Source organism: Pinus tabuliformis, chromosome 9 (genome assembly GCF_031772625.1).
Source record: "Pinus tabuliformis cultivar Carrire ecotype Pingquan chromosome 9, CPIR1, whole genome shotgun sequence".
In the NCBI taxonomy this organism is placed as follows: Eukaryota; Viridiplantae; Streptophyta; class Pinopsida; order Pinales; family Pinaceae; genus Pinus; species Pinus tabuliformis.
In genome coordinates this window covers 361,633,850-361,705,938 of record NC_142307.1, presented here as the reverse complement: position 1 = coordinate 361,705,938, position 72,089 = coordinate 361,633,850, and the positions used below count along the sequence as shown (strand labels likewise).

The following is a 72,089-nucleotide window of genomic DNA, read 5'->3' as shown; positions in this document are numbered from 1 at the left end:
AGCATCATTATAATTCACAAGCTTTCCTCTTTGAATCTTAGTTTTTGAATGCTTTAATTGCTCATGGCTCATTTTCAAACTTTTATTTTCAAGCATGATTTTGCCTCATTTGAGACTACTAAGGGAATTTCCGAAAGTTAAGATTCGATGGTGAGGATTATGTTTTTGCTCCTGTAAATCTTCGTCATTTTTGGTTAAATGTAAATATTTTAGATATTTTACTAATTATCAGTTATGCATGTCGTTTATTCTTACATTCCAAGGGATAATTATAAATTTTTTCAAAGTGTTTCCAACCAATTCGATTTATTCATTGAACCAATTCTCTTAACTATTTCTTAATGCTCATGGACATTATGATTAGGATTCATTGCGTTCTAAAATTAATTGTCTATCTATGCATGAAAATGATTCATTGGAAGAGTTCTCTTCCATATTTCATGTACGTTTATATATATTTCATGTAAAATATTTCCCCTATGCACAATCTAACCTTACAGTTTTTTAATCTTGTTCTTTCAGGTAATAAACAAAATATTAAGGAGAACATAGGTTCTCAGCCAATGGTTGATCATAATGTTGTCTCAAAATATTTAGTGCCAAATGGTGATCCCAAATCCCTTTACAATAGCTTAAAATAGGAATTTATCTCCCATATTCTAAACAATCTGAAATTAATTTAGATTGTAAGTCTCAATTGGAAACTATTCCTGAAGCCCCTTTGGATGTAGGCTGTCAAGTAGGAATCTCATCAAAGAAAAATCTTGTGGAAAATTTGGATTTAACCACTAATATTGTTCTTGATGTTTCTTCCTTAGAGGTTAACCTAAAACCAATTCCTATTATTCTCACTCAAGATTTATCTATTAATCAAATTTTAATTCATAATCTCATGGAATATGGTATTTTCATAAAATTCACAATTACTCTGTTACTCACTATTTTATGTATGCTTATTTGTTTTCAAATCCTGATGCAAGTAATTGTGTTTCATTATATTTCATGCCCAAAATTCTATTTTAATTTGTTCATATTCAACTGAAGAGGTAAATCATGTAAATCGACACGATGAGCTTGATGAGGTTTCATTAGAACCTTTTCATGAAATTGAGATTGAAAACAATAAACATATTTGATATGATAATCACCCTGTGAGTGACCTTAGTTGAAGATTTAATAAACAAAGGTATTACAGACCCATGTGCTGGTGTGTGTTCTGTGTTATTTAAGCAATGGATCGATCAGATTGCCAACATAGAGACATTTAAATGGAAAGACAATAGAGAAATATAGTAAGCAACATGAAGACATAAGAATTTTAATAAGGAGTTCGCCTATTCTCCAGTGCTACATCTCTGGTCCAGCTTTCAATGGTGGCCTTGTTTTATTGTGTCTTTAAACAGAGAATTACAATGCAGGGACTTAATGTGAGTTCTCATGAAGCAAGTTTGCTTGGCAGGGTGGTTCTCGGATTCCCCAAGCCACTAGAGTACACAGACTCTTCTTCTTCCTACCAGCTCTGTGACCTTCTGGTCTACAGTGGAAAGAGCCAAATATGGTGCTCAGTCCCTGATAGATTCCTCTATTGGATGGCTTGAATCCTCAAGCTTTCTGGTGCTTTATGCTACCTCTAGTCAGCTTGGCCCTCTGTCTCTTTCTGCTTTCACTTTATTATTATCTGTGTTTCGTCCTCCTCTCGGGATTCTGGTCTCTCTGTCTTCTCTCTTTTTCCTTCTCTCGGACTGTTCTCCGACTTGACTATGTATTTTTTTTCTGTTCATGGCTTTGAAGCCATTCGTTCCCATGCCTGTTCAGTTCCCCTTCAGCCTCTTTTGATTCACCTTCTACAGCTGTGCTTGGAGTTCCTTGTTCGGCGTCATCATGAATGCTCAGGTAGTGGCCACATGTCCTCTTCTAAACAACGCTAGTTAGCTTCATCGGTTCATTTCTTCAGTTACATCATGGATGCATTCTTCCTCCACCATGGTGGTCAAACAGATTCCAAATCCTTCTAAAATGCGAAATATTTCGTCATCGATTCCGCTTCCTCCATTAGGTGCGATCTCAGCCGTCCGATTTGGGTCCCCCAGATCCAACATCATATGCACATCCCACGTGGTTTACTTTCTTGACCGATAACGCATGATCAATGGTGGTTTTCTCTCACCTTCGCCTGCCACGCATCGACCGGTGTATCGAATCACTCTGCTCTCATCCAAAACCTCTTACCATTCAAGGGCACCCCGATCAAAACCGTCGGTTTCCACAGCGCGGGTCTCGCTGTTGTATTTTAGCACTTTTTCCTTTTCACCCACAGTTCTCCAGTTTCCCACATGACTACGTGCTCGGGCTTTTCCTTCGTGGCCCTACTCACCCAACAACGTGCTAATTGTGCATCAAAATCCACCTCTGTTTCCTGATCCGAGCTCCCAGGTGCTAATTTAACCTCTTGTGCAGTCTCCATGGGCCTCGGTCAGTGCGCTTCGACTGGGGTCCTAATTGTTCCATGTTGGTTGCCATTGCCACTGGTTCAGGTTTTTTTTTATCGCTGTTTTGGATTCTTTAGAGATTTGTTTCGACATGATATAGTCATGGTTCTTTGACAGTCTTCTATGGATCCAATTCGGATCACGATCTTCCCACTGAAAAGGTTATGGACCACCAAAAGTTGGTTTTTCTTTCAAGCATCAACTAAGTGAGGATATTTCTTTCTCACTTGTCCAATCTCAATCCACTTCGCACTCCTCCGCTTTGAACCTCTGAGTCCAATCCTGAGGTATTCCACATCTCCTCTGTGCGTTGTCCTCACCTTCTTGTCCAAGACTGTGTCTTCCTGCAATTCATCCAGATATTCAGGTAGCAGGTCATCAATAGAAGGCAATTGACTTTGCTCTTCAGGGTCCTTAATCATTGAAGGTTCAAACAATCTCAAGCAATCTGCATTTACGACTGAGTAGATGTGCATGTAAGCTGGTAAATCAAGGCAAAAATCATTTTCACCAATCTTCTCAAGTATCCTGAAGGGTCCATAGCTAATAGGTTTTAGCTTTTTACCTTCACCTTGCATCCTATCCTTGCTAATATATAGCCAGACTTGGTCCCCAACTTGAAAACTATGCTCCATCTGATGCTTATCATGCCTAGCCTTGTACTTGGCTTGGATCTTTTCCAGCTATTCCTGTACTGCCTGGCGGATCTCCTGGATCTATTCAATGAACCAAGTTGCCTTGACCACATCACTGTGTTCATCAAGTATGGTATCTTTACCCAAGACAAAATACAAAGAAGACCTTGGTATGAAAACAAAATAGGTCTCAAAATGAGATCTCTATGTAGAAGAGTGTTTGGCTCTTTTGTAAGCATGTTGCACATAACACAAGTGTTCATCCCAAAGCTTAGGATGTTTGCTGCAATATCCTTTGAGTAAATGCATCACTGTCCTATTAACTACTTCTGTCTAGCCATCAGTTTGTGGATGAAAAGCTGTGATTTTCTTTAATTTGGTGTCCATCAGTTCCCACAGACTCGACCAAAACTTCCCCACAGATTGGGTGTCTTGATTAGATACAATGGAAGTGGGTAATCCAAAATGAACCCATACATGTTCAAAGAATAATTTTGCAGTTTGTTCAGCTGTAATCTGTTTACTACAAGGTATCAAAATACACATTTTTTTGAACCTATCCACAACCAAATATAGATAATCATGACCTTTCCTAGATTTAGGCATTCCTCCAACAAAATCCATGGAAATACTTTCCCTAGAGTGAGAAGGAACTGGCAATGGAGTGTACAAGCCTAGTTTTCTATTCCTGGGCTTGCTTTTGGCACACATGGCACACCCTCTTACATATCTAGAAACTATCTCATTCATTTTCGGCCAATAACAAAATCTTTGCAGCTGTGCAACTATTTTACTTACCCCAAAGTGACCTGATATCAGAAAAGTGTGTGCTTCCCTAATTATCTTTGCCCTCTTAGTTTGTGGAATGCAGAGTTTGCCACAATGGTATAGGAGTCGGTACTTCACATGATAGTCCAATTCTTCTACTCTTTTGCCTTGACTCGAAGTTCCATATAAATCTTTAAAGTCCATATCCTGAGCATATTGTTCTATGTAGCTTTCATGTAGCACAAGGTTATGCTTAAGTATGGTAGATGCATTTATAATGGGTCTAGATAACATGTCTGCAACCTTGTTATGTATGCCCTTTTTATACCTAATGACTAAATGAAACTGTTGTAGAAAACCCATCCATCTAGAATGTCTTGATTGCTGAAACTTAGATTGGGAGTGTAGGTATTGAAGTGGTTGATGATCAGTATGTATTACTATATCTTTTCCCATTAAGTAATGTTTCCACATTTTCACACTCTAAACTAATGCATACAATTCTTTATCATATGTAGGATAGTTAACTACTGTAGGATTAAAAGTCTCAGAATGACAACATATGGGTTTACCGTGCTGCGTCAACACTACTCCCATGGCATAGTCACTAGCATCAGTTTAGATCTCAAATGGTCTTTGTAGATCTGGCAGGGCTAATACAGGTGTTGTACTAATCTTTTCTTTCAAGGTGTCGAAGGCTTTTTGTTGTTTTCCTCCCCATTGAAACACCTTGTTCAATCCTGTCAAAGCATGTAAGGGAGCTGCAATTGAGGAAAAGTTAGAAATGAACTTCCTCCAATATTGTGCTTCTCCTAAGAAGCTTCTCACTTCTGTAGCAGACTTGGTTTTAGGCCAGTTTACAATAACTGCCACTTTAGAGGAATCTATTTTCAATTCACCACACCCTACTATATGACCCAAATAATTTAGAGATGTTTTGCCAAATTCACATTTTGAGAGTTTAACATAAAGCTTTTCTCTTTTCAAAGCATCTAATGTTTGCTTAACATGCTTTAAATGTTCTTCCCACGTTTTACTAAAAATCAGAATGTCAGGCAGATACATAATAACAAAATAATCAAGAAAAGATTTGAGTACATCATTCGTTAATCTCATGAAAGTAGCAGGGGCATTAGTCAGGCCAAAAGGCATCACCAGCCACTCATACAATCCTTGCTTCATTTTGAAAGTAGTCTTCCATGCATCTTCCTCTGCAACTATGACTTGATGGTATCCACCGTGCAAATCCAGCTTGGTGAAATAAACATCTTCTTTTAATTGATCTAAAAGATCATCTATAGAAGGAAGGGGATAACGATTTTTTATTTTTATCTTATTCAGTGCTCGGTAATCAATACACATTCTCCATGAGCCATCTTTCTTCCTCACCAAAATGATTGGTGACCCACATGGTGATGTGCTAGGCCTGATGAACCCTTTCTCGAGCAACTCCTGCACCTGCTTCTTGATTTTAGCATTCCCTAAAGCAGACAACCTGTACATCCCAATGTTAGGCAATGGAACATCTTGTTGCAAAATAATATCATTTAATATTCCCTTTTTGGGTGGCAGACCTTTAGGTTCTTGAAATAGAACATCATACTCTGAAACAATCTTTTCTATATCAACATGTTGTTTAGCATTACAACCCTCAAATACATTGGTTTTATCAAGTTTTTTTTCCTTTACAACCATTATTAAGAATTGCTTGCATGAATTTATCATTCTTGAGCTTATGAGCTCTTACAAAGTATTTGATTCCATCTTTAACAAGTAGATACTTTTTCTCAGCTCTATAGAAAATAGCCTTTCTATCATACAAGTGTTAGGATATTCCGACCCATAGGATATAGTTAAGTTCAACTTGGTCTAGTATAGAGTTAGGTAAAGTGTGTTTCTTTACCGTTGTACATTCTGTAACTTACAATCCGACGGTCACGATATGTAGTGATCCGACGGTTCACTCTCACCTCGGTATTACCGACACTTGATCCGTGGCTTGACACCCGATTGGTCCATGAGTTCTATTTAAAGCGCATGGAGGGTCATTGTTCGGGTAATCCGTGCATGAGAGAAGCTTATGTAAATTTTCATTCTTTGATTAATAAATTGCCTGTAGTACCCACGTTGGGACAGGTCGTGGACTGTTTCCCTCCTTGCACTCTGAGGGTTTTAACCACGTCAAAAATACTGGTGTATTGATTTGAGATCTGGTTGTGAGCGGTGTCCTTTTGGTGTTTTACAGGTATCAGAGCTATTTGAGGGCCGCGTCCGTTGGTGATCCAAATTTGAAGCCGGTAGAACTGCATGCGGCTGTCGTTTCCTAGATCTGTTGTTTCTGACTGCTTTCGGGCCGAGAGGACTGCTCTGTTGCGTTCGGAGCATCTGTTCCAGTGAGGAACCCCTTTCGTTTCACGCGAAAAGGTTTCCGGTAGCCCTAGTTGCGTCATTTTTCAGATCGGGAGGTATACAGTGTTTTTTTTTGCAGTTTACTGTTATTTTCTCTCTGCTTATTTCGGTCTCAGTTTATTTAGCCTTTTTTTTAACCGGATCTATACCTTTCATTTCTGCGTATGCTCTTTGCCCTGCGACTGCGATCTAGGCAAATCAGAAACAGAAAGGAAGGATTTTTCTCATGCGTATGCTCTTTTCCCTGCACCTTAGTGTGATCTCGGAAAATCAGAAACATTGAGAAAAATATTTAGTTTTTCGGCTAAAGCTAACTTTGAGATTTTTTTTTTAAATTTCTAGTTTTTTGGCTAAAGCTAACTTCGAGCCGCAAGGTTCGTTTTTCTTTGCATGTTCGTGTTGGGTTTTGTGTTTTGTGTTTTGTAGGGAAAAAGAGCTTTCTCAAGGCAGGCACGCAAACCAAGGCCCCCCCCCCCTCTCTCTCTCTCTCTCTCTCTCTCTCTCTCAAATTTTTTGTATAGATCAATTGGTTCAAAGCTATTTTAAGAGAGTAGAGGTCTTGGGTTCAAGTCTCCATTTTGTGGGGGCAGATTTTTTCATTCCCGCACATTCGCGCACTTTGCTGGCAACGTCAACAATTTTTTTTTCAAAAAGCCATAATTTCTTCATCCGGAAGCCTTTTTCAAAGCCGTTTTTTTTAAAACCGCCTATTTTTTCGAGATCTATCCGTTGGAACACTTACTTTCAGCATCTTCAGCTTCATTTTTTTTTTTTAAATAGAAAGTCCATGCCAAGTCATTCTTGACAGCACTAACTACTTCCAATGGGTAGACTACATGGAAGATTTACTTAGAAGTAAAGGTCTCTTCAGAATAGCCACAGACCAAGAGAAGAAACCAAAAGATGAAGACAAGTCGGCAAAATGGGAAAATAGACAAGATCAAGCACGAGGTTTGATAGGGATGTCTATTTCTCCTGATCTTAGATTCCACATTGCAGGACTTGAGACTCCTCATGAAGCATTAGAAAAACTTGCTAAAGTTTTTGGGATTAAAAATGTAATTAGAGCCCATCAACTTGAAAATGAGCTGCTTACTTTGGATCCTAATAATTTTTCTTGCATTGAAGATTTCTTGTCCAAATTCAAGACCCTTAGATATCTCTTGGAAGGTGTTAAAGTTAAGAAAGAAGATGGTAACCTTATTTATTCCATCCTTACTAAGTTGGGACCAGCCTACTCTGTATTTGTTTCCACTTTCCATTCTACAAGGGAAGCTTTCATTTGTCAAGGACAAGACTACAAGGCCCCTTCCTTTGACTCCTTTTGTGATTCCTTAATAAGAGAACAAGAAAAACTCTTACACCTTGGTCTTCTTAATCTTGGAAACTCTTCCATGAAAGCGTTAGCCGCCCAACAGCAACCAAATTCAAAGAATCCTAAGAAGTCATATCCTCAAAAGAATGGTCCTAAACCATCTCAGCCTCAAAATGAAAGATCATTTCAGCAAAATGATAAGACCAATAAAAACAAATGGAAGAAGACTGATAGACATTGTAACTTTTGTAATCGAGATGGCCACTTAGAATCTAAATGCTTTAAGAAGATGGAAGCCTTGGAAGCCGCAATGAAGAAACATAACATCCATGTGGAGCCTACTTCAACTTCAACTTCCGGAATGGCACTTTCTGCATGTCGTTGTCAATCATCTCAGTCTGGTTATGCATTAAATGTATCTTCTTCTTCTTCTCATTCTCATGAGTGGCTCATTGATTCTGGAGCCTCTTATCACATGGCCAAAAACCAAGCCATGTTTTCTTCTTTAAATGATTGTAACACCAAAAATATATATGTTGGTGATGATAGATCTCTTAATGTTGTAGGGACTGGAACTGTTCATCTAGACAATGGTCAGTTTAATGATGTATTATGTGTTCCAACCTTATCCTGCAACCTTCTATCTGTCTATCAGATAACTCATTCAGGTGAAGGTAAAATTGTTGAATTTTCACCTCATGATGTTGTAATCAAGGATCTAAAAGATCCTAAACAGATTCTAGCTACTGGTCTTGCTGATGATTCCACAAGGTTGTATAAGTTTCACAACTTTGGGTCATCACATCTTCCCTCAGTATTTGTTGCTCATAATGATGAAGTGAGCAAGCTTTGGCATGAGCGATTTGGTCACTTAAACTATCGCTCCCTTCAGCATCTATGTAAAGAAAATATGGTGACAAGTCTTCCTATGGTATCTTGCAGAGATGGTGTTTGTTCCGGATGTGTACTCAGAAAACATCATCGGGACAGTTTTGACAAACGTGCCTCTTGGCACGCCTCAGCCCCTTTACAGCTTGTGCACAGTGATTTATGTGGTCCTCTTCCTGTTGCTTCATTCTCTGGCTGCAAGTACTTCTTAACTTTCATTGATGATTTCTCCAGACGCAATTGGGTATACTTCTTAAAACTCAAGAGCGAAGTATTTAACACATTTTTGGCCTTCAAAGCCTTTGTTGAAAAACAATCTGGACATCACATTCTTAAGCTAAGAACTGATAATGGTGGAGAATATGTTAAAAACACATTCATCAACTTTTGCACCGAAAATGGAATTCAAATGCAACATACTGTTCCATACACTCCACAAGAAAATGGTGTAGCTGAAAGGAAAAATCGCACCTTAAAGGAAATGGCTAATTGTATGCTGCAATCTAAAGGACTCAGTCTTAGTTTTTGGGCCGAAGCAATTAATTGTGCAAATGATATAATCAATCACACTCCTACTAAGGTTCTAGAGAATATCACTCCAGAAGAAGCTTGGAGTTCCATTAAACCAGATGTAAGTCACTTTCGTGTGTTTGGAAGTGAAGCATGGGCCCATATTCCAGATGAAAAGCATAAAGCTTTAGAACCTAAGAGTGAGAAATGTACTTTTGTTGGATATTCTGAAGATGTAAAAGGTTATAGACTTATTCCATTTAAGTCCAAAAATGTTATCATTAGAAGAGATGTAAAATTTGATGAAAATAAATCGGCCTACGAGCCTAGTCCGGCGGATGTGCCACCTCTTCCTATCTCTTCTACTTTTGAAAACATTTCTTCTTCAGATGATGAAAGCGAGGATGATAATCCTCCCCCACCTTCTCAGGATCCTCAACTTCCAAGATGGGTCCGTGCTACTCGGGATGCAGCAGGTGATCTTGCCGGTAATCCTACAGATCAGCGACGTACACGTTCTCAGTTTGAAAGAGCCTCTTCTTTACTGGCTCAAGCTCCAGTAAATCATGATCCTGACACTTTTGCAGAAGCTTCAGGCCATCCACATTGGGAAGCAGCTATGAATGAAGAATATCATTCATTGATGACAAATGATACATGGGATCTTGTTCCTCTACCAAAGGGACGAAAACTTGTAAGATGTAAATGGGTTTACAGAACTAAGTATGGACCAGATGGCAAAGTTGATAAACATAAAGCTCGTCTTGTTGCTAAGGGCTTTTCACAGGTTGAAGGCATTGACTACACTGAAACCTTCGCCCCTGTTGCCAAAATGAACTCTATCCGCCTTGTTCTTTCCCTTGCTGCCTCTTTAAAATGGGAAGTCCATCAAATGGATGTTAAATCTGCCTTCTTGCATGGGGACTTGCAGGAAGAAATCTATATGGAACAACCCGTCGGCTTCATACAAACAGACTCCAGCCTTGTGTGTCAACTTAAGAAATCCCTTTATGGTCTCAAGCAAGCTCCTCGGGCTTGGTATGCCAAAATGGATAGCTTTCTTCTAGAATCTGGCTTTTCTAGGTGTCATTCTGACAATACTGTCTACACCAAGAAAGTGGGCAACTCTCTTATCATCCTTGTTCTTTATGTTGATGATCTTATCCTTACTGGTAGTGATCCCAATCTTATAAACCATGTGAAGTCTATCCTTAAAAGGAAATTTGAAATGACAGACTTAGGACACTTACACTACTTTCTCGGTCTTCAAGTCTTGCAATCCAAGGAGGGTATTTCCCTTTCCCAGTCCAAGTATGCTTGTGATATTCTTCGTCATTTTCACATGGAAGACTGTAAGCCAGCCCCTTCTCCCTTTCAGTCTGGAGTCAAACTTTCAGTCTCTTGTACTTCTCCTGAAGTTGATGCTACCTTATACCGTCAACTTGTCGGAAAACTCTTGTATTTAACCCATACTCGTCCTGATCTTTCCTTTGCTGTTGGCCTTGTTGCTCGTTTTATGAAAAACCCCCGTGAAATTCATTGGAAAGCAGCTAAAAGAATACTTCGTTATGTTCGAGGTACAGTACAGTTTGGGATTCATTACAGTGCCAAAGCAGCTCCTCTGTTAGTTGGTTTCACTAATTCTGATTGGGCTGGTGACCCTGATGATCGGAAGTCTACTGCCGGTTATGTCTTCACTCTTGGTTCAGGACCTATTACATGGGCTTGTAAGAAACAGGCCGCCATCTCTCTTTCGTCAGTAGAAGCAAAGTATCGTGGTGCCATGGAAGCTAGTAAGGAAGCCTTGTGGCTTCGTCAGATCCTATCAGAGTTTGGCTTTGAGCAGCAGCATCCAACCACACTTTGGTGTGATAATCAAAGTGCCATTCAGCTATGCAAAGATCCAGTCCAGCATCAGCGCAGCAACCACATTGAACTACACATGCACTTCATCAGAAAGCTCATTCATGACCATGTTCTTGAAGTGCAATATTGTCCAACAGATGATCAGGTTGCAGACATCTTCACAAAGGCTCTCACAGAGGCGAAGTTCACTAAACTTCGATATATGCTTGGAGTTCAGGAAGTTGTCACTAAGGGGGGATAGACTCTAGTGCCTCCTTCCTTCTCCTATTGTGTCATATTTGTAAATCCTTCAATCCTATCCCAAGTTGTTCTTAAGGGGGGATGTTAGGATATTCCGACACATAGGATATAGTTAAGTTCAACTTGGTCTAGTATAGAGTTAGGTTAGAGTTAGGTAAAGTGTGTTTCTTTACCGTTGTACATTCTGTAACTTACAATCCGACGGTCACGATATGTAGTGATCTGACGGTTCACTCTCACCTCGGTATTACCGACACTTGATCCGTGGCTTGACACCCGATTGGTCCATGAGTTCTATTTAAAGCGCATGGAGGGTCATTGTTCGGGTAATCCATGCATGAGAGAAGCTTATGTGAATTTTCATTCTTTGATTAATAAATTGCCTGTAGTACCCACGTTGGGACAGGTCGTGGACTATTTACCTCCTTGCACTCTGAGGGTTTTAACCACGTCAAAAATACTGGTGTATTGATTTGAGATCTGGTTGTGAGCGGTGTCCTTTTGGTATTCTTTCTGTGGAACTTACCCTGTAAATTCCTACAACAAGTAAGGGCTTCCTAAAACAATTCCACATATATCCAAAGGAATTATGTCTAACTCAACCTCATCTACAAATTTTGACCCAAAAGAAAACTTGAGTTTTCACTGTCTAGTCACTGGTAGTTGTTCTTTATCATTCAACCATCGTAATGGGTGTGGTTTCTTGTGAGGTGTAGTTGTTAATCCCATTTCTTTACAATTTCTTCAGAAATTAGATTTACTTGTGAGCCACTATCAAACAAAGTATCAATATTTTGATTTTTGGAAATAACTCGAATATGGAAAAGCTCATGTCTTTTTCTCTCATGTTCTTCATCAATAACATATTGAGTAGAATTACTAGTAGATGCTTTAGAATTCTTACCTATTATGCCTATGGATACAATGATTGTTTCATCTCCCGAGTCTGACCCCAAATCTTTTGAATAGCTGCAATAGTCTTCTTCTTCTTGCCCTCAGACTTCTTAGGTCTCAGCTCTAGATGCAAAATCCAACAGTGCTCATCATCATGCCCATCCTTTTTACAGTGAGTTCATGAATCTTTGCCTTTTTGTGCAGTGTTAGCCTTCCTTGCTTTCCACTTCTACTTTCTTTTATCCTTACTCTTGCTTACAGTGGGTTGGAATGGTCCCCCAACTTCTGGATTTCCATTCTTTCCTCTAGCTTCTAGATGAGTAGCTTGTACGGATACCTCATCTATACTAGTGTGATTAAACATGAGGATGGTATGCATCATGTAGCTGTGTAGACCACCAATGTACTTCAAAAGAGTCTCTCGTGAGTCTAATGAGATACCCAACATCAATGCTCTCTTTCTAAACTCTTGAGTATACGCTTGCACTCTTTGCCATTTTAGCTATCAAACAATTTACCAACTCATCATGGTTTGTTGCATGTAGGCCAATGGATAGAACTTCTTTTTGATTGTAGCAACAAATTCACTCCAGACAGAGATGGTCTTACCATGTTTCTTCATATCATCTTGAGTTCTGGCTTCCCAGCAAACCAAGGCAGTGCCTCCTAGGCGTACGCTTTCCAGTTGAATCTTACTCTTGTCGGAGTCTATGTTCTATACCCTGCAATACACATCAATTTGTCTAATCCAATTGTCCAACTTTTCCGCATTTAACTCTCCATGATATATAGGAAAATAAAATTTAACATCTAGTTTAATCAAATATGTTTTCTTATTATGCACAGGGCTATTAGGAGGTGTGAGAAAGCTTTCCTCTTTCCCTTTTCCTTTTGAGTGGTCATGGGAATGAGACTCATCTTCTTCTTTATCTTGTTTAGAACCAATGAATCTTCATCCTTGTGCTTTCTAAAGTCCCTATACATTTCTTCTACCATAGACTTTATAGCTAGGAAACTCTCTATGAATTAAGGGTCTGGCCCCACAAAACCTTCCTCTGACATTGTCTTCCAAGAATAGACTCTCCCAGTTTGAGGATTAGTTTCCACCAACTATCCTTCCCCTAATTTGAGCTTTAATTTAGTGGGCATTCACAGCGAAACCAACACAAACTTTTCTAACCTTAAAGCCTAAAGCTTTGCTACCACTTCATCTGATAATCACCCTATGAGTGACATCAGTTGAAGATTTAATAAACAAAGGTATTACAGACTCATGTGCTGGTGTGTGCTCTATGTTATTTAAGAAACGTATCGATTAGATTGCCAGCACACAGACATTTAAATGGAAAGATAACAGAGAAATATAGTAAGCAACATGAAGACACAAGAATTTTAATAAGGAGTTCACCCAATTCTCTAGGGCTACATCTCCGATCCAGCTTTCAGTGGTGGCCTTGTTTTATTGTGTCTTTAAATAGAGAATTACAATGGAGGGACTCAATGTGAGTTCTCCTGAAGTAGGTTTGCTTGACAGGGTGGTTGTTGGATTCCCCAAGCCACTCAGTACACAGACTCTTCTTCTTCCTACCAGCTCTGTGACCTTCTGGTCTATAGTGAAAAGAGCCAAATATCGTGCTCAGTCCTGGACAGATTCCTCTATGGGATGGCTTGAATCTTCAAGATTTTTGGTGCTCGATGCTGCCTCTAGTTAGCTCGGCCCTCTGTCTCTTTCTGCTTTCACTTTACTGTTCCCTGTGTTCCGTCCTCCTCTCAGGATTCTAGTCTCTCTGTCTTCTCTCTTCTTTTTTGCTCTCAAATTGTTCTCTGACTTGACTATGTATTTTTTTGTTGTTCATGGCTTTCAAGACATTCGTTCCCATGCCTGTTCGGTTCCCCTTCCACCTCCATCGATTCACCTTTTGTAGCTGCACTTGAAGTTCCCTGTTTGGCATCATCATGAATGCTCAAGGAGTGGCCACATGTCCTCTTCTAAACAGCGCCAGCCATCTTCATCAGTTCGTTTCTTCAGTTACATCATGGATGCATTCTTCCTCCACAGTGGCAGTCAAATGGATTCCAAATCCTTCTAAAATGCCATGTATTCCCTCGTCAATTCCACTTCCTCCATCAGGCATGATCTCAGTTGTCCAATCTGGGTCGCCCAGATCCAATGTCATATGCATGTCTCGCGCAGTTGACTTGCTCGACCGATAACATGCGATCAATGGCAGTTTTCTCTCACCTCCGCCTACCACGCATCAATCAATGTATGGAATCGCTCTGCCCTCATCCAAAACCTCTTACCATTTAAGGGTGCCCTGATCAAAACCGTTGGTTTCTAGAGAACGGGTCCCGCCATTGTGTTTTAGCACTTTTTCCTTTCTGCCCGTGGTTCTCTGGTTTCCCACACAACTGAGTGCTCAGGCTTTTCCTTCACGGCCCTATCACATCAAAATCCACCTCTGTTTCCTGATTCGGGGCTCCCATGGGCTAATTTGACCTCCTGTGCAGTCTTCATGGGCCTCGGTCAGCGCTCTTTCACCGAGGTCCTCGTCATTCCACGCTGGCTACAATTTTCAAGGTGTTTTTGATCGCTGTTTTGGATTCTTTAGAGACTTGTTTCAACCTGATACAGTCATGGTTCTTTGTTAGTCTTCTATGTATCCAATTCAGATCAATATTAATGAGCCTCTTCCATATCCATTTTTCAATGTCAATGAACCTAATTTTTGTTATGATTTGTAAGGGAGGTAAGTTCATTATGACGATTGTGATGATGACATAGAAATTCCTAAACATGAGTACACAATCTCAATTTTATTTTCCCATGGTTATAATATTTCTTCCCATTCTTTATTAGTAGGGAGATCAAGTAATGATTCAAATATATTTCTAAGTGTCTCTTCTATTGATTTAGATCAACCCACGATTAAAAAAGAATATTGTATTATCATAATAAATTACATGAGATTGAAGATGATAATAAATTAAATATGATTATTGGTTCTCATCATGATATTAATCACAAGAACTTTCCTTCAAGTGACAAGGGTTCATAATTATTCAAATTTGTGTCTTCATCTCAAATTATGAATTCTGAAGTACATAGTTTTGATAAGGATTATTAGGACAATATGATGCTTGAAATAATGGTTGTGACAATTTCTTAAGCTTCTGATATGATATTTGAAATGCTTCTTAATAATGATACCAAGTTTGTTTTGCATTACAATCTAGGAACTTTTTCATCTCCAAATTGTTTTGAAAGATTCAATGTTAATCATGGTACTTATTAGGATGTGATTAAATATTTTCTTGAGTAGTCTTATAGAGAAAATTTCCCAGAAAATGGTGATCACACTTGCCTTATTTCTGAATGAATACTTTCCATGTAAGATATGATACTCTCAATGGGTGGAAAATTTGGTACTAGTTTGGAAAAATAATGGAGATATTAGACTCTACGTGGATTTCATAAATTTGAATCAATGTTCACTAAAGGATAATTATCCCCTCCCTAAAATGGATCACTTACTATAAATGTGATATGAGCATCCATAATATCAATTATGGATGTTTCTCAAGTTCTAATAAGAGAGTAGTGCACCCAAATGACAAAGACAATACTACATTCACAATGTCACGGGGTTCCTTTATGTACAAAAAAATTCCTTTTAGGTTGATGAATGTAGGGGCTACCTTTCAAAGGGACATGAATATCTCACTGGTTTGAGAGAGAGATGAGCTCATAGTTATCTATCTAGATGACATAATTTTTTTTTCAAAATTGGATGATGATCATCTAGAGAATTTGAGGAAAACCTTCCTTAAGTGAAGAAAATTTGGTTTCTCATTGAATCCCAATACTAGTAGAAAATGATGAAATTAGTTACTAGGTGACTTAAAAATTTAGTCACTGTAATTATTACAAGTGAATCAATACCAAATTTGATCAATTTTAAGTGGCCAAACTAAAAATAGCTAATTGAAATGACTAATTTAGTTTAGGGATAAAATATAAGAATAGATAATAAGTGACCAAACTAAAAGGGACTAATTAAAATGACTAATTTAGTCCAGAACTAAAATATATGACTCTATCATAAGTGAAAAAATTAATAATGATTAGCGTAAATGACTACTATCATCCAAGAATAAAAATATAACCAAATAATAAGTACAAGAAGTATATGAATTAGTCATTTATGTTAGTAATTTTTAGTTGTCTCACTCCAGAAATGGAAAATTATAGTTTTGATATTCAACTATTTAATTTCACAATAGGGGTTTCTCGATCCATCTGCAGTGTTAAAATTTAGAGACAAGGGGTATTTTAATTCATTTATAGTGTTAAAACTATGAATACCCTTTTGTCTCTAAATTTTAACACTGCATATGGATTCATATTTTCAACATCAGTTTTACCTTCCTTCGCCATCGGGGCAAGGCTCTCCTTCACCCGTTCATCCAAGGAGGGCAAGGGCAATGGAACTTGAGATGAATTAGGACAAGAAAAAAACAAATAAGAGAAATTTGTAACTTGTGAAACTTCTAAAAACCTTAAGAAAGTCATAACACTTTGCATGCCTTTCTCTGGTCACTAGGATGAAAGGGAAACCAAACTCAAAGCTATAGAACCCAAAGAAGAGTTTTGCATCCCCTCACAAAGTATAACCTAGAACCTTGGGCTAGCCAAAACTTGAGGACCTAAATAATGCACAATTGGAGTACATGTTAGGCCCTTTGAATCGCTACATGACTTCCCTATGAAATTATTAACTTTTCTTTCTAAAGACCCGATAGGAATGAAAACCTAGGAATGGTGACCTTTTGATCTAACTTCTAAATGTGAATGGATAAAATCCTCATGCTAGCCCAAATTTGTTGAAAAACCCCTCATCAAATGCATAATCCACCAACTCCTCCTCCTTCAATATGGGTATGATAGTAAGAAACAAACATCTCATCTAAAAGAACATATTTGATGAGTAGTTGTCTGTCTTCGAAGTGTTTATCATGAAAATGATATATGTACTTAAAAAATATACATCATGTGAATAAAAATCTTTGAATGACTATCATTTAATCTTATTTTTCATTTTGACAAGGATATCAAACCCTAACATTATCGAGAGCCCATTTAGTCTTCGTCAAAACTACCCCTCACTCTACTCAGAAAATTCACACCCCTTTCTCCGCCTATAATTTTGCTGCAACTTTTAAATGAGTGTCCACACCTCTTCATTATTATTCCATTCATGCCTTGCTTCAATTACCCAATCAAGTTGGATAATGGAAATGACACATAAAAGTGCTTCCACATCCTCATCCTTTCTTGAGAGTGCATCTGCAACAACATTTTTCTTCCATTTTTCATAGATGATATAAAAGTCATAACCCAACATCTTTGTCACCCATTTTTTTTTCCCTACTAATGATAATATTAGTTCCAAAATGTATTTAAGAATATAGTGATCTATTTTTACCTTGAAGTGTCTTCCCATTATGTAAGGTCACTATTTTACGGTGTTCATTTTCCAAACCGATTTGGATTGAAGTTTTAAATTTTTTGAATATGTAAGTGGACTAAAATTTCTCTCTATTGGAAGATGGACTAGATTATATATAACATGGAGTTTGGTCCTCTCCCATTATATATAATGTGGAGTATTTATAGGAGTCACAATTCTTTAATATTTGAGAACATTAATCCTAATATTAGGAGTCATTGCATTAGGATTGTAACATTTTAACTAGAATTGAGGTTTGGAGGAAAATTATCATTGATGAGACATATCACTCCGTTGTATTTCTCACATCAGATTTCGTGTGGGTTTTCTGATGGAGTCGCAGAGGAGGTGATGTGCGGATGTGGTGCATATATATAGTTTGTACTAGGTACAATGTATCATTTTAGTTGGAATGGCGGGAAGGGGTCTAATACCTATACAAAAAGTTCTTTCTCTATGGGGATTATTATATTGTGCTTGAAGGTTTGATATTTAGATGCAACGGGTATTTGGTGTCTCCTAGACTTGGGTTGATTTGGAAACTAAAAAGACATATTTCAGTCTGTGCCTTTTATACAACTGGATGAGCAGGATCAAAGTGATTATTAAATAGTTCAAGGAGGTGAATTTTTCTCATACACACTCAGAATTCAACATAGTTGCTGACAAGCTATCAAAAGATGGTCTCAAGCTGCCATTTGGTGAGATATACTATACATACTTTGTAAACAAAAATATACAACAAAGAAGTTAATTATCCTATATATGATGCATTCGATGCTTCACATTAGATGATTTCACTCTGGATGTGTTTTTCATTGAAACATTTAATGATTTCATTTTCTACACTTCTTTACGCCTCGCAAGATGGTCTTTCAGGGACATTCACACATGGATGTTGATGATCTTTATTGGATCAGTTTTATGCTTTGGGGCTTCTAGTTTTGATGGATATATTTATCTTCAGGGTAATGTACATGTTTTTATGTTAGGTTTGCAACTCCTAATATCTTAGCATATCTAATTTGTTGGTCTTAGATACTATATTTATAACTCTTTGATCTTAGATCTAATTTTTTGATGTTTCTTGTAGATTTTTTATATGAAATTATTCTCTAAGACATATATTCATACATATATGGTGACATATTGACTTATGGACTATGTAAACAATGAGTTATTGCACTGAGAGACGGTCTCTGGTATGATAGAGATGTTGTAATGTAACGTTTAACATTTTGACTAAGTCAAATGATATAAAAATAAAAATTAAATTAAATTCAAAAAATAAAATTCGATAAAAACATTAATATAATGTAATTTAAATAAAAAATAACCCTATAAAAATAAAATAATAATAAAAATAAAATTGGCCCATGATATTACTCCATGGTATTGACACTTGGTATGGTATTCATGTGGAATATAGCTTATTTAAAAGGGGGAAATTAAACAAACTTAGATCCATCTTAACTCCAAACTTATCAAGAGGCGAGAGGGATCATATTTATTAATTTGGAAACCTCTTTTAGAGTGAAAAGGGATTTGATCCCCTTAAGGTTTTGTAGATTAAAAGTTAAAATGGATCTAAAAAATACTGATTATTTATAGTTGAGTTTTTTAATTTTTTATTGTAAATAAAACACTAACAATGTCTTGTTGAGATAATTTTGACATCTAGTCACCTTATCCCATCATACTCTACCCCTAGATCTGAACCCTCCTGGTCAATACACCAAAATAAGGTCCGCTTGTTATACTTAGTTTAACACTTGACGATAGGGCTAGCCTCAGAATTCAATTTATCCTTTGTTGTGGTTTAAATTATAGTTGTTGTCATTTCCAATTGTCATAGGTATATTATGGTTTATCTTCACGTAGAGTATCTATACGGATTGGAAAAACTTTCACGAAAATAAAAAATGGAATGGGAAGGGATGATTGAAATTAATATTTATCCAGTGGAGGTTTAAATTATAAAACCAAAGTACTAAATCACTGCATCAGAACTAGACTTCAAAGCAAAGAAAACGGATTGCAGTCAACATTGAATTGAAAACTCGACAATAAAGCCTCTAAATTCTACCGAGGGAATATTTTGAGAGCAATAAGTTTAACACAGCCTCAGATTCCAGGGAACCTATCTGATCTGAGCATGGGCGTACGAGTTTCGAAACCTAGAATGCAATATTTGGTCTGAAGAAGGTACGGAAACTATTGTAACCCCAATATTCATTTTTCATTGAAGTTTATATATTATCAGCGAAAACCACCATGGGAAAGAAGATATAAAGTAGCTTCATTGCACAGTAACCCTATTCCTTCATTTAAATGGAAGTTTCATTAGACAATAACGCTAATATCTCTTCTAAAATGGAAGTTTCATTTCAAAATAATCATAATCATTCATCTGAAATGGAAGCTCAATTGCAGAGTAACCTCAATATTGAGCAACAACTATAGGGAACTGGGTATATAACAAAATATGCAGGATGAACCATGACAAAACTTAGAGATTAACCTCCTCAAATGCATCTGATATCTTTTGATCGAGATTCTTTCAGAAGTTCGACCACTCGAGTACCAAAACCGATCACTGGTCGATCTAGCTGAGAAATATTCTGATCGATTTCTTCTGAGTATTAGCGATTTAGAATCTGAGCCCTGTGTGTTCTTATTGTAGGTCAAGTCTGACGTGTGGGTCATTTTGATGGATCATGGCAAATTTTGTTGAAGGCAACAAGATCATCTGTTTCTTTGTTCGTGCAAACAACTTCACCGGAAGGATCATTGCTTTTATCAACGACACATTTTTCTATTATTATTTTCTCTGTGATCTACTCTTTTTAGAAGCTTTATATTGTTTAGTAAATCCATCGTATGATCTTCATCCCTTTTGGCTATATAAATCTATGACAGATAGATGTGTTTCACGTTCAGTATAGCGTGAGTCTAGGTTGACTTCGATTCTGCCTCTATATCTAATCTCAGAAACACGATGACTCGACATGGCTCTATTGGGTATGGCTCTATTTGGAATGGTTGGGCCTTTGGTTGTTTCTATGTGATTTAAATCTAAGTCAGATGGATGCCTTTGCAGTTCGGTATATGGGCCTGCGAATAGCGATTTCGAATCTTAGGCTCTATCTGGTATAATTCTAAGTGGAGACTAAGATCTGGTTTAAGCTTAAGTCAATGGACCGAGGTGGATTGAATTGGGTGCACATTATATTATTGGTATTTTATGTTGAGACTTTCTTAAATGCTTTAGATCGTTTTGTAAATGAAATGAGTAATCTTAATCTCTTTTGGTTGATCTCTCCTTGACCATCCTTTCACATGCACCAATATTATCATTTGCGTCCTTTTTGTTTGCAGAGGTTTTTCCCCATTGGTTTTGAAATATTTATTGGTTTCTAATATGGAAGTAGATTTGCAGTAAGAGAAGTGGAGTTTTCAACACTTTAATTTTGAGGGTATTCCGTTTAAATTATCTTTCGTGAAGTGAGATGAAATAAAGAATTCCATAATGTCTACTAATATGCATGATCCATTAGACTAGTATTACATGCATGGCCTTCTTTGTATATGCATGAATCGAGAGAAGCAACACCATTTATTTTCTTCCCAACTATTGGGGCGGTGGATAGTAAAGATAATGAAAGGTTATAATAGGTTAATAAAAGGTTCACAGAAAAGGAGAACAAGATCCAGTGTTCCCATTTCAAATTTAAGGAAGAAGGAAGCTGGGGTTCTAGATTGAAGCAAAGCCCTCCTGAAGCCCCTCTTTCATCTTTACTTCTTTCATTACAGCCCTCCCCAGAAATGCATGTCTAGGTTTTGACTTTTCGAGGTGTCTTCTTTATCGGATGCGTATCTATGGCGTGTTCTTTATCAGTATCTACACGGAGTTTTCACCTTTATCATATAGTCATTTAGGCCTCTATTTAACATAGAAACCAATTTAAGCTTTCTTTTCGTGTTTTTCATGTGGAAATGCTGGAGAGCTTTCGGTAGCTGAGCTGGAAAACCTGATGATGACAGAGAGTAATCCAAAAGAGTTCAAGATTTCAGACAGGTGTCTAAGGATGGACGTACCACTCAACTCATATCCAATGCCCTCGGCATGAGAATCTGGGATGATTTGGAGAATATTAAGAAGATTAGGTACTTCGAGTGCTCCTCGCCATCTGTATTTTCCATTGCAATTTTCTTAGAAAATTTATCGTACGGGAGATTTAGGAACTTGGATGTACAAATTCATAAAGGATATTTTAAAAAGATCATCATTGTTTAATAAACAATACTGATTAGATTTTTAAAAAGGACATCATTGTTTAATAAACAGTATTGATTAGATTTATTTTAAAATTATTATTCTAAAAAATTTTATAGACATGAAAAATTAAGCGTAATTTACTGCCTAGAGTAGTCGATCAGAACATCGTAATCTGCCGCTTGCTATAGTTGGCAGTATCCTCTACATGATGCTCTATCATCTCCCACTGCGGATGAAGGTAAGACAAGATCTCCATTTGACAAGATTTAGCGTATCCCGTATTTCTAGTTCCATCTTCCACTTCATGTGGTTGAGAAAACGAATGACCATGGCAACTCTTCTTCTCAGAGTTTTCTAGGTCCTTTCTGAGAGTCCCGTGGCATGGAGAGAATCTGATAATGTGTCCCGAAATCTAATTGTAGTTGAATCGATGAAGATATAGTTAATATATAGCTTCCAACGAAGAGATTGGGCAAGGATCTATTAAGACCATGGAGAAGCATCTTGATTTGGGTAAGACTAATTCTACGCTTAGTCACTGACCATGTTGATGAGGATATGAAATGTTGTTGATATCGTCTTATTCTCATTGGTCTGGCAGTGTACCTGAGGTGCTTGTTAGGGCACATCCTGTTCAGTATGAATCACAGCCATCCAATCCATGTCCTCGGAAATATCTAAACTATGTAGTTCTAACACCTTACTTGACTCAGATTCAATAGCTTCATTGGCAGCTTAGTTATGCACCTGGTTAGCTCTGCTCTTTACGTGGGTAAATCTGATGCTCATAATTTTTTTCCAAGGATAGGGCTGCTGGAATGAACGATAAAAGATCCCCCTGCTTGGGCTTGGATTTTCCTTTGAAACATTCAGTTAACACCTTGGAGTGAGCTGAGATGAGTGGAACACACTTAATCATGGTGTTCCAAATAGTTTATCCTTTAGGTAGCAAGAGGTGATCCAATATTCATTCTTCTTCTGATCCAACTAGAGAGACTGGTACCTGAGAATGTTTCTCTAAAGATATTTAGGCTACATTACTAGTCTCCACACCATCTCGGCAGCTAGAGCAAAAATCACGAGTCCCATATGTTTTAGGCCTAAGCCTCTTGTCCATCTAGGAATAGCCACATCTTACCATGTCATTAAGTGTCATTTCCTACTATTCCCATGAGCTACTAATGAATGAACATAAATAGACAAGAGACACATGATGTAGGCTACGAGACAGGGTCAGAACCTCTCACTCTTTGAGAGGAAGACTTGCACAAATTCTTGTTATAGAGATTCCAATTGACGTATACCAAGAGCACGACCCTTGACCTATTAGCCAGTCCAAGACCAAGACACTAGTTCTCTTGATTGTCTTCTCTTCTTCTCCACTCCTCTTTCGATTCTTCCTTCTTTGCATCAAGAAATAGTTTTCATTGACAACTCATCATTGTCTGCACATTGATATCTCCTTCTCCTTGCCATATTCTCGAGAACTTGCTTTGGAGATAGTCATCCAAGAAAAACCCAAAACAACATTGAAGATTGCATCTCAAAACTACGTGCTGAGAATTATATCTTAAAGATTACATTTTATAACATGTAAAAGAAGCTTTTCAAGATCTTCTGAAAAAATTGTCAATTTTAGCAAGGCATTAAGTGGCCAAAATGTGGAATAAATTTTCCTGGTAACGCACAAGTTTGCAGAATCTTCTTAAAAGACTATATGAAAGCAAGCCACAGTTTAAGAACAATGAAAATGATGTGGTGCAATCTACAAGTTTACCTTAGAATAAGGTAAAGTCTAAGGGAGTAAGGGATTCAGCTAATATTATAGAAAAAAAACCCTCTTTCGAGCCACAAATCTGATAAGAATCCAACATCCAACATAAATTTCAGACATGAGCAAAGTTCTACCATGATCCAAGATGAATTCTCTTAGGGATTTTTCCCAGTTTTAAATTAACTCACATAATCAAAACTCAATCAGAAACTCAGTCAAAGTTTTATATTGTTGGGAACTCTGAATTTTTGTATTGTCTGATTTTAGGTACTAGAGGGAAGTTTGCTACGGCTCGAAAGTGGAAGCCATGCACTCTACAAGCTTCGAGTAAGGAAAAGTCATACTAATAAGGGCTTAGCCATAGTAACATGGTTGATAAGTAATACTTGAAACTTGAGTGTAACTTGCCAGCCAAACAAGTTTTTCCTACTCACCGGTCAGTCAAACTGGGCTCAGTGAGTCGAACCTGTTGGCTCGGTCAACAATGAGTGCAAGAGTTGTTGATTGCGTCAAAGACATATAACACATGTGCAAGTTTGACTTGCCTGGCCCATGATACAAATGAGCTAATTTCTTTCCTTTTCCTTTGCAGATTTCATCGACATCTCACCTATAGCACTTGCAATATGTGGATTTGCTGTGATTTTTGCATATTTGATACCTGCAAAGTATAATTCCACTTTATAGCCATACAAGCTTTATTTCCACTCCTTACTCTATCTGTCCTACATTTTAAAGGGTTTTTAGGCATATTTTTAGGTCTAATTTGACCATAATCTAGCAGGGATTTCTCAAAGTCACATTTGAGTTTGATTTGTAAACTCTCAACAATCTGAGTGCCCTAGGGTTTTTCATGGTGCTAAATCCATATATATGCAATCAAAAATCACTTTTAAATGACAACCCCTCCTGTATGCAAGTTTGACTTGCCTAGTCCATCTATAAATGGTTAGAAATGGTACAAATGAGCTCATTTTTGTCCTCATCCTTTGCACATTTCATTGACAACTCATCTTTAGCACTTGTAGATTTGATGAATTTTTTGCATACTCAAAATTTGCAGAGTATAATCCACTTGCTAGCCATACAAGTTTTTCTATTGGCTGAGTCTACGACCGAGAAATTTGTTCATGTTGTCTTTGTCAATGGTGAGTATTAAATCAAGAATCGAACACTCGATCTAGTTTCCTAGGCTTATGCTCTGGTAGCATCAGCCAATATTGTTGGATGGTTGGACACATCAGATACAATCACTTGTTCTGTAAACTGCGCCAAAGATGTATGGACATCCAAATTAGGCACTATGTGTAACTTCAAAACTTTGTGTTGCTATTCGTCGAAAGATATGTTGTGCATCTTTGTTTTTGGATTATATTCAAGGATCTCTTTGTCTCCTTCAGCGCTCGGGACTTTCTTTGCTTCGGGATTTTGTGAAGCGAGTGGAGTGACCTCTTGATCATGAGGCATGAGGTCTTGTTGTACTACAAAACAACCCCCCCATTTTTATCTAACAATAGTTAGCATTTGAGTTATAGATGGGGACCCTTTTTAAATTTTTAAGCCTAGGACAATAATGCCTAACTCTAAAGAAAAACTTAGAAAAACCTTCCAAAATGAACCGAGGAAACATATATCACAAATCGCATATTGTGATTTTTCACATCACTATTTTATAAATCCTTTATGAAATTGTGATATGCAAAATGATCTCCTGCTACGATAACCTCATCTTGTCACTGCGCAATCACATTTTGCAATTCATAAAAAAATCGAACATGCCTTAGGACAAACGTTAACGATTTACAAAATGCGATATTGCAAATTTCACAATTGCATTTCGCCTAAAATGTGATAAGCATTACATGGTAACCCTCTAAAGACCATGATCTGTGATTAAGGAGGTAAAGCGTGTGGAATAACTATGTTTTAAATAATAAGAACAAACGAGTTGACAAGTTATTAAATGTTTAGCGGCCCAAGGGAGGATAGTCATTCTCTAAGTTATGGGTAGTTATATTCAAGTATCTCATAAAACAGTTTCTCACAATCCAAGGTCATTTCATAGAGGATTTCAGTCTTAATTACTTGATATCGTCTGCACTGATATTTCTTGTCTGTTTCAAGCAAGCGAAAAAAGACATGTCCTTAAGAAGGGAGATGCAGAAGAAAACTAAGAAGACCATTTTTGAGACAGTGGATACAGAGATGGCTCCTATCTTTGCTGATACAGCCTATGTTTCAGCTAGATGTGCAACAACTTGAGAAGTAATTTACAACATACTCAAGGACGAGCACCCTAAAATTATTGTTACGAGAGCAACAACTAGGTCGACAATACCTTCAGGACCTCAATGCAGGGATGCCTCCTATTATTTTCTTCATAAGATTGGAGCAAGAGCCAAAATCCTTCCCTACACAGACATGATCATATGGGTCGTAGAAAAGCTTATCATTGAAGATAATCAATTCAAGAATTCAAGGATGGAGCTCGTAGGATCATGCAGGGAAGAAGACTTGAAGGCTATGTATCATATACCTAACCAACAAGAAATGCATGACAACACATTTGTGGCTAACTTCGCAAAGAATAATCTAGACCCCTTGAAGTTAATTTAGACTTAGAGAACGTTAGACAACAAATTCAGGTATGAAAAATCAGGTATGTATGCAATAGCCTCTTTGGCAAAACCCTACAGTTATGCAGCAGCAATGTTATGTAGATTGTATGGGCTGCCAAATAACACTATGTTTTCAATTGAATAGATTCCCTTGATCGATGCTTGTGCTAATTCCTATATCATGAATTGGCCTTCTATCCTATCTAACAACTTACCCACCTCCATTACTGAATATCGACAAAAGAAAGCCTCCTCTTCAGATAATCTCCCTCCCTTATATTTATTTGCTTATATTATGGATGTTATCTATTTTTGCATGACATTTCCAATCATGGGTTGGAAATGGACCATACAAGATCCTTACCCAATCCATCTCAGTCATAAACAAATATGTGAATTGCATTACATACCTCACTTCTACAAGATATTTCATTCTATCGTGTTGCCCCTACACCAAATGATTTTCAATAAGAAAGCCCCTAGGTTTTCCCAAGAGGTTGCAACAGACCTACTTGCTGTAGGAAAGTATTTCATTGAGGAATGGTTCACCTAAATTAGGGATTTTGGTAGCACTATTGATCCACACATCCTTCCCTTATATGTTTCTGATAAGCTATTATCAAGGGTGATTGCCTACCAGATTGTGGGAAAGGGCTTCACTAAAGTTCCTAAAGATGGCAACAAGTCATTATGGCCTTCTTTCCCCATCAAATGCTGCTATTTTACTTTATCTAATTTTGTTCATGCTACTAAGGAATCAATTGAAATGGAAGCCCTCAGGCTCCATACATTGCCTACAAGGAAAATCAATCCAAACAAAGTGGCATACAATGTCACTACAGGACTAAATTTCAAGGCATACAATCATGGAGATAATTACTTCGAGGATTTGTTGCAGTCGGCAATTTCTTTCAAGAAATCACTTGAATCGGCAAAGGCTAACTTGAAACCCAAACATTTTCAAATATTTTAGGAATTCAGGGATGAGAGGCTTCGGGTCATTACAATGCGTCTACTAAATCTCGAGGATAAGCCTACCCCAAGTAACACTGTCGATAGCACAACCACTATCTCTCAAAAGGACTCTCAAGTAAACATTGAGAATACAACAGACACAGGTAATGTCCAGCATGCATACAATACAGTTGAGTCGAGCACGAAGCCAGCCGAAAAACAGGTAATGGACACTACTACGACGGAGACAAGTTTAGAAGCTCAAGGCATTAGTTTGGAGCAGAAATGGGATCAATTCAATTAGAAATTGCAAGACACCTCGAAAGCTCCAAATACTCAAGAAACAGAGGAATTCAAGACTCCTCTGAAAATTCATCAAGATACAGAGCCCAAGTCTATCGGTGAACAGTCTACACCTATGGATCAAGAAGCAACAACATCTGAGCATGTTGAAATCATCCCTGCTCTTCCGGAAATTGTTCTGAACGTGATGGAGATACCTCCACTTAATGTATTCAATAGCACTCTGCACAAAGCTATAGCCCGAATGCAAAGGAAAAGGAGAAGGGTAGATGCACCTGAATTATCACCTGGAGATGAGCCAATGGAAATTGTTTGGAAGGAAATTCCTTTTAATCTGGCCGAGAACTTGACCCAGGTGGATATTGGTGGCCACCCACCAAATCCACTTGGACACCCACCATTGTTTCTTTCATCTTTTCAGTTTCCTTAATTGTAGCACAGTTTACTATTTTTAGTAGTTTTTCGGTCCTGAACTTCTGGATCCATTTTGAGGCCCTAAATGATGTTTTTTGGGAAAACTAGGAGCAACATGAGTGCATGGACCGATGTTGCTCTTCCCAAAGTTGTAGTTCTTGGATAGATATTTCTAACGAGATAGTGTGCATGTCAAACGAATATAGTATGTCAAAGTTATGACCCCGGGAAGTTGATGTACCAATTTACCCAAACGTGGCCCATAGTTTGGTGTTTCATCTTCTACGGTTAGGTTTTTTGATGTTTAGGGTTTTCCATTATTTCTCAACAATAAATAGGCCTTCGAGCCTCATTATAACATAGTTTAGAGGCAAGTAGCCACCCCATCCCTTCTCAAAGATAAGCTACCATCGCCCTAGCTAGTTTTTTTCCATTTTTGTTTGTAAGCATATTTCAGTATTTTACAGTAACAAAATGAAGAATTATGTTTGTTGCATCTCTATATATATGGTTATATCTATAATTTTTTGCACTACTGTTTAAATTTGGATCAATGGTATCAGAGCAGTATGCTCTTTCTCTGTCTTTCTTTGCATGTCCCCAATGAGGTTGGGATATAAGGAGTTAGGGTTAGAACTGGTTGAACCTTTGTAAGACTAGCCTCTCAAATCTTGACGGCCTCCCATGGTGGATGAAAAGAAATATGAGGCTGTGGGAGATCCTATCAAAATCTTGCTCGAAGAGGCCCTTGAGCGAGGAAGGAATGCGATTATGAAAAACTTTGCCTAGATCCTTCAGTGGCTACCCAGGGACGACACATCTACTTCCAGCAACTACACTGGAAGCACCAAACCCTTTAAGGTACAAGTTAACTTTGACATTCCCATATTTGAGGGTCAGATAGATGCATACATTGTGGATAAATGGTTAAATCTGCTAGAAAGGTATTTTTCTGTTCATGATTTTTCCGGCCAGGAAAATATTACTTTCGCTCTTCTCAAAGTCGCCCCCCACATCAAGGACTGGTGGGAAACCTACTGCAAACAGAAAGATGAAAGTACGTCCTAACTGTTTTATGCTGCACCCATGTGGAATTCATTCCAGACAGCGATCAAGGAGAAATACTACCCTATCGGAAGCTATGAGGATTAATACATAAAGTGGACCATGGTGTGGCAGGGAAGGGACCAAGACGTGCTGATGTTTACCAATATTTTCCATACCCTTCACAAAAATTTCGGTATCAAGGATTCGGAGTAGCATCTGGTACGCAAATACCGTGGCTTTTTACACAGGTTCAACCAGGAAGAAATAGAATTCCTGAACATCTCCTCACTCGGCACGAAATACTGATATGCCATCAAGATCAAGCAAAAGTTTAAATAGAAGAAGTGAGACTTTGGATCTACGAATCCAAAGCAAGGGAAAGGTGCCCCCAAACCACAGAACAAAGGACAAAACAAAGGCGGGGCATCCCAGGACAAGTCTTCAAAGCTGCAAGCAAAGAACAGTGGCATGAAGCTGAGAAAGGACACGGGAAAGTGGTGTGAGTTCCATAAGAGTTCCAATCACAATACAAGTGAGTGTCAGGCCAAGAAGTCACTGGTGGCTGAGTTGAAGGTTTCAGAATTAGATGCATGTTTTGTCTCTGAGTCAGAACCCGACAAGGGGAATGAAAAAGGGAAGAAGATTATCAATGTGGATCTCAATGCCACCATTTCCACCACAAAGATCTAGAAGGAGGAACCCAAAGATCCAGAGGAGGAGGAGCGTCTCTTCCACTCCCAGATGTGGGAAAAGGGATCCCCACTACAGTTCATTGACAATAGCAGGATCCAAAATAACCTCATTTTGATAGCAGTCATGAAGCGGCTGGCCTTACTAACCATAGCTCATCCACAACCCTACACCATCAGGTGGCTTCACCAAGGATAGGATCTTCACGTGAGCCCACAGTGTCACCTTCCATACAACCTCAAGCCCTTCATGGATGAGGTATTATGTGATATTTCTCTCCCTGATGTTTGTGATGTATTATTAGGACAACCATACTTGTGGAAGTGACATGTTTTGTATGAATCTAGGCCTCATGCTATTATTGTTACCTTGGGAAATAAGTTGTACAGGATACCGAACGTAGCACCGCCTACCACCATAGCTTTAGTTACTGCAAAACAATGCAGAAAGCTCATTTCCAAAACCGAGAAATTTGTTATCCTGATGCTACGCCCTCATGGAAAGAAGAAGATGGTGGCCATGACTTCCATAAAGGGCCCCTCCTCATGACAACTACAGATGGAAAAGGTCGTGGAGGAGTACGAGGACATCTTCACCTCCCCCGCAGGGGTTCCTCTACACTATCAGGTCAAGCACTCGATCGATCTAACCTCAGGTGAAACACTACCCAATGGACCAATCTATCGATGCTCCGTTCTGGAGAACGATGAAATCAAGAGGCAGATTCAAGAGCTGCTATAGAAAGGTCACATCTGTCCGGGTTCATCGCCCTGTGGGAGCCCGATCGTGTTGGTACCGAAGAAGGATCAGACTTGGAGACTCTATATTGACTATCGGGCGCAGAACAATATCACTGTCCATAATAGGTACCTATTCCCACAGATTGATGACATCTTGATCCAACTGAAGGGGGGGAGATATTTTAGCAAGATTGATTTGAAGTCAGGATATCACCAGGTACTAATCGAACCCTCTGATGTGTGGAAGACTGCCTTCAAAGCCAAGGAGGGCCTTTTCGAATGGTTGGTTATGCCTTTCGGATTGACGAATGGTCTTGCAACCTTCATGAGTCTAATGGATGATATCTTACAGCCATTCACCAACTCATTTGCAGTGGTATACTTGGATGGCATCCTGATCTTCAGCCAGAGTTGGGAAGAGCATGTCCACCACATCTGATAGGTTCTCCAAACACTGCAGCAACACAAGTTATGTGCCAATTTGGAGAAATACACTTTTAGAATGACCAAACTTCAGTATCTCGGATACATTATTGATGAATGGGGGGTTCATGTGGATCCAGCAAAGATCCAAGTCATTTGGTATTGGCCATCTCCAACCACTCTAACAGAGCTCCACAGCTTTCTAGGTCTTGCTAACTTCTACTGCAGGTTTCTGTTGGGATTTTCTCATATCACTTGGCCCTTGTGTCAAGTCACCAAGGGAGGAGTGACAGCAAAATTCTTTTGGTCTGAATCTCAACAAAAGGAATTCATAGAGTTGAAAGATCGCCTTTTCTCAGCACCAATGCTCGCATTACCGGACTTGCAACAACCATTTGAGGTCAAGACATATGCCTCTAACTATGCTATTGGGGTAGTCCTTACTCAACACAGGAATCCAGTGACATATCATAATGTTCATAGATAGTCTAGAAGTATCCCACTTATGACAAAGAGATGTATTCCATTATGCAAGCCTGCCGACAATGGAATCATTACATTTTTGGGAAGGAAATGGTCATCCACATAGACCACCAACCCTTGCAGTTCATACAGACCCAAGAGAAATTGTAGAATGATCTCCATCAGAAGTGGTCCACATACCTGCAATAGTTCCATTTGAATATCAAGTATAAGAAGGGCAGCACCAATAATGTTGCAGATTGCCTCAGTCGACCACCTATCATGGTGTTAACCACCGTGCTCAACTCTTACGCGCATGAGACTTATAATTGGCCACTTCTATACAAAAGCAACCTAGAATTTGGCCACACATACCAGACACTCTTGGAGGGTCAAAATGTTTGATATTTCACCTCCAGGATGCCCTATTATGCCACCTGGGTCATTTATGTGTTCCTTCAAGAAAGTGAGCCTAGATGATTTGGTAAGCACACTACAGTCAAGCTGCTGGGCATTTCAGGGTCGAGAAAATGGTGGTAGTACTACAAAAATATTTCTATTGGATGAATCTTCGATAGGATGTTGGGAGGTACATCAGATCATGCGATGCCTGCACCATTTCCAAACTGACCATCAAGAAGCAAGGCCTTTATACCCTGTTGCCTAACCCTAGTCAACCTTGGGAATCCATGTCCATGGATTACATGTCGAGACTTCCTTCTACTAAGAATGGAAATGACTATGTTTTTGTGGTTGTCGACAGGTTCTTGAAGATGGCCATTATAGTGGCCTGCAAGAAGAATATCATAGCAGAAGCCACTGCTAAACTCTTCTTTAAATGAGTGTGGGTACACTTTGGGATCCCATAGTCTATCATCTCAGATCGGGATAGAAGGTTCCTCAGTACATTTTGGTCCAGTCTCTGGGTGATGCTGGACAACAAACTCACTAAGTCCACAGCCTTCCATCCTCAAATTGATGGCCAGATAGAGGTTGTCAACAAGATGATCGTACACATTCTACACATGTACAACTCAAAGCACCCATGGACATGGGATGAGAGCCTCCCATATGTTCAGCACAGCTACAACCAGGCTTTCCACAGCTCTACTGGCCACAACCCTTTTCAGGTGGGCTTGGGATTCCAACAACTATGTCCCATTGATGTGGCCATGCCATTTGCAACTACTCACATAGATTCAGCTCATGTCCAGTCTGAAACAGATAAGGCAAATAGCTTCATTGAGCACATCCAACATATTCTCCAGTAGGTCCATGAAATTATGGAGAAATCAAATGCCAAGTACAAGCAGTGACATGATCAACATTAGGTGCCACACAAGTTTCAGGTGGGCGACAAAGTCCGGTTGCATTTGCAAAAGGAACGCCTTACCGGAGCCTATTGGGAACTCATACCACTCTGATATGGTCCTTACACCATTACCAAGGCTATGGGAGACAATGCATTTGAGCTCAGCATTCCCCCATTCCTTAGCCTACACCCAATGTTCAATGTGGACCGCCTTTGACCATACTTTCCACCATTACTAGACACATCCAACATTCCATAGCAACTCACACCCACAGAGTTAAATCCATATTGCATGGAATAAGCTACAGCTAATCAGATCATGGACACATAGACCAAGCACACTCGCCAACAAAATATCCAACTGTATCGAGTTGTCAAAGCAGACCAACTCCTTCACCAGGGAAAGTGGCTCACCAAGGACCAAGTTCAACAAAAGCTTCATCATCTCATGGAGGAACTCAATGCAATGGGGACCATTGCTTCCTAAGGGGGGAGGAATGATCCAGGTGGATATTGGTGTCCACTTTCCAAGTCCATTTGGACCCCCACCATTGTTTCTTTTAGCTTTTCAATTTCCTTAATTGTAGCACAATTTACTATTTTTAGCAGTTTTTCGGGTCCTGAGCTTTCTTAGCCGTTTTGAGGTCCTAAATGGATTTTTTTTGGGAGAACTGGAAGAAACATGGGTCCATGGACTGATATTTCCTTTTCCAAAGTTGTAGTTCTCATATATATCTTTCTAACGAGGTATTGTTCATGTCAAATGGAGATTGTATGCCAAAGTTACAACCTCGGGAAGTTGATGTACCAATTTACCCAAACGGGACCCACAATTTGGCGTTTCATCTTCTAGGGTTAGGATTTTGGATGTTTAGGATTTTCCATTGTTTCTCAACAATAAATAGGTCTTTGAGCCTCATTGTAACACAATTCAGAGGCGTGTAGCATCGACATCTCTTCTGAGATATAAGCTACCATCACCCTAGCTAGTTTATTTTCATTTATTTTTGTATGCATATTTCAGTATTTTACAGTAATGAAATGAAGTGTTATTTCTATTGCATCTCTATATGTATGGTTATATCTGTAATTTGTTGCATTCCTATTTAAATATGGATCAAAACTTTACTAGACTGTCACATTTCACAAGAGCATATGTGTCGGCCACCATGGATAAGGCTACTGAGGTGTCTACTCTGCTAAAGGAAAGGGACGAAAGAATTGCGTAGCTCGAACAAGAGCTCGAGATAGAAAAAGCAAGTGCAAACAAGCAGGCAGCCGAGCATCGCGCACAATTGTAGCAGGACATCGAAGTCTTGAAAATAAGCCATGAAGCTGACTTATCGACCAAAAACATGTAGCTCCAGGAATTACAGCAATCCTTGGACAGGTACAAGGATGTTCCTACTGGTGAGGAATCATTACAAAGGCTCTAGAACTAAATTATCTTCTATTCAAACAGTAAGAGTATTTCCACCAGAAGTTGTCACACATCACTCCCTACCTAATTACAAGTGACCAGCTCACAGACAGAGCCATTGACCGGACGAAATATTTTAATGATTGAAACACCAAAATCTTTGAATTCATTAAATGGCAAACATTAGAAGAGGGAAAGAAGGCCAATCTACTTCAGATTGAGGAAACTCACAAAGACATCCTCTTCACTGATTCGGATGCTAAGATAAAACAAGGCTAGTTGGCAGTCACAAGGGCAGCTAGAGTATCAAACAACATCATTAAGGTAGTAATTCATACCCTGTTTTCTACCAATATCATGAAGGAGGGTAATTCGAAAGGAATGACTGAGTTAACTTCTCTGAGTAAAGGCTAGCAAGAAAAAGTGGGGAATGTTATAGACATTTTTGGGCACTACAACCCCAAGCATGAAATTTCCATAAACCAAGGGCTCCTAAGTCCCTAAAAGTGTTGTTCTAACCCCTAAAGGAAAAATGTCAACTGATTACAGCTTCTCCCAGAAGTTCTCCATGAAAAACTGCTCAGAACTGGTCAAAACTGGATCATTTCACTTACTCCATGGGCAGGGTGCGATGCATCGCACCTTGTACACATGGGAAGTGCGTTGCATTTCAAAAAGCCCTTCTATGGGGTGCAATGGACGGGAAAAGACAAGTGGCGGAGACAGTTTACGAGGTGGATGATCATGGAATCTTCCAGAAACTTCTCCTAGGACACTTGCCTCTCAGAATCGCCCAAGGATGAGTAAGAGATCAATGAGATCTCCAAGTGGCATCAAGAACTATCAGAGAGAAGACACTAATCAAAAACCCAGAGCTGACTCACACCTCTGCAAATACCTATATATAGATCTCTCATCCCAGAGATCGCAAGGTTAGAGGCTGGAATTTTGCATATTGTAAGGAATTGCTGTTGGTTTCTTGAGACAAACATCAGATTGTTGGGTGATCTAAGCTTTGTATGAGGTGAAGAGGGGCTTCCTTGCTGAGAGGTTGATGCTAGGTCAGAACAACTGGTTGTAACTCTTCTTGGCTTTTTCTTTGTTTATCAATAAAAGCTATTCAAGTTTTCCTCCATACTTTTGTGTCATTCATGTTTGCTGCATTTGTATGGTCAATTTACGTCTGATCCTAGATTGTTTATGATTATAGATCCATGTCTTTGTATAGTGTTACGCTACTGTGATCTTATAGGTACTCTGTGAAGCTGGGCGTGTAAGGGAACCAGTAGCGAAGGACTATCAAAGAAGAGAGGAATCGAACCAGGAGATTAGCGCAAGACAGAGGTTGGTCTTCTTTGTTCCTCTCTATCTATACTTTATAAAGTAAAGATGAAAGTAGCTTTACTCTGTTTGTTTCTAAGGTAGCTGTCACACCTTAGTGGGATAAGCAGTTCTGAGTAGACACTTTTCCCTGTAACAAAATGGCGTCTCCACTGGGGACGAATTAGTTTGTTTGTTTATCTTTCTTGTTGTCTATTTCATAAATTTACAAGTAGCATTCGAACTGCATTTGCCATAGCAAATGCAAAGTAGATAAATGCCACTTCAGTCCATCTATGGGATCTGTTTATGATTTAAACAACTGATTCACAAACTCTCTGATTGCCCTTGTGATAGCTCTTAGATCCTCCTTAGATCTACCCCTGATTGTTGAATTACTGATTACCTTTTTTTCGGCCAAAACCCATGAACTGAACTGCAAACTATGACCTGGAACCCAAGCAAAGTCTCGTTTCTAGCCCAGGGCAGGTACTGTTCAGAGAATCTGTAATTCAACGCACTTCTCGAGTGTAGAAGGTGCACTGCATTTCAAATTCCCTGTGTTACAGGTGCGCTGATCAGGCTAGGCTTTGTGCAGTTTTGGTTTCTGTGATTAATTATTTCCAGTTCTATTCCTGAATTTTGCTGCCTGTGATCAGTATATGTCTGTTTGAAACCCCTTTTCCTTGTTGTTATTCCGCCTCTTTTGTACAAAAGAACTGCAAATGTTTTGGTGTGTTTGTTGAGTCATTTTCAGTTCTCCTTTGCAAAAGTAACATAATCGTATTGTCGTCCTTTGATTTGAGAGAGTCGCAAGTGTCGATTTCAATCATAAGAAAGAGTTTGATTACTGTTGATAGTCGATTATCTTGTTACTATTGTTTTTGGTCTGAATTTGTAATTTTTCTAGTGTAAAAACAAGTATTCATTTCAAAATCGTAAGGTGTTGTGATCGTCTCCATTTTTGATTTCGAAAAGAAACTTGTTGATATTTGTCGCTTGAAAAGAAATTTAGATTTGTGCATCAACTTTCTTCTTATCATTCATATACTAAGAAAGTCGAAAACAAATACATGCATGTGCATTTGCATTTAGACAGTCTGATTAGTTTGATTTAGGAAAGTTCATTTAGAGTGTGCTCTTTGCTCTTTGTGAAAGGACTCTGTCTTTCTTTCCTTAGTAGCTAGGATTTTCATTGCACAAAGAAGATAAAAAGATTGTTTATCATCTTAGATTGCATTTTAGGAATTACATCTACATCTCGCGGTGAACCTGAAAGGCAAACTTCATAAACAAGATCAACTATAAAATGAATTCAATGAATCTAACAATGCTTTGGAACCTAACGCACAACATTTAGAAGTCTAGGCTAGAGACGTATTCCGGCATCGTAAAGCCTGGTAACTGTTGTTCTCACTAATGGTTGGGTGATTCCTCCAATTTGAGACGATAAGTGCCAGTACGAACTTGTGCTCCCACGTACCATCGAGTATATTTAGGTAGACCCCAATAGGCTTAATCCTTTATCCATAGGAAGCCGTGTCTGCCGCCCTATCGATCGCAATGCACTGAACACAGCATTCGGAAGATTGACTACCGTACCGTAAAAAGTATTCTGTAGTTTTGCGATTGGTTTGGTAATCCCTCTACCTAGATTTCCAGAGCAGTCCCTTTCGTTCCTTTTCAGACTCCTTAACGGAAAAGGTCCATCTGAGCACTTGTCACTTCAGGCTCATTAAAAATCGAAGGCGACTAGAGTCATCTTTTGTTTTTTCTCGACTCTTAAAAATTGAAAAAACAAGTTGTGTCAAAGCATCTAAAATTTATTTTAATCGAAATAAAGTCACTGTTCCCTCGTTGGTCTTAGAAGTTAGTCTCCCTTCATCGCAAAGTTCTTGTAGAATCGCTAGAAAATCTTTTGGATAGACTAGATATGTCTGGACAATCGTCAACATCCAGGACTATGTCATCCGATGTAGCAGTGGTAGAGCCTCCTGTTGCTAATCCAACGATGTTTGATGGTATACCATCTGTCCCGGCAAGTTATCAACAACAAGCCAGAGTCCAATCAGGGACTGTTTCGATGACATGGTCAGTTCCTTTCTCTTCATCCGGATTATCATCTGGTATTTCTTATGTTGAAACTAAGCAGCAAATTGATCCAATGTGTCTTCAAAGGCCAATCTACCCTTTAAGTACTGGATTTCCACCATATGGAGGGCAGTATGCCTTCTCATTGTTCCCTCGCAGAGAACAACCATATGGGAGTTTACAAAAAAGTTCAGGTCAAACTGGAATTACATCCAGCGGTTGGGTACCAATACTGCCTCAGCAACCAAGGGTTGTATATTCAATACAACCAGTCCACCCTGTGTCGAATATTTCCACTATACCTGCTATGGTGACTGCGTCGCAAGTACAAGTGCTACCTGTTGTATGTCAGCCCCAAGTTTCTCAGGTTGCAGTACAACAGCCTCTTGTCTCAACGACTCAATCACAACCTCAGGTTAGTGCCTCCTTATCTGGAGCAACTTAGGCTCAAACAAGTACTATGACTCCTCATCTTGGTCAATCATCCAGTATTGGGCAACAGAAAATGGTCCAACAACCATGGCTGGTTCAATCTCAACAACCGCAATTCCAGCAATCATATCAAGGACCTGAGCAACAAGTCTTTGTAAGTAATGGGCAACCACATTTCCAAAGTGGTTATCAACAACCATATTATAATGGTTATGCCCATCAACCTTATCAAAGTTACCAGCATCAAATACATTATGTTGGTATGCAAAGACCCACTGCTCAGGTGATTCCATCTTATCCTGGGTATGCTTTGCCTAACCTGAATCAACAGTTGCCCTTTTTAGCAACTCTAGAATTACCAAATCTAAACTGGCTGACAAATGATCCAATTGCTTATGCCCCTTGGTGGTCGGCGATTCCGCATAAACTTCTGTCAGATATTCCTAAATTTAATGGAAATTCAGGTGAAGACCCGTCGAATCATGTGATGACCTTTCATCTGTGGTGTTCATCTAACACTCTAAACAATGATTCGATTAGGCTACGCCTTTTTCAGCGAACGTTAACTAGTTTGGCAGCAAAATGGTATATAGAATTACCTAGAGCTTCATTTGATAACTTCAGTACCCTAGCCACAACCTTTTTAACCCATTTTCAGTTACCAGTAAGGTACGAAACAGGAACAGAGCTTCTTACCAATTTCAAGCAGACAACAACCACTCACATATCTGATCATATTCATGAGTGGCGACGTCGTTGTAGAATGGTAAAAACGTGCGTTCCTGATCAGCTTTTAGCTGAATGGTTTATTAAGTCATTATTACCTTCCATTACATAAGATGTGGCAAAGGGAGGAGTCGTCATTGAAGAGCAAGTTATTGCTCATGCACAGTATTTAGACTTGATTTATACTCAGTCTGGCACGCTCTATGATAAAATCCCTGATGCTCCCAGACCAGAATTTTCCGTTCCTCCTCCTCCTAAATCGTACAATGACTCTCATGCCAGTGATGGCGTGATTGGTACTACAAACATGAAATCAACAAATGCTACATCTAAAAAGGCCCGTAAGGTTTCTAGTCAAAATGCAAATGAGGAACTGCTCGCCTCAGAAGTAAATGATGTGTCGACCGACAAGGGCATACAACTGAAGCAACCAGAAGGCAAGAAGAAAAAGAATGGGAGAAAAAAGAAGAAGGATGAGTCATCTCCTAAAAAAGCTTCTGCAAACCCTTCTGGGCAAAGGAAACCCCCTGCGGGGTGTCATATATGCGATGAGGATCATTGGACGAGAGTTTGTCCACATAAAGCTGAAGTTAAGAAACTCTTTAAGAGTTCAAAAACCTCAGCAATATTGACTGATCCATTTCCAAACCCGGGAACCAAACTGGTTGCTAATCAAAATGCTTCCCGATCCCAAGTGCTTATGTTGTCTATCTCAAAGCAGCAAAATGATGCTTTGACAAGGAATAAAGATTACGAGAATCCACAGCTGTCGAATAACAAGGCTAATGAACAACCTAGTAGTTCGACAACAACTTTGACCGAAGTTGTGCCACCCATCATTCTTGAACCAATGATAAGGTCGCCAAAGGGAGTAGTACACAAATCGACATTTAATCCTCGTGCAAAAGTAGCAGAGAATTATAATATAATAGAGGACCTGGCCCAATCACCGTCCGCTATGTCGACACTTGAGGTACCGCAAAATTGCCCCTCCCAAAAGCAAGCTTTATTATCAGCAATAGGTGGGATTGACCCAATGGATTCCAATCTTGTGGCCTTTGATTATAAAGGATATGACCCTCAGTTACCAGCTCAACTAGCTTTCCTTATTCAAGTGAAATCCCTCAACAAAATTGTTCATCGAGCAATTATTGATCAGGGGGCATCTACATGTATTATGTCGATGAGTTGCTGGAAAAATTTAGGCTCACCACCCTTGTCGAGATCATCCACGACGTTAAGCATTTGATGGACAATCATACACTCCATACGGGATTTTAAGTAACTTGCAAGTTGAACTGGGGGGAAAAATAGTAGAAATTGATGTTGAAGTAATCGATGGAAACCTCGATTACAACATCCTACTAGGGAGGCCCTGGATTTATGCCATCGCGGTAGTTGTGTCGACCTACTTCAGGAAGATTGCATTTCCCTTTCAAGGAGGAATTACAATCGTCGACCAACAAACATTTCTCCCCAACAGTTCACAAGTTACGGGAAGCATTCCAATGATCCATGAAGCAATCATTCGCTTCAAAATATCGGAGTAGGTCTCCTAAAAGACCCTGCCTTAATGGGTACTTTTTCCCTACTGCCTCCGAGTAATCTGGCGAAAGTGGCCACAGTGGAAACCTACAATATGAAATCTTCTATATCTAATGAATTCAGAAGATTCCTAAACATTTTGTCAGCATGGATCATTGCCATTGTAGAAATATTGTAGCAATCAATTTTCTTGGCCTGGGGGGAAAACCCAAGTCAACGCTCATCAAGTGTTTGGATAAATAGGTCTAAGGAATATGGCACCTCTTCAGATCCTTGGTCGCATGTACATTCTACAGACGAAGGAATCATTCAATCAATGATAATAGGAGAGGCACCATGGGAAGATTACCACCATTGCTCCCATCTTCCGAATTACCATGAAGATTATTCCAGCAACCTTAATCATCCATTAGTTTTTGATTTTCTATCAAATACTGTAAATACGGTGGATTTTGAGGATGGTTCTTATCTCATGTCGACCTCGTTAAAAAATGAAACAAGGAGTCATGAGGATAGTTCTTTTACTATGTCAACCTCATTAAAAAATGAAACAAATCCCCTTTCAAAATCTCAAAGGTAAACCTTCATTCCAACCACCGAGTTGAATGCAATGAAGCTTGGGGGGCATGCACCTCGATTTGTGTTATTATGCTGGGGGCATGCAAACTTATCACGAGCAGTGTTACTGCAGGGTTCAAGCTCGTTAAAAAATAAACCCACCTCGAGCAATGTTACCGCAAGGTTCAAGCTCGTTAAAAAATAAACCCGCATCGAGCAGTTTTAGGACATAGTTCAAGCTCGTTAAAAAATAAACATAAGTCATGAGCAAATGTTTCCCCCCAGTGTTTAAGCTCAATAAAAAAAAATGAACCGATTTCCCGGTAAATAACCATCGTGAATGTAGTATTTCAGCCTTTAAAAGCCTTGGTCATGTTCTCATCATCACCTCCACTCTGTATTGGCTGATCATTCACCTCCATTTGATTTTTTACCCCTTTTTGACGAATAGCTGCGAAGAGTGATCTCACTAGCCATCCTTGTAACACTGCCATGATTGGAAAATTCCAAACCTTACCTGGAATCAGCTGCTACCCATTTTATCACTCGTTCCTCAAAAGACGAGTCTCCTTTAAGCTCTTTTCAATTGACTCGTAAAATATGAAAAGATTGTCGAGCCATTGGCCTCTCCAGCTCATTAAAGGGACCGGAAGTGCTATCCCTCCTCTAAATTTTAATCTTTTTGGACTTGAGGGATTATTACACAAAAAGATCGAGTGCTTGTTTTGGTCAGCTCGTTAAAAGGATCGAAAATTCATCCCTTCTGTATTGTTTTATACTTTTTCAGACTTAAGGGATTAGATGAAAAAAAAGGAATTTTGGAGTTTCCTTTATGTTCCTTTTCAGACTCTCTAAAATTGAAAAGGACCGAGTTATCTTTGTCGTTAAACTCGTTAAAATTTTAATAGCGACAAACTTGTCTATAGACGAGAATGAGTTTCACTATCGCTAGGCTCGTTAAAACATAGCGATGGGTTTGCGGGAAAATTATAGAACAAGCATATGTTATCCTCCTCAATCTTGACAAAAATAAAGAGGTACTGGTCAGCAATGACTAGGGAAAAATTGGGAAGAAAACTTGAAGAAACTTTGTTGGTAGCAAGTCGCTCTTGAACATGACACTTTCACTGCGCATCCAAGTCGGGTTGGGTTGTTTCATTCACTGGTCACATCACCATGGTCCCATCACACCATCCACATTTGGGGTTAATGCTACCAATCCATCATGTCAGTGTCGCCGATATGTTCAAGAGAATTCATTCAGAGAATTCACCTATGTCTCACCTGCTACAATACATTTACACTCCATTCTTTCATGGCCGCCACCCTGAACCTTATATCACTAGATCATTTTCACCTCCATTAAAATCATTTGCTCCGTTCTTTGTCATTGATGTGGGATTCATTAAGGCCCTCCTATGACGGATCGCTTCTTGTCGACATCAACTCATTATCCAAGAAGTTGATCTAGGAACACTCCATTCAGTACTTTGAAGCTTGCATGCCTCAATGGCAAGTTTCTCACTTCCGGCGACTGGTTTATATCAATGACCTTCGACCGAAATATTTTACGTGGTATTCGACGCCAAGTCCTTTATTCACACCACGTGAATTGTACTGCAGTACCTTGAGGGTCATTATCATTATCGGTGATTCCTCTCGCGCCTGTTAACAGCTTACATCATTGGCTGGTAATCAGGCGATGCCTTTCCATGTTCAACTCCAGAACATCTCTCAGATGGATCGACTTGTACTTCGAGTGAAGATCGAACGATATTAAAGACCCCGGATCTAGTTTCATCCATCCGGGCTGTGATATATATTCAGGGAAATAAAGACATCAAATGTACATCATTGCTGCACAGATAATCATCCAATCAAAGGGATGATGGCTCTACCAGAATCATCAGTCTACACTCAGACGATTGTCTGTCCTATGTACATGAAAATGAATTTATAAAGTTGAGCATGGGAATGCCCGCCTCAGCTAGATCATGAAAATATTATGAAGATAATGTATTGTAGTGTATCTTATTACAGGTCTCCTCCCAGCTTGAAAGAACTTCGGATCCTCATAATAAAGCATTTCACCCGACATCAAAAGATTAACAACCTCATGCTTTAGGGGACAACTGTTATAGACATTTTTGGGCACTACAACCCCAAGCATGAAATGTCCATAAACCAAGGGCTCCTAAGTCCCTAAAAGTGTTGTTCTAACCCCTAAAGGAACAAGGTCAACTGATTACAGCTTCTCCCAGAAGTTCTCCATGAAAAACTACTCAGAACTGGTCAAAACTGGATCATTTCACTTGCTCCATGGCCAGGGTGCGATGCATCGCACCTTGTACACACGGGAAGTGCATTGCATTTCAAAAATCCCTTCTATGGGGTGCGATGGACAGGAAAAGACAAGTGGCGGAGACAGTTTGCGAGGTGGATGATCATGGAATCTTCCAGAAACTTCTCCTAGGACACTTGCCTCTCAGAATCACCCAAGGATGAGTAAGAGATCAATAAGATCTCCAAGTGGCATCAAGAACTATCAGAGAGAAGACACTGATCAAAAACCTGGAGCTGACTCATGCCTCTGCAAATACCTATATATAGATCTCTCATCCCAGAGATCCGGAGGTTAGAGGCTGGAATTTTGCATATTGTAAGGAATTTCTGTTGGTTTCTTGAGACAAACATCAGATTGTTGGGTGATCTAAGCTTTGTATGAGGTGAGGAGGGGCTTCCTTGCTGAGAGGTTGATGCTGGGTCAGAACAACTGGTTGTAACTCCTCTTGGCTTTTTCTTTGTTTATCAATAAAAGCTATTCAAGTTTTCCTCCATACTTTTGTGTCATTCATGTTTGCTGCATTTGTATGGTGAATTTACATCTGATCCTAGATTGTTTATGATTATAGATCCATGTCTTTGTATATTGTTACGCTACTATGATCTTACAGGTACTCTGTCAAGCTGGGCGTGCAAGGGAACCAGTAGCGAAGGACTATCAAAGAAGAGAGGAATTGAACCAGGAGATTAGCGCAAGACAGAGGTTGGTCTTCTTTGTTCCTCTCTATCTATACTTTATAAAGGAAAGACGAAAGTAGCTTTACTCTGTTTGTTTCTAAGGCAGCTATCACACCTTAGTGGGATAAGCAGTTCTGAGTAGACACTTTTCCCTGTAACAGGGAAACAAAGAGATGCAACTACAAAACTGACTATGACCAACTGGGAGTTGTATTGGTAGTATCTTTTCAAACCACATAGCTAGATCATGACCCTTAAATGTTCCCTCCATGTGACTCAAAGGATGTTGCCACCTCTTGCAGATGCAATCTTTACAAGATAGCTCAAATCTCATTTTGGGTCACCTCCTCAAAATTCAACCGATGATAAATATTTGTGATTTAAGGACAAGTTGGCAGACAAAAGGTCATCCTCCTAGTTCTGTTTAGTTGATCTCTGTTTATTTTTGGAGTTAGTTACCTATGTAGGAGGAAGCTTGTTTGAAACCTCCTCAAATTTTCTATAATCTATTTTTTGCATACTATGTTAGAATAGTATTTATACCCTTCTCATGCATTTAGAGAAGGGTCCATAATTTTATCAAAAACATTTGCAAAGAATGAACTATTGTAAGTTTGTGAATGCTTTGGTGAAATGATGGAACATGATCTTTTCTTTTAGATATCAGACTACTTTCCTTTGTTGGTACACTTTTGTATTCTTGGGAGACAATTTGATTTGAAGGAAGAATTTGGTCTATGTCATTTATAAAATGAGTAGGACTTCATACATCTAGTACTATTATCATGTATGCATAATTTTGTTTACATTTAAATAGTGGAAAAAATTTCTTTTCATGAATTATATGTGAGATTTATTGTTTTTGTGAAGCATTAATTGCACTTTTGTATTGATGCCATAATTGAGGTTTTGATTTTCATATATAACTCATTAGACATGTGATATATTTTATAAATTCCTTTGACTAACTGTTTATTCAAAGGAATTATCTTTTATGTTATCATCTCCATTTAATTGTGTTCAACCTTTATTATTACATGTTAAAAAAGTATCTTTGTAGATCGCATACCATGCAAGAACACCTGGGTTTATATTAGAATAAGTTAATTTAGAGAAATTGCATCATAGAATAAGTCACTTATATTATCATTATTCTATTGCAAAAACACTCATGAACCACCCACTCTCATCTGAAAACCCACATTGGGAAACTAGTCCCATTATCCCCAGTCAGAGCCACCACTTTTAACGGAAAAGGAGTTGTCTTAAGTTTCGAACTGGGCGGTTATCCCCCATGTTTCGACAGTGGAATTCTGAAGCCGCAACATTTTGGTGGTAGAAGGAGGGCCTCCAACTGTGAATGGCATATAAACCTAAAGATAATTTGGAAAGATTTCACAAGAGTCAAAACCCCTCCACCATTTCTATACCTTCTAGATCTCCTTTAGAATCCCTTGACCAGGAATCTGAAGTTGTAGAAACATCTCCCTCATCTCTTGAAGTAATAAGGCAACTACCATCTCCAAATTATATTCCTAAGTCTTATGAAGTTCATTCTTTGATACAGAAACTGGAAGAGATATCCATTTCTGCTAAGAATCTAGAGAGACCTAAATTATTTGAAGAAATCGTTACTTTCTTATTACAACAAACTAGTTTATAGACTAGACTGCAAAGTGAGAAATTCGGGGTCATGCCTTTTGAGTTCCCTATCCCTCCAAAACGTAGGAAATTCACTTCATCAATATCCAAATCAGATACTGGTAAGATCACTTCACCTTTCCACTTATCTATTCCTTCATCTACTACTACTCAATCCACTACTTCTTAAATATCCACTTCCCCTGTTAATACTACAATTATTGGTACTAACCCAATAGTAAGTTCTTCGCCATTTGTACCTACTTTTGGACCGACCTTCCCATTTTCTCAGTCCTCAACTCAAGTTATGGCCAATCAACTTGCTCAACCTTTGACAAATCCTGGTGCTGTAGTCGTTGCAAATCCAAATGTCGCTGCCAGCAAATCCAGAAAAATGGTTGCCTAAGTATAATCTTGTTGATGCTCTCTGAGCCGAAGAACATCTAAGCATGAATCTCAATGGGGTTGCACATGAAGATGTTGTAATCAGACTGTTTCCTTATACCTTCCAAGGATCTTCTAGATCTTGGTACTTTTCCCTTCCAACAGGTTCAATTAGAGATTGGGATACTTTTGAAGAAGTATTTCTTGCAAAATTTGGTGATGACAGAACTGTAGCATCCTTGATCAATGATCTTTCTAATTTAAAAGCTAATACATATGAAAAGATCAAATATTTCAACTCTAGATTTAACAAATTGCTAAACAAAATCCCAGCTGCCTCTAAACTGGTTGTAGATGTACAAATAGAATGGTATATATCATCTCTTCCTCCTAATATTGCAATATTTGTAAATAGGGCCAACAAGGCTACCCTTGTAGAAAAGATGAAAGAAAACCTGTCTGTAGAAATAAGAATCTTAGCTTTAGAAAAAAGATCACAAACAGATAAGAGGAAGATGAAGAAAGTAATGTTTAAAGATGTCTCTTAAAATAAAACTTCAAAGGACCCTTTCGATATGGAAGGCCTTTGGAAAGTGTTAAAAACAATGTCAAATGAAATGGTAGAAATTAAAAAATAGGTTGCAGAATCTTCTACTCCTAAAAGACCTTTCTGATCATTCGAAAAGAACTCCTCTTCTACATCACAACCTCCAAACACCATTTCAAATGTTGAATCTAACCAAGAATTAGCAAAATATTCACCAAATGATGAAGAAGTTGAAACAAAAGAAGAAATTGAGCTAAATGGGATGTGGGATTTTATTCTCCCAACTGAAGAAGAGGCACGAGCAATGCCAGTAACTACCAGAAGCAAAAATTCTCCTGACACGTCTACCACTAATCAGAAGAAAAAATTTGCTACTCGTGCAAAAGAGAAAACAATAACTAAGAAATCTAAAACCACCCAAGCTAACCCTATTCCTCCAGACTCCCCGAATGCTTAAAAAACATTGGTAATCTCTGATATGGTCGAATATAATATAGTGGAAGACATGAAAAATACTAGGGCTAACATCACGTTGCATGAGAACACTAAACTCAAACAACAACAAAAAATCTTGTTAAGAGAATCAAAAGAAGTTCCAGTGTCTCCCATGCCATCTGTTGTAGTTACTCAAGCCACCTACAATATGGGAAAAACTGCTTCATCCTCAAATAAACTAGATCCTTCAGATCTAGTTCAGATTGGTGATCAATCTATTTCTCATGTCCCTCCATTTCTAATGAAATTTTCAACATGAATGTTCATAACTTCCTTTTTGACTCAAGAGCCTCCTCAAACATAATGCCAAGCATTGTGTGTACTAAATTGAACATTACACGTCAAAAATCTGCAGTACACATAGTTTAGTTAGATAGGATGAAAGTAGAGGGACTTCGAGAAATAGCATCAGTTTCAATTAGGCTTTCCTCTAATCCAAAAGTTTCACAAATAATTCATATATTGGTAGCTAATATCCCTGAATTTTATGGTTTGATTCTCAGCAAGGATTGGTCTAAAAAGTTGCATAGTTATTTTGCAACTGACTTGTCTCACATGTGGTTGCCACACAATGGTAAACCAAACCAAATCATGGTAGACCAAGAAAAATTCATGAATTATATAGTCAAAAACCTTGAGGGAAGCAATGAACCTGTTGCCTTAACTAATAACATCATTGGAAACTATTTAGTGGAGTCCTCTTTGGGATCTTTTAATGCTAAAAAGTCTCCCTTTTTAGATAATGTTGTAGTTTCTCAAATTGAGAATTTCTCACAAACAGATGCTTCCAAGTGTTTAAATTTAGTTGATAAAGTTTATAATAAGTCTTTGTTCTGGAATCTCTATTTTGATGGTTCTAAATCAGAAGATGGTGTAGGTGCAGGATGCATTTTGATCAATCCATAAGGAGATAAAATTATGCTGCCCAGCAGACTTGAATTTCAGTGTACAAATAATATCACGAATATGAACCATTGATCCAAGGATTGTATAAAGCCATCATTCTTAATGTCAAATATCTTCAAGTCTATGGTGACTCTAAAATAATTTTGAAACAGGTGATAAATATGATTCACTGTGTTTCTAGGCATCTTAAACACTATCAATCTTTAGCTCAGAAATTGACTTCTCATTTTTCTGCTTTTAACATTTGTTCAATCCCTGGACTCTAGAACACAAGTGCGACTTACTTGCCAATGTGGCATCAAGACTTTTACCATTAGAATACTTTATTCCAGACACATTTTCAATAGAATTAATATTTAGGCTATCTGTTCCTGACAATATAACAAATTGGAGAGTGTTCAATAATGATGTAGATATAGTAAATTTCCTTACATCAGAAGGATCATATGAAGAGAAGATCTTAGGCGAGCATGAGCATATATAGAAATAAAAAATAATCTTGATCCAAACCAAATTCCTATGTCTATGGTGAAGATGGGAGATCTTTATGATTTGAAAGATAGATTCAAGAAAATTACTAACTCCAAAACTCAAAGTTCTACCCTAAGATTTGAAGTAGTAAACCTAGGATCAAATGAGAAACCTCAAAATATCAACCTAGGTATTGACCTAAGATCTCAAGAAAAAGCATCATTCATTAGGTTATTGAAAACATATAAAGGTGTATTCTCTTTGGATTATCCAGATCTCAAAACCTATGGTACCTCTATAATTCAACATATCATACCCATGACTTCAAATCAAAAACCAGTTCAGCAGAAGATTCAAAAAATTCACCCAAAACTTGAAAGTCAAATTAAATTAGAATTGAACAAGCTTCTGAAAGCCAAGATAATCTTCCCCATCAGGCATTCTAAATGGGTATTGAATATGGTACCTGTGAGGAAAAAGAACGGTGATATTAGGATCTGCATCGATTTTAGAAACCTAAACAATGCTTGCCAAAAGGATAATTTTCCTCTTCCTACTATGGAAAAGGTACTGTAGTAAATTGCAGGTTCTGAATTAATGTCATTTCTAGATGGGTTCTCATGATATAATCAAATGCTTTTGCATCCAGATGACAAATTAAATATAACATTCAGGACCAAATGAGGAACATATGCCTATCTAAAAATGCCTTTTGGACTCATAAATGTTGGTGCCACATTTCAACATGCTATGGACATTGCCTTTAGAGGTCTAGTTAATAAATCAGTTGTTATTTACTTGGATCATATCACAGTCTATTCCAAGAATAGGAACAATCATTTAAGTGACCTCAAGCACATCTTTGAAAGATGCATGAAATATGGAATTTCCTTAAAGCCTAATAAATCTTATTTTGCTTTACCAGAAGGCAAACTCCTTGGGTGTATAGTATCCAAGAAAGGAATTTACATCGATCCTAATAGAATCAAAGAAATAGAAAAACTCCCCTCTCACACAATAAGAAAACCATGCAATCATTCCTAGGCCAAATAAATTTTGTTAAACGATTCATCCTAGATTTTTCACAAATAGTCTTACCCCTTCAAGTGATGATAAGAAAAAATGCAGTTTTCAGATGGAACAACGATGAAAGAGATTCATTTGAGTTGATAAAAAAAGCCATTATTAATGCCCCTTCATTAACAACTCCTGACTATCTCCAACCCTTTGTATTATATACTTTTTCATATGATACTTTGTATGTTGCAGTCTTGACAGACCTGAACGATGAAAATGTTGCGGCAACCATCTCCTTTTTCAGTTCTAACTTACAAGTCACCGAATTAAATTATTTAGCTGTAGAAAATCAAGAATTGCAGTCTTTAAAACTCTGAAGAATTTCAAACCTTTTCTTCTTAAAACCCATACAAATATAGTTGTACCCTACCCTGTAGTAAGACAACTACTAATTCAAAGAGAAGTAGGGGAGAAAAGAGCTAACTGGGTAACTGCACTCCAAGAATATGATGTAGAAATCTGGCCATCTAAAATTGTTAGGGGCCAAGGTTTTTACAGGATGTTGATAGGAGCTTCGAAGTTGCATCAGAAGAATATCAAGGTAATGAATTAAAAATATCGGAGGTAAGCCTCAACGATACGCAGTCACAATATGTTGATTTGAAATTTCACCTTAAAAATGGATATGATCCTATGCACCTTAATTATAAAACAAAGAGAGCTTTAAGATTAAAGAAAAATCAGTATGAGCTAGTCAATGACATATTGTTTAGGAAGAATGATGATTTAGTATTACTAAGATGCTTAGAGAAACCTAAAGCTATGAAAGTCATGCAGGAATTACATGATGGACCAACTAGAGGACAGTTTGAAGGAAAAACCACTGCTCACAAAATCCTACATACAGGATAATACTGGCCAATGATATTTAAAGATGCACATGAATATGCAAGGAAGTGCAAAACTTGTCAAACTACGGCTAGAAGAGAAAGAAAGAGAGAATTACCTTTACAACCAGTTAACATCCAACAACCATTCGAACAATGGGAATTAGATATAATTGGTGAGATTATTCCCAACTCTTCCAAGCAGCATAGGTACATCCTCACAGCTACTGATTTCCTTACCAAGTGGCTAGAAGTTGTCCCATTAAAGATAGCTAATATGGAAAACATCATAGATTTCATTGATTAGTACATAATTAACAACTTTAGTCTAATTTATTTTATGATTTACAGATTCAAATTTTACTTAGTCTAATATATTTTTATAATTATAAAATGATACATTTCGTATTTTAATAAGAATATTGACTTATTTAATAAATTTTTTAACCCTTATCAATGTCAACTAGCCATTTCCTGTTCGAATCTAACCGTTGTCATTATAGCCATTACCTGGTCTAGAATGTTCTGCTATCTATTTAATATGCATAAGCAAGATTTGTTCATTCAACTTGTCCTGACGATGAACCACACTAGTTGGTTCGAAACGCGTCGACAAATGAAACATCATGTGATTTACGCCGAAATAATCTCTCTTAAACTTGATAAGGATCACAGAAGCCTCAATACAGCAGTACATAATTACCCGGTTTGGCTCACCCTCAACTTTAATGTTTGACAATGCATCTTAGTTTTCTTGAAATACAATGGTAGAGTTTTCTCTTAAGCGAGGTTTCAAGTTAAAATATTTAGCTAATTATTATCCTCAAGGTTATGGATTAGCAGAATCAACAAACAAAAACCTCATCAGATTTATCGAAATAACTATTGATCAAAATCATAGGAATTGGCATAAAGCATTAACATTTTCTCTATGGGAAGACAGGATTACTCAGAAAGCCTCTATTGGTTCTTCTCCTTTTTCTTTAGTTTATGGAAAAGATGTTGTTCTTCCCACAAATGTAGCAATCCCATCTCTTTCCCTAGTACAATCTATCAATGAAATCCCTTCATCTTCTCTCCAAGCTAGACAATTTCAAATTCTCAAACTCGAAGAAGAAAGAGAAAAGGCTAAAGCAACCCACTTCCATTATTAAAGATTAGTCAAAGCTTCTTTTGGTACAACTTTTCCCATTAAAAAATCCTTTGAAGTAGGTAACTTAGTTCTGAAATTGGACAAGGCACATGAGGAAAAAGGTAGACATATCAAATTCCAAAGACTATGGCTTGGCCCTTTCCAAATTATTGAAAAAAATGGACTATCATTGTTTCTTTTACAAGACTTGTCCGGTAGGAAAGATTCTTTGCCCATTAATGGGAAAATGTTGAGAAGGTACTTTTCTTAGGAGATAACCTCTTCTAGTTTTGTAATATATTGATTTTTAGGAAAATAACTGTTAACTAGTATTTACTCCTAGCTTTTCAAAATAAGTGCTTGATAACATTTCTGATTTTTCTCTTTTATAAGAAAATAGGAGTTAAAATGAACAATTAGCACATTTGAGTACTAAAATAAAATTTATCCCTTTGGGAAAACTTGATCTTGCTTAAAAACATTTATTTTACGAAAAACTCTTATCTTTATAGGATATGAAGGTTTTGTTATCGATAGTGAGCTTGCCCAAGAAAACAATGACTTAGGGTTTCTGTAACCCATCCTAGGGTTTCTGCAGCCCCTCCTACGGCAAGCTTGACAGGCACAGCATAGTACTGAAGACACCAGAGTGGATACATGGTTAACGTGAGCCGGCCATACACAAACAGAAGAATGCAGCCCCCTCAGGGGGAGGGCAATGCGCCCCCCCCCAAAAAGGACAGTCAATCGCAGCAGAGGGAAGAATGGGACAAAGAAAACGAACAGAATGGAAGTAATACGGGACGCAACAAGCAACAGGACAAGGAGCCAGGTCAGGAAGACAAAAATAAGGCAAGTTCCTCCACATGCAGGCCAGTGGCAACTCACAGGCCAAGAGTGGAATTTCCCAGTCACCGTATCAATGCTAGAATACAGTTTATGAGAGATCATGCGCTAATCGGCAAATTCATTGGAATATGGCCAACTGAGAGAGCGTTGAGGAGCTGGATAGCACCAAATGGAACCCAAAAGGACACATCACTCTGCATCTAGGGCCAAAGGGGTTTTTTACTACAGTCTTCAACTGCCTGGAAGATCGCAATAGGATTCTGGATGGGGGTCCTTATTTTTTCAATTCTGTAGGATTATATCTCAAAGGGTGGGTAGAATGATTCAATCCAGACAAGGAAGACCTTAGCTATGCCCGTGTGTGGATAAGGTTGTACTCGCTTCCTTGGGAATACTGGGAAGAAAAATCTCTTCAGGAGATTGGGAATACTCTGGGCGATTTTGTCAAGGTCGCAGAGGAAACAAAACTATGCAGATACACGTCTTATGCACGGATCTGCGTTTACATGGATCTAAAGCAAGCCCTGCCAGACACGGTAAGTTTCTTTCATGAAGATGTTGAATGGATTCAAGTTATAGACTATGAGCATGTACCGTTTAGATGTAGGAAATGCAATGATATAGGGCATCTCTATAGAGACTGTCCTCTGAACAGGAAACCCCCTTCTCAAGAAAGTTCAGATAACCAAACGCTTAATGGTTTTACCAAGGTTACGAACCGAAGAAGAGGGAACAAAAAATCGATAGCCAATCCCAAGACAAATCCAGTCAACATGTCAAAACCCTCAACGAGTAACAACTTTGAAGCCCTAGCCAAGACTCACATGCAAGATCCTGATAAGGAACCGCAGAATGACAAAGAATCTAATAAAGAGCAGCCAAAGGAAACTTCATAGCAACCAGGAGATGTCCCATTCAAGAAATCAATCCTTCAATCCCAAACCAAAACTCAATCATGGCATTCTCAAGGAATGGAAGATGATAATCCTGAACCAAGCTCCAAGACACCCAAGGAAAGAGAGGAACCCTCTCAACAACCCCAGATCATGGAAGAAGATCCTGAGAATATAGACATAGGTGAACTGGATATCCTAGGACTGGAGCAAGCATGCAAAACAGGGAATTTTGACAAAATACCAGACTGGCAAGTGGACAATCGGGTAGAGGTCCTTAATCAGGCACAGAATAAATACTCTTTAGGAGTCCAGATAGGAAGTCCATGGGATGGAAAGTTTATCACCAAGGACAGCAAGAAGAGAGGAAGAAAAACAACCCTCGAGAGAACCATCAAGATAGGCGAGGTGTTAGTTGAGTCAGGGAGGTATGCCAAGCTGACCAAGTACTTCGACACTGACCGCCATCCTTCTCAATGAAGCTGATATCATGGAATATAAGGGGGCTCAACGGCCCAAGGAAAGGCAGACTATTAAAAAATATGCTTATGCAGGAAAAACCAAGTATACTTTTTTTGCAGGAGACTAAATGAAACTCGACAGTTTTGGAAAAAATAGCAGCGAAAGCCTCGCCAGGAGGGCTAGTAACAACTGTTGATGCTCAAGGGGCGTCGGGAGGACTGGAAATTCTCTGGGATGCGCGAGTCATTCAACTAAACAACATACATGCTAACAAGAGCTTCATTCAGGCAACATTTCATCTAATCGGCACCAACACCCATGGACATGTAACTAATGTATACTTCCCTCAGGATACTACACACAAAGCTCAAATTCTGAATACACTGTCAGAGCTCAACTCAGACAGGCTATACCCGCTTTGGATATCTGGAGGCGATTTCAACATGATAGCAAGAATGGAGGAAAAGCAAGGAGGCAGAAGCAGAACAAATAGTGACGGGAACTTGCTAAAAGACTTTATTCAAACCAACTGGCTGGTAGATTTTCCTTCAAGCAATGACATCTTCACTTGGAACAATAAAAGAGAGGGATCGCAACAGATAGCTTCGCGTCTTGATAGATTCCTTATTTCAGACAATGCAACTCACCTGGGAGGGGAATTCATTGCTTCCATCCTTCCTGTTTCAGGCTCAGACCACTGGCCTATCGAACTTCAATGGAACAGGCCAGGTAACAGTATCAGGCGTCCATTCCGATTCGAAGAATTCTGGTTAACTCATCCAGATTTTGATGAATTAGTTAGATCAACTTGGCTCAAATTCAATCCTATCAGCGGTACAAAGATGTCCATGTTTCAGCAAAAACTAAAGCACCTTAAAGGCGAAATCAAACGCTGGAATTACACCACTTTTGGCAATATTTTTAAAGCTCAGGCTACTCTTAATCAAGAAATGAAGATGATCTAGCAAAGAATTATCACTGAAGGATGCTCCGACGAACTTACCAAGCAGGAACAAGACATCGAATCCCAAATATTAGAGAGAGCTCAATAGGAGGAAACCCTCTGGAGGCAGAAATCGAGGATTAGATGGCTCAAAGACGGGGAAAATAATACAAAATTTTTCCATAAAAGTACAGTGCAGCGCAGAATGAACAATTACATCACCCATATCAAAAATGAGCAGGCGAATAGAATAGAGACTAATGAAGGCATTGAAGAGGAATTTCTCAGATACTTTAAGAAAGCACACCAAGAACCCAGTATGGACAGAATGCCTACTATAAACAAGATCCTAAGGGACATTCCAAAAGTAATTACAGAGGAGCATAATAGTCTCCTCCTCAAGCCCACCAACTTGCAGGAAGTTGAAGATGTTGTTCATCAATTGAAGACAGGGAAAGCGCTGGGCCCGGATGGATTCACATCAAACTTTTTTCATAAGTTTTGGGATCTTATTAAAATAGAGGTATGGCAAGTGGTGGAGGAGTCCCGCTCATTACGTTGGATGTACCCAGGGCTGAATGCCACATTCATTGCTTTAATTCCAAAGGTGGAAGAATCCAATACACCAGACAAGTACAGACCGATTGCTCTATGCAATATTATCTATAAAATCGTCTCAAAAGTTATAGCTACCAGACTAAAACCGCTGCTCCCTCTCATAATCTCGCCCGAGCAGTCTGGTTATGTAGAAGGTCGGCAAATAACGGATGGGATTATTTTAACTCATGAGATAATCCATTCTTTGAAGCAGACCAAAAAACCAGGTATGCTGCTTAAGATAGATTTATCAAAAGCTTTTGATAGTATCAGTTGGGTTTACATTCAAAAAATTCTTACTGCCTTTGGTTTTGACCCGTCAAGGGTCAGATGGATTATTAATCTTTTGTCTCAGCTTTTTTCTCCATTCTTATCAATGGTATCCCCTCGGCGACATTTCGTCCTTCTAGCGGTATCAGGCAGGGAGACCCCCTTTCACCTTTTCTTTTTGTTATTATGGCTCTCTCAGCGTCTAAAAGGCCTATCCTTCAACAATTCCCCAACTTACTCCCACCAGCAATTTGTGGATGACAACATGCTTTTTGGTTATCCATCGGTTCAAGAAGCTCGCCTCCTCAAATCCCTCCTTTCAAACTTCTCTGATGCCTCTGGAGCCCTTATTAATCGTGTCAAATCTCAAATTTTTTTCTTTAATACCCCTGCTCCCACCCAAAAAGCCATTGCCCATATCCTTGGTTTCACCATTGCTTCCCTTCCCTCCAAATACCTTGGAGCTCCTTTAATCGCCTCGGCCCTCAAGCACTCATCTTGGAAAAACTTGCTAGAAAAGCTTGAGGCTCGGCTCACCCTCTGGACTCACAGAGCCCTTAATATGGCTAGCAGACTTGTTCTCATCAAGGCAGTTCTACACTCCATGCCCTTGTATCTCTTTTCTATTCTTGCAGCTCCTAAATGGGTTCTCAAGGAAATAAAGAATCTCCAGCGCAACTTCTTATGGGGTAGCTCAGGCCACAATTGAAAGTGGGCTCTGGTTAAATGGGACAAGGTATGCCTTCTGAAGAAAGCTGGGGGCATTGGGCTAAGAGATCCTGGGCACAGTAATAGGACGATGGGAGCTAAAGTCTCGTGGAGGTGGCTAGCAAATCCTAATACCCCCTGGGCCTCCCTCTGGACAGCAAAGTATGCGAGCAACTGCCCTATGGAAGAGAGAATTCGAATGACAGAATTAAGCAAGGGATCTGTAATTTAGAACTCGGCTATTCAACACAGAGATCTCATACAAAAGCACAGCTTCTGGGAAGTCAAGAATGGAAGCACTGCAAGATTTTGGGAAGACTCCTGGCAGCAACTCCCAAAGATAAAGGACGCACTCCCTAACCCTCCATTACCAGAGCAGGATATCAATCAGTTAGCCAAGGTTAGTCAGTTCTGGAACCCCTCTTCCACACAGGGACATAGACAATGGATGGATGCAAATCAAATCATAATGCACGGCTCTGAGCAAGTTCAGCAATATCTTTCCACAGAATTACAAAAGCGGCAAATCCCTATCTCAGAAGAACCGGACATACTAAGATGGGGATATGAAGAGAAAGGGACCTTCACCACAAAGGAAGCGTATAAGATAATAGTCCAAGATCAGATAATCAAAGACACTTTATGGGATAAAATCTGGCACTCATCCATCTGGCCGAAGGTGTCCACTTTTTTATGGCTCCTATGTCATAATAAAATTCTAACATGGGATAATCTCAGGAAAAGAAGCTTCTCGGACCCATGTATATGTCTCAACTATAAGCAAGAAGAGGAAACAACTATACATCTAATGCAAACCTGTCGAATAAGACGAAAGCTGTGGGAAAAGGTGGCCTTCCGATGCCAAAAAGACAGCAAAGTGCAAGGAGATCTAAGAGCTACTATTCGCAACTGGAGTCAAGAGCCATACCAAAGCAAACTCCTCAACACTCTATGGCAGCTTATACCTGGTTTACTGATGTGGAACATCTAGAAAGAGCGGAACAAAAAAGTTTTTAAGGATCAATCTATGTCCTTAGAGCAGATATGAACCAAAACACATCAGAATATCAAGGAGTCTCTATCAATCAAAGACTGGTACCCAGAAGATTTCCCTTCATTAAAAACAGTGTGGGACAATTGGAAGATTCAGGTAAATCAGCAGACGATCATCAAAAATAATCCTACTATGAAGAGAAAAGAATCAGCAAAATGGACTCCGCCGCCCAGTAACATGTTCCAGCTTAACTTCGATGGAGCCTCAAAGGGTAATCCAGGGAAAGCAGGGTATGGGGGGGTCTTCAGGGATCACTATGGCACTCCTCAGCTCATCTTTATGGGCTCAAAAGGTTGGGATACCAACAACTCAGCCGAATTGGAGGGATTGTGGAGAGGTCTCACCCTGGCTCAAGACAGAAGCTTCTTTCTGCTTATCATAGAAGGGGATTCGCAAATCATTATAAGAATGGTCACAAAACTAATGCATGGATCCCCCATACATAAAATTAGCAACAGTTGGAGGATGGCCCAAAGGCGCGAGCTAATAGACAGATGGTTGTCTCAGCATCAAGAAATTTCCTTCAAACACACCAGGCGGGAAGGAAACAAGCTCACTAATTTTCTTGCTAATCTCGTAGTGGAAATTGGGGTAGAATTCTTTGCAGGCACAATCTCCAGCATAGCCTCCGAGGATCAACTCTCTGAGTTCCAGAAAATTGTGATACAGGATAAACTTCAGGAGAATGACACACACCCGGATGCGGGTGGCAATCAATGTTATTTATGAGGGGCCGCACAGAGCAAGCAGCTGGCCATGCACCTGGCTGGCAGACAACCCCCATCGCATGTGCCTAGGGCTGGCAGACACCTTAAAAGGCACGCGAATTGAATCCGCTGCAGAACGGTATATTGGTCACATAGTTCAGCATTTATGAGCACCTGGTTCAAGAGCATTTGTGTAAGGTTTTATGTATGGCTTCGTTTCTAATTCACGCCATTGTCACTGGTTTATTTCACCTCCGCTCGGAGTTCTTCCCGCACCCTTGCCTGGCTCAACGTATTTGGAAGCTCGCCTGGTTAATTGATGTTATTGGGCTCCTCTGCGCTCAAATTCTCACCCGTCAGCTCCGCCTCCTTCCCTTTCTCAGTCAGCCTGTCATCCTAAGTATGCCTCGCCATCGAGGAGTCCCGCGCAGAGGAAGCAACACTGGGAACAGAGGAAGAACCTCTCGGCCTGCTCCGCAGAATGTCATTCCCATTGCATCAGCCTCCCCTTCTTCTCCGCCCCCGGGTCAAGCTGGGTCTCTTCCGCACAATTCTTTTCAGACTACCAGGTTCACCTTCCACAGTAGGCTCAACAGGCCTGTATTGACGGCAAGCATCACAGTTATACTCGCTGAGGAAGAGAGTAATCCTACCAGCTCGGCTCATGCTACTTCCTCTCAATCTCAGGAAGATAGCGTTCTTCAAGGGGAAAGGGCCGGGGTGGTGTCTAACGCGGACAATATGCAGGATGACACCCCTGTTTCTGAAGAGCCTCTGCATCCGGTCGACTCAACTCAGAACGAGATTCTGGCCTATGGGCCGTCTCAGCGTGTAGGTTGCATTCTCAATCTGGTGACTACTCCTGAAGGCGACATTGAAGGAAATGATGACAATGGCTTCGTCACCTGGGTCGCTTCGTCTAGCCAGGTGGATAAGGACATGCCTGACTCTCCGCAGCATGCAGACTAAGGCCGGCTCATCACCGACGGGTGGCATTCTTGCCTCTGCTCTGTGTAGTTTTGACTATGTGTCTTCGTTTCCAAGTCTCTGGTCCTATGTCTGGTTTATGTTCTTGTTTAAGCTCGTGGCGCTAGCCAACCTGCTCTCTGTTTACAGTTACAATTGTGGGTTTGATGGGTACCATTTTGTCTTTTTGATTAATGGCAGGCATGATAGTATGCGTCTTAGTAAAATTTCTAAAGATGTTAGCTATGTCATGTTAGAAGCAGAATAGAAATATCTCAGGGGGTCATGGTCCAACACAAAATCTTTTGAAGTCTGTAATGTGAAAACAACAGAAAGCATGAAATGTATATCTCTGAATATCTGGCTGAGGGCTGGCATCTGCCCCCTCTGAGGTCTCGACCTCATTGTACATAAATTTTCTCTTTTTTAATAGAATTAGTATTTACACAGAAAAAAAAAAAGGTTTTGTTATCAGTCAAGAAAAGAATATTTAACCTACCAAGGACTTCGTGCATATCAGTATCTTAAAAAATATATCATTATCACCAAAGACCCTTAAAAAGGCCAATGGCCCACCCCATCTACTAAAATTTTCCTTTTTCATAGTGTAATTCTAAAATATAAGAAACTTAAAAGATAAAGAGTCTCATTACGAGCTTGTTTATCATGTTCATAGGGAAGTAATTAAAACTAATATTACCAATACTGCATATCAAAACAAGGTTATAGCTAATGATTTTCTTAATCAAAAGACAAGGGGTCTCATCAAGAGCTAGCTTGTTTAGTTTATTTACAACCGGTGAATGGCATTGTCATTAGTAGGTTACCACACCTAGACAATGGCTTTTAAGGAAAAATATTACATTCAAAAGGTAAAAAAGAAGGGACAAAGTCCAAGGGATGTTCAATTCAAACGAATATCATTTTGAAATCTGAAAATTCATATAGATGGGATAATGGATCATTGTTGGTTAAAAGGTAACCATGTCAAGGCTATGAACGCGTGCTGCCAGCAAAGGCTCTACCTATGATAAATGAGTAAAAATACAAAAAACTAATCTGCAGGAGGCACCTACTATATTATTTTAAACCTTGTTATTGACTGATGCTAACATTTATATTTATATTATTACAAGGGTGAAGTAATTAAGCAGATGGGGTTGAGTAAGTAATGGTGGTTTAAGAGAAATGGTGTTTACCTTATAACTCATGAAATCATTATTCTTATAACTCCAATTACTTTGAAAGTTTTTAGAAATTTCAAAAAACTACTCAGAGATAACTGGTTCTCCCAAGTGAAACGCCAATTGTTGTACTATGAAACAACCACCCCATTTTTATCTAAAAATAGTTCGCATTTGAGTTATAAATGGGGAACCTTTTTAAATTTGTAACCTTAGGACAATAATGCCTAACTCTAAGTAGAAGCATAGGAAAACCTCGCAAAATGAGCTAAGGAGGAAACTTATATTGCAAATCGCATATCGCGCTTTTTCACATCACTATTTTGTAAATCCTTTACAAAATTGCGATATGTGAAAAGGTCTCCCGCTGTGATAACCTCATCTTGTCACTGCGCAATCATACTTCACAATTCGAAAAAAACTTGAACATGCCTTAGGACAAATTTTAATGATTTGCGAAATGTGCTATTGCGAATTTTGCAATCGCATTTCGCCCGATATCTGATAAGTTTTACACGGTATCCCTTTAAAAACCACAATTTGTGATTAAGGAGGTAAAGCATGCGGAATAATTATGTTTTAAATAATAAGAACAAATGACTTCACAAGCTATTTAATGTTTCGCTGCCCGTGGGAGGATAATCATTCTCTAGGTTGTTGGTAGTTATAATCGAGTATCTCATAAAAACCTTTCTAACAATCCAAAGTCATTTCACAGAGGATTTTAGTCTTAATTACTTGATATCGTCTGTGCTAATATTTCTTGTCTGTTTCAGGCAAGCGACAAAAGACATGTCCTTAAGAAAGGTGATGCAGAAGAAAACAAAGAAGACCATTGTTGAGACAGAGGACACAGAGATGGATCCTATCTTTGCTAATATAGTATGTGATGGAGCTGGAGGCACAACAACTTGGGAAGTAATTTACAACAGACTGGAAGATGAGCATCCTAAAATTACTGTTACGGGGGCAACAACTGGGTCAATAAAGCCTTCAGGACCTCAATGCAGGGATGCCTCCTATTCATGCCTTCATAGGATAGGAGCAAGAGCCAAAATCCTTCCCTACATAGACATGATCATATGGGTGGTAAAAAACCTTATCATTGAAGATAGGCAGCTCAATAATTCAAGGATGGAGCTCGTAGGATCATTCATGGAAGAAGACTTGAAGGCTATGAATCACATACCTAACCAACAAGAAATGTACGACAACACATTTGTGGCTAACTTCACAAAGAATAATCCAGACCCCTTCAAGTTAATTTAGACTTGGAGAATGTTAGACAACAAATTCAACTATGACAAATTGGGTATGTATGCAATAGCCTCTTTGGAAAACCCCTACAACTATGCAATATAAATGTTATATAGATTGTATAGACTGCCAAATAACACTAATTTTTCAATAGAATGGATTCCCTTGATCGATTCTTGTGTTAATTCCTATATCATGAATTGGCCTTCTATCCTATCTGACAACTTAGTCATCGCCATTACTGAATATCAACAAAAGAAAGCCTCCTCTTCAGATAACCTCCCTCCCTTCTATTTTTGTGCTTATATTATGGATGTTTTCTGTTTCTTCACGACATTTCCAACCATGGGTTGGAAATGGACCATACAAGATCCTTAGCCAATCCATCTCAGTCATAAGAAAATATGGGAATCGTATTATACACCTAACTTCTACAAGATATTTCATTCTATCGTGTTGCCCCTACACCCAATGATTTTCAATAACTAAGCCCCTAGGTTTTCCCAAGAAGTTGCAACAGACCTGATTGTTGTAGGAAAGTATTCCATTAAGGAATGGTTCACCTACATTAGGGTTTTTGGTAGCACTGTTGATCAACACATCCTTCCCTTATATGTTTTTGATAAGCTATTAGCAAGGGAGATTGCCTACCAGACTATGGGAAAGGGCCTAACTAAAGTTCTTAAATATGGCAAGAAGTCATTATGGCCTACTTTCCCTATCAAATGCAGCTCTTTTACTTTATCTAATTTTGTTCATGCTACTATGGAATCACCACAAATGGAAGCCCTCAGCCTTCATACATTCCCTACAAGGCAATTCGATCCAAAGAAATTGGCATACAATGTCACTATAGGACTAAAGCTGAAGGCATACAATCATGGAGATAATTACTTCGAGGATTTGTTGTAGTTAGAAATTTCTTTCGAGCAAACACTTGAATGGAAAAAGGTGTTATAGGGAGAAGTGTCTATGCAGAGCTGCTAATCCCACTAAGGCTCGTAGCTACCTTAGAAACAAACAAAGTAAAACTACTTTCGTTTTCCTTTATGAGAGATAGATGAGAGAAGAATAAAGGAGACCAACCTCTGTCTTGTGCTTGGTTCCTTGCTCGATTCCTCTCTCTTCAGATAGTCCTTTGCTACTTGCTTTCTTGTATACCCAGCTTCACGTAGTACCTGTAGGATCAAAGCAGCATAACACTATACGAGAACATGGATCTATTATCATAAACAATCTAGGATCAGATGTAAATTGACCATACAAATGCATAAAACATAAATCACACAAGAGTATGGAGGAAAACTTGAATAGCTTTATTGATAATCAAGAAAGAGCCAAGAGAGTTGCAACCAATTGTTATGACCCAGCATCATCCTCTCAGCAATAAGCCCTTCTTCACCTCATGAAAAGCTTAGATCACCCAACACTATGATATTGCACCAATAAACCAGTAGCACTTCCTTACAAGATACAAGATTCCAGCCTCTGGATCTCTAGGATGAGGGATCCATATATAGATGTCTGCAAGGGAGGTGAGTCAGCTTTTGAGATTTGATTAGTGTCTCCCCTCTGATATTTCTTGATTCCTCTTGGAAATTGATGATCTCTTACTCATCCCTGGTCAAATTCAGAAGGGATTTTTGAAATGCAACACACCTACTGTGTGTATTCAGGTGAGATGCAACGCACTTTGCCTATGGAGCAGGTGAAATGGTCCAGTTTTGACCAGTTCTGAGTAGTCTTTCATGGAGAAATTCTGGGAGAAGCTGTAATCAGTTGACCTTGTTATTTTGGGGGTTGGAACAACACCTTTAGGGACTTAGGAGCCCTTGGTTTATGGGAATTTATGCTTGGGGTTTCAATGCCCAAAAATGTCTATAACAGTTGCCCCCTAAAGCATGAGGTCGTTAATCTTTTTGATGTCGGGTGAAATGCTTTATCATGAGGATCCGAAGTTCTTTCAAGCTGGAAGGAGTCCTGTAATAAGATACAATACAATACATTATCTTCATAATATTTTCATGATCTAGCTGAGGTGGGCATTCCCATGCTCAGCTTTGTAAATTCATTTTTCATGTACATGAGACAGACAATCGTCTGAGTGTAGACTGATGATTCTGGTAGAGCCATCATCCCTTAGATTGGATGATTATCTGTGAAGCAATGATGTACATTTGATGTTTTTATTTTCCTGAATATATATCGCAGCCCGGATGGATGAAACTAGATCTGCGGTCTTCAATCTCATTCGATCTTCACTCAAAGTACAAGTCGATCCATGTGAGAGATGTTTTGGAGTCGAACATGGAAAGACATCACCTGATTACCAGCCAATGATGTAAGCCGTTAACAGGTGTGAGAGGAATCACCGATACTGATGATGACCCTCAAGGTACTATAGAAAAATTCGCATGGTGTGAATAAAGGACTTGGCGTTGAACACCACGCAAAATCTTTCGGTCGAAGGCCATTGATGTAAACCTGTCGCCAGAAGTGAGAAACTTGCCATTGAGGCATGCAAGCTTCAAAGTACTGAAAGGGGTATTCCTATATCGACTTCTTGGATAATGAGCTGATGTCAACAAGAAGCGATTCATCATAGGAGGGCCTTAATGAATCCCACATCAATGACACAGAACAGAGCAAATGATTTTAATGGAGGTGAAAACAATCTGGTGATATAAGGTTCAGGGTGGCAGTCATGAAAGAATGGAGCGTAAATGTATTGCAGTGGGTGAGACACAGGTGAATTCTCTGAGTGACTTCTCTTGAACATATCGGCGACACTGACTTGATGGATTGGCAACATTAACCCCAGATGTGGATGGTGTGATGGAACAATGGTGATGTGACCAGTGAATGGAACAACCCAACCCGACTTGGATGCGGAGTGAAAGTGTCATGTTCAAGAGCAACTTGCTACCAACAAAGTTTCTTCAAGTTTTCTTCCCAATTTTTCCCCAGTCATCGTTGACTAGTACCTCTTTATTTTTGTCAAGCTTGAGGAGGATAACATATGCTTGTTCTATAATTTGCCCTTCAGGCAAACCCATCGTTATGTTTTAACGATCATAGCGATAGTGAAACTCGTTCTTATCTGTTATGGACAAGTTTGTCGCTATTAGGTTTTAACGAGTTTAACGACAAAGATAACTCGATCCTTTTCAATTTTAGAGAGTCTGAAAAGGGACGTAAAGGAAACTCCACAAATCCTTTTTCGTCATCTAATCCCTTAAGTCCGAAAAAGTATAAAACAATACAAAAGGGATGAATTTTCGGTACTTTTAACGAGCCGAACAAAACAAGCGCTCGATCTTTTTGTGTAATAATCCATCAGGTCCAAAAAGATTAAAATCTACAGGAGGGATAGCACTTCCGGTCACTTTAACGAGCTGGAGAGGCCAATGGCTCGGCAATCTTTTCATATTTTACAAGTTAGTTGAAAAGAGCTTAAAGGAGACTCATCTTTGAGGAATGAGTGATAAATTTGGGTAGCAGCTGATTCCATGTAAGGTTTGGAATTTTCCAATCACGGTAGTGTCACAAGGATGGCTAACAAGATCACTCTTCGCAGCTATTCCTCAAAAGGGGTAAACAATCAAGTGGAGGTGAATGATCGACCAATACAAAGTGGAGGTGATGATGGAAACACAACCAAGGCTTCAAAGGCTGAAGTACTACATTCACGATTGTTATTTACTGGAAATTGGTTCATTTTTTAATGAGCTTAAACGTTGGGGGAAACATTTGCTCATGGCTTATGTTTATTTTTTAACGAGCATCAAGTCCGCGTTAAAACTGCTCGATCCAGCCATATAATAAGAATGTCTCATCTAAAAAAGACATTATTTCAAAGCTTTGCCCCGCATCCTTTCTTTATGCAAGTTAGGAAACGACCAATCCTACGAGTTTAAAGGGTTAGAGGACCTACAAATTTAAAAAATAAATGGATGCTCTTCGCTTGCATGCCAAAAGGTTTGCATGCCCCTAGGTATAAAATAGAGTTTCGAGGTTACCCCTCAATTTGCAGACAAAACATTTATTTTATCAAGAAAGGCTTACCTCTTTCAGGTTACCAAAGATTGTTCTATCCGTGTCACAAACAAAACACTTCTTCGGCGATGTCTACCGAAATAGACAAAGGCAAGTGGCACAGAATCCTCCACCCACATAACTTTGATGAGGGAATCTTATTCCAGTATAACCCCCTTTTCCAATTACGGACGGGAGTGTCAGACTAGTCATATATCTCTCATGGAAACCTACCCTATACCTGAAGTTTTCCTGCCGAAGCAGACTAGGGTGCATGCCCCTTGGGTTTCAGTCATGTCCCCAAATCACTCACGCTCATCAGGAGGACAGACTGGGGATTCATGAGACATTCCTTGTGTGAAAAGACCATTCAGGGCTGGTGTATGACTATTTGCTATGTGTGAACCGGGAAATGAAAGCTGGTCTACGAGCTTGACCACTCTTCCTTCGTGCGGAAAACACATTACTCTAAAGAGTGATGAGACAATGGCTCCCATGGAATAAATACAGTCTCGTCCAAGGAGCAGATTATAATCTAGGGGTCCTTGGACTACCATTACGTTCAGGTGAACGGTTTTCCTTCTCAATGTTATGGGCACATCGGGAAGGATCCCTAATGGTCGACTGGTTCCTTTGTCAAAGCCTGTTAGATTTCTCATCTCAGGCAAAAGCGATGGCAAACCAAGCACTTTCCAAGCAGTCGAGGAAAGGATACTCACAGAAGCCCCTTCATCTATGATGGTACCGGCCATGACCATTCTATATATTTGAGTAATGATTCGAAATGGTACACTAGCTGGTAAACGGGGTCTGCCTAGTTGATTCCAGTCGAAGGAAACAACCAGGTTGCTTGGAGGTGGGACCGAATAGATGGCCGGATATGACTCTGATGAACTTCCTTCCTGCGGTAAAGGAATGGGTAGACTGCCCCCATGTTCTTCGGAGTCTGTGCTTACGAAAAGAATTTGGACGGTGTCATCCTTGTTCTCTTCGATGAGTGTATCATCTGAAGATGGAACCTCTGAAGGCAAGACCGGGTCAACTGCCGCCTCGACCTTTTGACTTTCGTCTGGCGTGGATTCAGATGGTTTTTCTTCAATGATAGATACTTCGGCCGACCACAAGGGTGTGTCAGCCGGATTTTCAACTAGTGACGGACTCGGCAAGAGTTTTTTATATCCAGGAGGAAGCCGTAATGGTGAAACTGGACGATCGTCCAAAACTCTTTTAGCCTCATCTAAGAAGGGACAGCGGTGGACGGCATGATCGCCTTCACACAGTTTACAAGGAAATTTACATTTTCCTTTTTGTCTAGGGGCTTCACTTTCACTAGTTGATGGTGTACTTTCAACATGATCATCAGAGGTTGATGACACTGGATTGTGCAAACGAGGAGACCAGTCCCTTAAGATCCAAGGGATGCAAGGACAATCTCGATGAAAGTGGTCTCCCTTGCAAATGACACATGGCGATTTAGGCCTGGTCGGTGCAGTGTGTGGATGTTCGCTAGACGATGCTTGGTTGCCCCTTTTCGCCTGTGGCTCCTTCTTCTTCTTTTCCTTCTTCTCAGGTACTTGATTTTTGGCTTTACCAGCTTCATCAGGCGAAGAGGAAGGAGGAGAGGAAGAATTGGACGAAGTAGAGGGTTGGGGGGTGACTCTGGAATCGTCTAGTTGCTGACTTGATTGTTCAGGAATCGCGGTGTTCTGAACGACAGAGGTTGAGAAGAGCCATACGGGCAAGCCGATTGTCAATCCTGGAAGTGACAATGTGGCCATATGGGGTGCACCAACATCTCCCCAAGAGGAGAAGGGACTAGGATTTCCTCCAAGGGGAACTCCTTGGTTGGTGGACTCCATTTTCTCAACCTAATACCAACGTAGGAAAGGTGATAATTATTCCGTTTAAAATAAATTTTAGACGCTTTGACACAACTTTTTTTTTCAATTTTTAAGAGTCGAGAAAAAAACAAAATATGACTCTAGTCGCCTTCGATTTTTAATGAGCCTGAAGTGACAAGTGCTCAGATGGACCTTTCCCGTTAAGGAGTCTGAAAAGGAACGAAAGGGACTGCTCTGGAAATCTAGACAGAGGGATTACCAAACCAATCGCAAAACTGCAGAATACTTTTTACAGTACGGCAGTCAATCTTCCCGAATGTTGTGTTCAGTGCATTGCGATCGATAGGGCGGTAGACACGGCTTCCTATGGATAAAGGATAAAGCCTATTGTGGTCTCCCAAAATATACTCGACAGTACGTGGGAGCACAAGTCTGTACTGACACTTATCGTCTCAAAGTGGAGGAATCATCCAACCAATAGTGAAAACAACAGTTACTAGGCTTTATGACGCCATAATACATCTCTAGCCTAGACTTCTCGATGTTGTGCATTAGGTTCCAAAGCGTTGTTAGATTCATTAAATTTATTTTATAGTTGATCTTGCTTAAGAAATTTTCCTTTCAGGTTCACCGTGTGATGTAGATGTACAATTCCTAAATTACAATCTAAGATTATAAACAGTCATTTTATCTTTTTTATGCAATGAAAATCCTATCTACTAAGGAAAGAGAGACAATATTCTTTCAACAAAGAGCAAAGAGCACACACTATATGAACTGTCCTAAATCAAACCAATCAAATAGTCTAAATGCAAATGAACATGCATGTATTTGTTTCCAGCCTTCTTAATATGTGAATGATAAAAAGAAAGCTAATGCGCAAATCTGAATTATTTTTCAAAGCGACAATTACTAACAAGTTTCTTTTCAAAGTCAAAATGAAGACAATGACAACACTTTGTGATTTGGAAATGAAAACTTGCTTTCGACACTAGAAAAACTACCAGTTCAGATCAAATACAAGAGTAACAGGGTAATCGACTATCAAGAACAATCAGGTTCTCTTCTATGACTAAAAACGACACTTACGACACTTTCAAATCAAGAAACGACAATACAATCACGCTACTTCTTTGTAAAGGAGAACTGAAAATGACTCAAAAAATACATAAAAACATTTACATTTCTTTGCACAATGGAGGCGGAATAACAACAAGGAAAGGGGTTCAAAACAGAGGTGTACTGACTACGGCCAGCAAAACTCCTGAATAGATCTGAAAAGAGTGATCACAGAAACTAAAATTCAAGAACAAGGCCTTGTCTGATCAATGCACCTGTAACACAGTGAAACTGAAATGCAACGCACCTACTGCACTCGGGAAGTGCACTGAATTTGAGGTTCACAGAACAGACAGTGCGCCGGACTAGGGACGAGACTTTGATTGGGTTTCGGGTCACAGTTTGCAGTTCAGTTCAGGGATTTTGGTTGAGCAAGTGGTAATCAGTCAATCAATCACGGGTAGATCTAAGGAGGTTACTAGAGCCACCATAAGGGCAATTAGAGAGCTTGTAGATCAATTGTTTAATTCATAAACAAAACCCAGAGATTGACTGAATCAGCGTTGATCTACTTTGCACTTGCATAGCAAATGCAGTTCGAAGGCTATCTGGCTTGACTTCAGGCTCCGTCTGTAAGTTTATAAAGTAAAAAAATGTAGATGAACAAACAATCTACTCGCTCCCTAGTGGAGTCGCCATTTTGTTACAGGGAGAAGTGTCTATGTAGAGCTTCTAATCCCACTAAGGCTGGTAGCTACCTTAGAAACAAACAAAGTAAAACTACTTTCGTTTTCCTTTATGAGAGATAGATGAGAGAAGAATAAAGGAGACCAACATCTGTCTTGCGCTTGGTTCCTTGCTCGATTCCTCTCTCTTCCGATAGTCCTTTGCTACTTGCTTTCTTGTATACCCAGTTTCACATAGTACCTGTAGGATCAAAGCAGCATAACACTATACGAGAACATGGATCTATTATCATAAACAATCTAGGATCAGATGTAAATTGACCTTGCAAATGCATAAAACATAAATCACACAAGAGTATGGAGGAAAACTTGAATAGCTTTATTGATAATCAGGAAAGAGCCAAGAGAGTTACAACCAATTGTTCTGACCCAGCATCATCCTCTTAGCAACAAGCCCTTCTTCACCTCATGAAAAGCTTAGATCACCCAACACTATGATATTGCACCAATAAACCAGTAGCACTTCCTTACAAGACACAAAATTCCAACCTCTGGATCTCTGGGATGAGGGATCCAATTATAGATGTCTGCAAGAGAGGTGAGTCAGCTTTTAAGATTTGATTAGTGTCTCCCCTCTGATAGTTCTTGATTCCACTTAGAGATTGATGATCTCTTACTCATCCCTGGTCGAATTCAGAGAGGCAAGTGTCACAGGAGAAGTTTCTGGAAGATTCCATGCCTCTCCACCTTGCGGATTGACCCTGCCATTTGTCTCTTCTCGCCCATCGCACCCCATAGAAGGGATTTTTGAAATGCAACGCACCTACTGTGTGTATTCAGGTGAGATGCAATGCACTTTGCCTATGGAGCAGGTGAAATGGTCCAGTTTTGACCAGTTCTGAGTAGTCTTTCATGGAGAACTTCTAGGAGAAGCTGTAATCAGTTGACCTTGTTCTTTTAGGGGTTGGAACAACACCTTTAGGGACTTAGGAGCCCTTGGTTTATGGACATTTATGATTGGGGTTGCAGTGCCCAAAAATGTCTATAACAAAAGGGTACCTGAAACCTAAATATTTTCGAAGATTTTAGGAATTTAGTAATGAGAGGCTTCAGGTCATTCAAATGCTTCTATTAAAGCTCGAGGATAAGCCTAACCCAAGTAACATTGTTGATAGTGCAACCCATAGCTCTCAAAAGGACTCTCAGGTAAACACTGAGAATACAATAGACACAGGTAAAGCCTAGGATGCAGAAAATACAGTTGAGTACAGCAGGAAGCTAGCCAAGAAACAGGTAATGGACACTCTGGCCATGAAGACAAGTTTAGAAGCCCAAGGCACTAGTTTCGAGTTGGAATGGGTTCAATTCAATCAGAAATTGCAAGACACCCCCAAAGATCCAAATACTCAAGAAACATAGGAATTCAAGACTCCTCTAAAAATTCATCAAGATACAGAGCCCAAGTCTATCGGCGAAAAATCTACACCTATGGATCAAGAAACAACAACATTTGAGGATGCTGAAATCATCCCTGCTCTTCCCACATCAAAAATTATTCTAAAAGTGTCGGAGATACCTCCACTTGATTTATTCTATAACCCTCTCCACAAGGTTGAAATTCAAAAGCAAAGGGAAAGGGGAAAGGTATATGCATCCAAATTCTCACCTGGAGATGAGCCAATGGACGTTGTTTGGAAGCACATGCCTTTTAATCTGGCTAAGAACTTGACTAGACTATCATAGTTCACAAGAGCATACGCATTGACCACTATGGATAAGGATACTGATGTGTCTACTCTGCTAAACGAAAGGGAGGAAAGAATTTCACAGCTCGAACAAGAGATCGAGACAGAAAAAGCAAGCACAAACAAGCAAGTAGCCGAGCAGCTCGGACAATTATAGCAAGAAATGGAAGTCTTGAAAGTAAGCCATGAAGCTGACTTATCAGCCAAAAACATGCAGCTCAAGGAATTACAACAATCCTTGGACAGGTACAAGGATGTTCCTACTACTCAGGAATTCATCAAAGAGGCTCTAGAACTAAATTATCTTCTAGTCAAATAACAAGAGTATTTCTACCAGAAGCTGTCACACATCACTCTCTACCTGATTACCAGTGACCATCTCACAGACAGATCCATTGACTGGTGCATGGAGTTTAATGATTTAAATACCAAAATCTCTGAATTCATTGAATGGTAGGAGTCAGAAGAGGGAATGAAGGCCAATCTACCCGAGATTGGGGAAACTCTAAAAGGCATCCTCTTCACTGATTGGGATGCTAGTATAAAACAGGCTGAGCTGGTAGTCGTGAGGGTAGCTGGAGTATCAGAGAACATCATTAAGGTAGTAAATCATACCCTATTCGCTACCAATGTCATGAAGGAGGGTAATTCGAAAGAAATGCTTGATTTAACTGCTTTGACTAAAGGCTAGCAAGAAAAAGTGGGGAAATAAAGAGATGCAATTATGAAAATGACTATGACCGACTAGGAGTCGTATTGGTAGTATCTCGTCAAACCACATATCTAGATCATGACCCTAAACTATTCCATCCATGCGACTCAAAAGATGATGCCACCTCTTGCTGATGCAATCTTTACAGGATAGCTCAAATCTCATTTCAGGCCACCTCCTCAAATTCAGCCGATGATTGATATTTTTGATTTAAAGGACAAGCTGGCAGAAAATAATTCATCCTCTTAGTTTTGTTTAGTTGATCTCTATTTATTTTTGGAGTTAGTTACCTATGTAGGAGGAAGCTTGTTTGAAACCTCCTCAAATTTTGTATAATATATTTTTGCATACTTAGTTAGAATAGTATTTATACCCTTCTCATCCATTTAGAGAAGGGTCCAGAATTTTATCAAAAACATTTGCAAAGAATGCACTATTATAAGTTTTCGAATGATTTAGTGAAATGATGGAACATGATCTTTTCGTTTAGATACCACACTACTTTCCTCTGTTGATGCACTTACGTAGTCTTGGGAGACAATTTGATTTAAAGGAATAATTTGGTCTATGTCATTTGTCAAATGAACAGGACTTCATACATCTGGTACTATTATCGTGTATGCATAATTCTATTTACATTTAATTAGTAGAAAATTTTTCTTTTCATGAATTATATGTGAGATTTATTGTTTCTGTGAAGCACTAATTATACTTTTGTATTGATGCCATAATTGAGGTTTTGATTTTCATATATAACTCATTAGACATGCGATATATTTTATAAATTCCTTTCACTAACTATTTAGTCAAAGGAATTATCTTTTATGCTATCATCTCCATTTAATTGTGTTCAATCTTTATTATCACATGTTAAAAGGATATCTTTGTAGATCGCATACCATGCAAGAACACCTTGGTTTATATTTATATAAGTTAAGTTAGAGAAATTGCATCATAGAATAAGTCACTTAGATTATCATTATTCTAT

The 72,089-nt window shown here is 39.1% G+C and overlaps 1 protein-coding gene across 1 annotated transcript; it reads left to right on the top strand.

Moving 5' to 3' along the window:
• Nucleotides 1-53,792: 53,792 nt before the first annotated feature.
• LOC149148707 (uncharacterized) lies at nucleotides 53,793-54,302 on the top strand. Its single transcript, XM_089442258.1, has one exon. It carries the CDS (start codon nucleotides 53,793-53,795, stop codon nucleotides 54,300-54,302), a length of 510 nt encoding a protein of 169 aa, XP_089298384.1.
• The last annotated feature ends 17,787 nt before the right edge of the window (nucleotides 54,303-72,089 follow it).

What these genes read in the sequence shown, in the direction of transcription:
- LOC149148707 (XM_089442258.1), top strand. Translation starts at nt 53,793, where the DNA reads ATGGAGGAAAAGCAAGGAGGCAGAAGCAGAACAAATAGTGACGGGAAC.